Source organism: Tigriopus californicus, chromosome 9 (assembly GCF_007210705.1).
Source record: "Tigriopus californicus strain San Diego chromosome 9, Tcal_SD_v2.1, whole genome shotgun sequence".
Taxonomy (NCBI): domain Eukaryota; kingdom Metazoa; phylum Arthropoda; class Copepoda; order Harpacticoida; family Harpacticidae; genus Tigriopus; species Tigriopus californicus.
Window position 1 is genome coordinate 11,514,432 of NC_081448.1, and position 62,992 is coordinate 11,577,423.

The 62,992-nt window shown below is 42.2% G+C and overlaps 6 protein-coding genes across 7 annotated transcripts in view; 3 read left to right on the forward strand and 3 right to left on the reverse strand.

The window, feature by feature from the left end:
• Positions 1-14,200, reverse strand: part of LOC131886367 (uncharacterized) — a 14,320-nt gene extending 120 nt beyond the window's left edge. Inside the window, exons 1-4 of the mRNA XM_059234669.1 lie at positions 13,655-14,200; positions 9,779-10,028; positions 1,724-1,837; positions 1-124 (exon numbers count right to left, since the gene is read on the reverse strand). The exon at positions 1-124 is cut by the window's left edge and continues 120 nt beyond it. Coding sequence (XP_059090652.1) covers positions 95-124; positions 1,724-1,837; positions 9,779-10,028; positions 13,655-14,031 — 771 coding nt within the window. The 5' untranslated portion in view covers positions 14,032-14,200 and the 3' untranslated portion in view covers positions 1-94. The remainder of the gene's footprint in view (positions 125-1,723; positions 1,838-9,778; positions 10,029-13,654) is intronic.
• LOC131886364 (N(G),N(G)-dimethylarginine dimethylaminohydrolase 1-like) lies at positions 3,128-4,485 on the reverse strand. The gene has a single exon (XM_059234666.1). The coding sequence runs from the start codon at positions 4,129-4,131 to the stop codon at positions 3,241-3,243; it is 891 nt and encodes a 296-aa protein (XP_059090649.1). The 5' UTR covers positions 4,132-4,485; the 3' UTR covers positions 3,128-3,240.
• A 2,126-nt stretch (positions 14,201-16,326) lies between the features above and the next one.
• LOC131886366 (uncharacterized) lies at positions 16,327-17,762 on the forward strand. The gene is made up of 2 exons (XM_059234668.1): positions 16,327-16,751; positions 16,812-17,762. The coding sequence occupies exons 1-2, from the start codon at positions 16,643-16,645 to the stop codon at positions 17,519-17,521; spliced, it is 819 nt and encodes a 272-aa protein (XP_059090651.1). The 5' UTR covers positions 16,327-16,642; the 3' UTR covers positions 17,522-17,762.
• A 6,212-nt stretch (positions 17,763-23,974) lies between these two features.
• Positions 23,975-42,770, forward strand: LOC131886359 (bicaudal D-related protein homolog). Its single transcript, XM_059234657.1, has 8 exons — positions 23,975-24,296; positions 36,005-36,337; positions 37,217-37,363; positions 38,408-38,610; positions 39,151-39,334; positions 39,557-40,108; positions 40,472-40,672; positions 41,780-42,770. The coding sequence occupies exons 1-8, from the start codon at positions 24,018-24,020 to the stop codon at positions 42,080-42,082; spliced, it is 2,202 nt and encodes a 733-aa protein (XP_059090640.1). The 5' UTR covers positions 23,975-24,017; the 3' UTR covers positions 42,083-42,770.
• A 2,248-nt stretch (positions 42,771-45,018) lies between these two features.
• Positions 45,019-57,806, forward strand: LOC131886360 (proton channel OtopLc-like). Of its 2 annotated transcripts, XM_059234658.1 has the most exons (10): positions 45,019-46,144; positions 51,426-52,253; positions 52,345-52,446; positions 52,576-52,657; positions 52,793-53,367; positions 53,430-53,703; positions 54,749-55,480; positions 55,566-55,712; positions 56,874-57,090; positions 57,668-57,806. In XM_059234658.1, the coding sequence occupies exons 3-9, from the start codon at positions 52,349-52,351 to the stop codon at positions 57,081-57,083; spliced, it is 2,118 nt and encodes a 705-aa protein (XP_059090641.1). In that variant the 5' UTR covers positions 45,019-46,144; positions 51,426-52,253; positions 52,345-52,348; the 3' UTR covers positions 57,084-57,090; positions 57,668-57,806. The 2 variants fall into 2 exon arrangements, with proteins under 2 accessions (XP_059090641.1, XP_059090642.1); XM_059234659.1 differs by lacking the exons at positions 45,019-46,144; positions 51,426-52,253 and having other exon boundaries at positions 52,263-52,446.
• Positions 57,096-59,875, reverse strand: LOC131886361 (serine/threonine-protein kinase tricornered-like). Its single transcript, XM_059234660.1, has one exon. The coding sequence runs from the start codon at positions 59,424-59,426 to the stop codon at positions 57,984-57,986; it is 1,443 nt and encodes a 480-aa protein (XP_059090643.1). The 5' UTR covers positions 59,427-59,875; the 3' UTR covers positions 57,096-57,983.
• Positions 59,876-62,992: the final 3,117 nt, after the last annotated feature.

Consider the following 62,992-nt stretch of genomic DNA (forward strand, 5'->3'; position numbering starts at 1 on the left):
AGAGCTGATTTGTACAGTGTTCACAAACACTATATACTACGGATATGAGGTGAGAGGTTGTCTGACGCAGTTGGGAGGAAGATGGTACGTCTCCCTATTTAATGAGAGCCGGTACCGGAGGGATCTGAAATATTAAATCACATATTTAACCCCATTGTAATTAGTAGGGCCGTCGCAAACTTATCTACATTTTTTCTATGTGAAACCGAGCCCCTCACCATCGGGCTGGCAAGGTTAGTGTCCAACAGTGTTGGGAACCTGACCTTTCCGGAGGTGATGTCCGGACACAAGTTATCATTTCCGGTCAAGGACTTGCTAACACCTTATCGTCCTTGGCCCGACATCCCTTCGGAGTATTGGCGGTCACGTACCTTTGTCCGGCTCCCGGCCAAATGCCATCAGCGACGGGAGTTGATAAAGGATCTGTTCAATCTGCCCCATCCACTCTATTGCAATTACCAAGATTTTCATCACTTACCTCTACCTACCTGTCTTTGTACCATCTGTAACTCACCTCTTGCCTTTTTTCATGTGCATTGAACCAATTCTAGTCATACTCATTGTGATATCACTTTTTAGTCAACTAATTTATTGCCTTTACCTTCTTGACATTTTTCTTGTTTTATCAACAAACCTTTGTATAATGTATATACACCAGATTTTATTTTATATTTATTTTTACGCCATGACATGACCAAGAGTCGCAATAAAAGGTTATTATCAGGAGTAAAAATGGCCTTTATTTTTGCATTGAAATTTTCATAAAAAAACACGGGAAAAAAGGAAAGCTCTGCCACAATAACTTTCGGCCCCATAATTTGATCTCACATACTTGGGGAGAAGATTTTTGCATTCTCGGCTCTTTAACTGACCGTCTAGACTAGCATCTTGTATGTTAAAAGTAAATCTGAGTTCAGTAAAAGCATATTGATGGTGTCAGAGTGATGCCATTATACAATAACTGTGTTATAAAGAGTAAGCTTCATTATTCTAATTTTCTTTTTGGGTTTGTTTTTTCACGGGCTTTTCAAACTGCTACGGGGAATGTAATCCCCACTACTATTAAAATGAAAGGTTATAATTTGTCTACTTAAACCTTTCAATCTTTATATGATATTTGATCTACCAACGAATTTGAGTTGGCAGACCGAGCTAGTTCTTGAATGTAGGATTGATCTGGAATGCAACTTGAAAGATGCAACCGGATCAAGAAGGCCTACGTATTGCCTACGAATATTAGAGGGAAGCAAGTTAAACAATGAAGGAGCCCGCGAAAGAAGAGAAGTGAACTTCAATGTTCGAACTAGCCTGGATTCTTGAGGGCTTGAAGGTGCTCTCAAAACGAAAGGTTAGCCTCTACGGTCGCTACAATTGACCCCAAAGCCTGGTTTGGGACAAAGCTCACGGATGCCTTTGAAGACGTACAGTGTCAGATACCTTTCGTACCTTCTCTGAACACTGTTCCGTCCCAACTTTTCTAGGGTTTTAAGGTGGTCAAACTGACAGCCTTTTACTTCATCAGGACAAGGCTGCTTTCGATAAATAGGACAGACTTTTTTGTCCAAAACTATCTTATCCTACTCTACTATAAGTGGAAGAAAAAATGGAAGAAATTTCGGGTTGTGGGAGTTTTTCGCAAATTATGCATGATGCAAGTTTTGACCAGCCCCAGTAATTAGGATTCTCATTTCATATCATGCACTCTACGTAAACAATCCCCTACCTCATCGTCGGACTCGTCCAGAAGGCTCGACACGCTGGTTGGTCGACCATTCGTGGTTGCCGCATCCCTCGACGCCTGAGATTCCATATTTTCACTCAATGCCAAAGTAGCGGGCTATGAGAGAGAAAAAAGAAGAGTAAGAAAGACGAGGACGTGGATTGGTACCTTTGGTACGCATCAGTAACAGGAGAAGATCAGTCAGATCTGGGTTGAACTAGATTTCGACAAAAGCTTTGCTCGGTTATCGGCTGGTTCTCGCGAGTGCGAGGTTCTAAAAACTGGCTGAAACTCGTCGCACAGAGATAAACTTCTTTGAACCGCTTCAACTCATTGGAAGTTTGGGTTCAATAAGGAAAATGCACTTGGCATTGGACGGACGAAGTACATATTCAGTTATGGGCGTTTACAAACGTGCAGCAGATTTGGTACTAGTCATTTTAATTAATACGAAAAGGTGAGCAAGGATGAGTTCAATATATATTCCATCGTCGAGAAAAGCAGCGCAAATGACGCGAAATCAATTAGACAAGGAAGACATAGAGTCTAAATTGTCTTCTAAATAAAGAGAAAATGCTTCGAATTTTGGTGAAGCACATGGTCAGGAGACTTTTTGGGGGAGATTGGTTCATGTGGGCACATCCAACAATTGGTTCTGATTATTGGGTTTGGACTAAACCTTCATATTTTCCACCCCAACAAAAGCTGAAACTTTTTCATATTTTCAACATATGTGTGTCTACAGAACTGTCAACTACAGAAATGTCAAAGTTGATACTGTTTGTCTTCGCAAATCAGTTTTACAGATAAATGTGGAAAAAAATGGGGACTGTAATCATTTCAAGATGCTTTCTTTGTCTTGAGTTATAGAAATGAGATAGTAGAAATAGGTTGCCGTGCATTATTCCAGGACCGGCTAAAAGTTTTGGGACACCCTGTATTTTATTGCTTTTTTTTTCTTGGTGTATCTCGCCAATTTGAAGCTCATTATGCAAGGAAAGATTCTGAAAAGGGAGAAGACCATACCTTAACCTGCCAAGGAATTCATCGAGGCTTTCACATTGTCTACTACATATCTACTAACAACCAGGTCAATGACTTTCAACATGGCCTAACAATTTGGACTTCTAATGAAATATCAGGGTTTACTCTATCTTGCATGGCTAACCATTCACTTAGTCCCATTGTCTCAAATTCCAAGAATAGTATAGGAAATGGGTCGCAATAGTGGCTTTGTAATACCAAGACAACTTATCTAAATGGCTACTTTCCATTGAACTTAGACTTTACAATCATATGGATACTATGCTTCTTTGGTCCATTTCTGTAAAACACGATCTTTAATTTTGTTTTGGTTAAGAGACGACAGAAGTTTTTGCCGATCCATCCACAAACGTGAACGTAGACAATTCCATTTTGATATGTCGAGACTTGCCAGATTTTGAAATAATTTCAATATATATTTATATATTTTACGGGATATGAATGACGTGTATAAACTTTGGCAATCTTGAGCTCTCTTAGAATTTGGCGGGGCCAATCTTGGAGGGTTTACGGAATCTCAACGACATGCACGTCAATGATCCCACGGCTTTCTCAATCTCCGAGAGATCCAGGGGAAGAAGGGCGTGGTTGGATTCCTTGCGGATCACAACATTCGATTTGGGGTGTTCCTTGGCCGACTTGCACAAGAGTTTGCCATTGATCAGGATCACATTGGCCGCGAGATCATCGTGGACTAATACGCATTTATAATGACGCTGGCTATTTTGCTGAATCCGCTTGAACATGGCCATGGAATCCCCGCTTTCATCCGAGACGCAGAGGGTATCCTCATCGATCAAACCAATGAGGGTGGTCAAATGCAGAGGTCCAGAAACGGGCACACCGACCACATTGAAACCTGGGAAGGCCTCTTTTACAGCCTCGAAACCTCGACTGTTCGTGCGTTTAGAGAGACCAACCAGGATCTCTTTCTCGGTGAAGATCACGTCTCCGCCATCAATGGTGGCCTCCTCGTCCAGAACCTCAGCCACAATAAGGCCATGTTGCTTTAGAATAGGCTTGATGCGCTCAGTCTCCCATCGACGACTGGCCACGCCCGGCTTAGTAACGAGAGCCACGCCCTCAACAATGGTGGCTACATCTTCGACGAAAACGCAATCCGGGAACTCCTCCTTGGCGGGCAAAATGGTGACATCAACCCCGGCACTTCGGAGGGCTTGGACGTACTTGTGGTGTTGCTCTCGGGCCAGATCCAGATCAATCTTGCCACTTAGGCCTTCGGGATTGACGGCGAAGCTATCGGGGATCTGGCTAACAATGACATTGGTGAATTGTCGGAATCCGTGAGTTGACTTGGGATCGGAGACTCCGTTGACGGAGCTAGTGGTACTGGCCATGGGACTCATTTTGGCAGTTGTAGTACAACAATGGGGGTACTGTAGCAGTGTTAAGTGAGGAAGGTATTTGCTATCTTGAGTAAAGCCTGTTTTGAACTAAATTGAAGTGAGCGCGTTTCTCCATTATATACGATTCTTTAACATGCAGCAATGCGGTTACCCGGCTACCAATTGGTGACGCCGCTCCTTTATCACTTTTTAGAGTCGAGGGGGATGTGGACGCCAATTCTGGATTGAAGCCGTTTGATTGTTCTACTCTGCGCACGAGGTACGTATCGAACGCAAACGAAAGAGGGCGCTCTTATTTCCAGCACTTCCAGGACCAAGCACGTACGTTCGAGCGTACCTTTATACTACAACATACATGAGAGATTGTTCAGATCTCTCGGTTTTTATGATATGTTATGGAACATGCAGCAACCATGTGTCATTCACTTGTGGCATTAGTTAGCGGCGAACTCAAACAAGTGGGGCTTCTTATCGGATATTTTTGAGGATTTTCATTGGGCTCGTACAAAAATCTGACCAATCGTTAAACTTAAACGAGATCGTCACTGATCTTATCGATGACAAATACCATCCCCTACTAGGGGGTCAATTATGAAACGGGGCCTTATTATTCAACTTAAACTTGGCTATTTGACCACAAGCTTGTTTGATACGGAATACAAAAACAAAAGCAGAATCTTGATATTTTGGGCAAGTTTTGTAAAGGTCGATTGTGGGTACGATGGATACAAATGAGAAAGAGACTAATTGGTCTGGCTTTGCTGTTGGTGTTTCTTCAGATACAAATTTGTTTCAAAATTGCTTTAAGTCTTCAAAAATGTGCTACATAAATGTAATAAATATCTCAAGCAATTTCTGGGTGTGCCTTTCTCCTCAAGCAATAACATGGTTTACTTCTTAACTTCCATTTATCCGGTTGAGGTATGGTTGAAGAACCTGGTCCCTTACCGAATATCCTCAATAACATTGGGATCTCGTTTTAAGGGATTTCGCCTCACCCTCCTGGACAACGTCATCCAACTTTCCACACCGACCACGTTAAAGTCCATTCTGTTATTCTTCTGAAGTGGCCGAATGCTTTCTAACATCCCCCTTAACCCGAAAAGACGCAAAAAAATCCTGCTTGAGATTCTAGATGGCAACCACCATGTGGTGTGTTTCAAAAAGGAGTACCAATGCCAGTCAAACTAAATTCTGCCACTGTATTCATTGTGGAGAATCCAACCATCCCTATCATTCTCTTTACTTTTGTGATTAATCAGATGTACCAGACATCGCCATACACAAATAATATTAATTGCGCTATCCTTATCCCTTAAATTTCGAATCATGTAACTATTTGGTTTATCAAAAAGTTGACTCTGTTGTTAATAGTTTTGGATGGTTCATTAGTAATGGCATCATGATGAAAACAAAGGGTTCATTTTTTATATAAAATACATTAACATTGGATTTACGAAGAGTTAGTAATTTGAACTGAGGGCATGGGTTTAAGTCCCGAATTCTACTCTATTTGCCTTGTACGCCGCCGTTACGATCTCTAAGAATCGTCATCAGTAAGTAACGTGACTGAAATATGGCACTAAAAATGGCAAAATATGCAAAGCAAATAATATTAAAAAAAAATGACAAATAGGTAAGAAATATGTAATCCCGAAGCGCAAGAGTTGCCTGTTTTTTTGTTTAGTTATTCATTGTCAACGGCTGACAACAATAGTTGTACATGGCATGGAGTGCATTATGTAAAGGATATGGCAATCACAGCTTTCTCAAAGCGATCTTCGGAGAAACTCCAAAAAGAATTGCATCAATCATACATTACATGATCTGTAGTTTGAATGCCCATAGCGCACAATGTAAGAACTTTAAGGGGGACAGAGTCCGGACTATTTGGAAATTAGGTCCAAAACTGGTTGGAATTCAGTTACAAGATACATTAATTTCAAAGCCATGAGAGCAAGATTCTTGGGCAAACCTATTCACAACCATTTTTCTTGTGGCAATGGCAGAGGTTGAGATCACGTTCTGAAGTTTGACACCAGGGTGAGCTAAGGAGGAGATGTCGCAACAAAGCGCAGAGCTGCATGGGATAGAATTGCAGATACGGGTAGAACGAAAGCGCTCGCCTACATTGAAGACTTCAAACCGGTGACCGGACGACTCGACCCAGCGGACAACTTGACCCAGTACAATAACTAAATACAACATATTGACCAATAAGGACGTGATTATGGAACAAAGCTAAAGCGTGATGAGTCAACATTTGATTTGCATGCAAAGATGTTAGCATCAGTAAGGCATTAAATAAAAGATTAAATTTGACTAAAACATTATCAGACTTGACTTTTACACCATGATTGAAGTAAATGTAACTTGATTTTCAAGATGAAATGATGCATTGTGTAAAGCCTTTCAATTTTTTACATGTTTTACATCACAGTTTCAATTTTGCTCTATAAATATGAACAATTTGTAGGCCAACATATTGGGCTTGGTTTCTGTACTGGGTTGAGTTGTCCGCTGTGTCAAGCTGTCTTCTGGGTCAAGTTGTCCGCTGGGTCGAGTTGTCCGCTGGGACGAGTTGTCTGTTGGGACGAGTTGTCCGTAGGGTCGAGTTGTCCGCTGGGTCGAGTTGTTCTGGAACCCTTCAAACCAATTGAGATATGAGCCATACTTGCACGGGCACCGAAGCTTGTCTAGCTCTCCTTTTCTCATTTATTGAACTCTATCCATTGCTACTTAAAGTTGGCATTCATGGACAACTTCCCCCAAAAAGTTTAAGTAATTTGATACCTATTTCATCAGGGTGGCCAGATTTAGGAAACACCCTTTGATTTGAGAAGTTTTAGGCACACAATTTAGTTTCAAGTTTTTAACGGCCTGCTAAATGTCCAGGCTTATCAAATTGGCAATCTACCTTCTTTTAGCTCAAACGTTTCCTGAGCCTGAGGGTTTTGCAAGCTGATCATTGGGTCATTCTGGGTCTGTAGATACTCTCCACTCACGCGACCTCTGACGGCAGAATAATTTCCGACGCAGTGCTACCAGGTGGCAAATCTGCATGGCAACAACGTGGTCATGTGGCATATTTGGGAGTTCCCTTGCCATAAAAAGAAACAAATCTGGGACTTTTTTTGTGTTGACATGTTTTCTGACATTTCCTGGGAGTCTACCGGAAAGATTCTAAAACTTGACAAATATGTTGTAAAATGAACAATTGGACATTCTTCCATTCTTGTTGCATTGACTTACTTGATGGAACTGTAAAATTTCCCTTAAATGCCTATCATGCCATCCATCGCTTTTTGTCCGAGGCAACTATTGCATGCTAAAATTATTGTTCTCTAATCTCTGCTAACTCATCGTTATATTCTGAGTTCATCAAGGATATTGAAACAAAAGACTATCAGCGAAAACCGGGTATAGTTATGTTATTGATATTCCTATTAGCATGATGTGAAGATATGGAATTTTTTCTAGGATATCTTGGCTATTCTGTTAGTAAGTGCTACATTTCCTTTCATGTCTACCGGTTTCAGAAGCAGTGTGAACAAAGCAAAAAACATATATCCCCAGATGTTGTGGGTTCAACATCTTTTAAGTTGTTAGTGGAATTTCTTTGCATGAGAAATGTCTTGTGATTCCATTCTTTTCCATGGCCTTTCTCCAAAAGCATACTTTTGTATGCTAACCACACATCATGACTCAAATCCTATCTGTTAGGGAACACTGCCTATGGAAACGTTGGGCTATGTGCTCGCCGGACAAGGCTCACCCACTCTGTGGGCTCACCCCTCCAACCCTAGCACCCACCAATTAGATTTTTTTGAAACATAATTTGCCCAATAATGAGAAGAAGAAAACCAGTGAGCATGTCACTAGAAGTAAATAATCGAACGTTTTAAATTGTTTGCTTGATTGATTTGAATTTGGGATTGTACATTTGTTGATCTCTCTTTGCAATTTGAAGGAATTTTGTTTTAAAAACACTAGTTTCTAAACATTTAGGTTACAAGGTGCAAAATCCAATTTGTTGAAAAAGGAAATAGAGCATATCAATTCAATTTAAGAACATTATAACGCCATATTTTCTGAACAATCTTTAGTCAATCTAGATTTACATATTTTCAGACTACTTGCTGATAGCTACATTCATCCCCTAGAGCATAGGAACTCTTAAGTAGTAAGTAAAAGCATACTCTCGTGAAATAAAAACAGATACTCAAAATACCGGCCCCTGATTTTATGTATATTATTGCCATTATAATTATCTATTGCATCAGTTGACCTATTAATATATTTACAAGTTTACTGTGTAAGCCCATGATGGCTTATGTTGCCTCCTACCCTGGCTTCTCAATTGAAGTTTTGGGTTTAATCTTAACTTGAATCATCGTACCTTTACTCGACCCTGACATGTTTCCTTCTATTCGTCATTGATAAAACTAAATATCAGTATTATAATACAAAAAGTGAAGCTTATCAAAAGAGCCGTCTTATTAAGAAACCCTGAATCCACCTCGCCTCTCAGCTCTTCTTAGCCCTAAACTTGGAAACTACGTACACTGCAAGCTGAAGTGTAACGTCCCTATTAACACCAAGAGTTCTGTAGGTGTTATCGCATATGGTGTCTACGAATCTACGACTACGAAAGCCTCAAAAATTGACTCATGTGCGTACTTCGGGATTTTTCTTCTGCTGACATTTATGTCACGTAACACAAAAAGTTCGAATTGTCATTGTTTACAGAAAATGTTTCTGTGACACGTATAAGTGTGCATGTACCGTACGCATGGCATTTCAATCTGGGACACGTTCTTTTTGACCCGATGTTCAATTAGACCAAGAAAGGTTTCAGGGCGGCTTTACACTAGGATGGAAAAACCAAGATTGAATCCGGCTTGAGGATTGAAGTAGGGCTAGTGTTGGGTTGAGTTTTTCCCATTATGAGTATTTTTGTTCGACCTCAGTACAATGAATACTAGAGTCCTCTGCTGGACTCAAATCTTTTGCCGGATTCGCCCAGCACTAGTCCTACTTCCATCCTCAAACCGGATTTAATGTTGGTTTTCCATCCTAGTGTAAAGCTGCCTTAAGAGATGAATTCGTTAAGGACTGTTCAAAGATTCTAAAAGATTTGAATCCTGTTTTTAGTTCTCGAATGCTCAAATTGTTGGTTGATTCGTTACCTGTCTAATTCGCTTGTTTAACCAGTGTCAGACTAAAGACTAAACAACCACCCAATAATGAGTGACCCAATGTAAGAATATATCCTATCCATATCTTAGCCATCATCAAATCTTGCCCCAACCTCGAGAATTTGAGGGCTAAAGTCCGAATATTTGTCTAGACATAGAAATGACTCGTCAAGGGGATCCAAGTCACATCCTTAAGACCCATTTATATCCCTTCTTTCAATTAATCTTGAGTGCATGCCCAATGGATGCTCATACTTACAGGTTAGTACAAACATTCAGTGAAACAAGTCTGCAACCCCTCGCAGCCTTTTTATAACCTCTCGAGGTCAAAAGTGGTTTTGAAAGCATCAATGAAAATGCTTCTAATCGGTCAATAATAAATATGTGACCGTCTACTGGAATTACACTTGGGGAAACCAATATGATGTTATTAGTCAACCCACCGATACCTCGTTCTCATTGGAGCTGTCTGATTGTCCAAGGCGTAATTTCGGGGCCCCGACTGGTTTGATACCCAGGCTGGTGGCAGATTGGAAGACTTCATCGTCATCGTCGTCCCCGTTTCGGTCATGGACATCATCGCCCTCACTGGAAGAGTCTTCGACCAGCATGTGGAGATTGTCCTCGAGTTCGTTGATATCGTGATCGGGGTCCTGATCGAATTGACTTAAGGCAGAGTACTGATACGGCAGAGGAATCCTGCAAAAAAAAACAACACATATTGAATGCTATAGAAACGAGTGGATTTGGGTCCAAACGACGAGCAAACGGATCCGATTGACCTAAGAACTCGCTTTTCACAAACTCCGACCCATATACATACGTACATTTTGTGTTATGTAAGGCATTCAGAATGTACTACAGAGCGTCTACGGCGATCAGTCATTGACCGAACGACGATTGGCTCTGTGAATAGTTAGTTAAACGACGGAAATAAAGAACCTCCCGAAGAAATCGTTCAGGTCAGATTGTGCTCAGTCAGTTGCTTGCAATCAATGCCATCAAAAATGAGGATAATGACGGTAATATGAAAGAAATGTCCTATTAGGTTTACCTTAGCATACGTTACTATTTTATATTTCTGTAACAAAGCACATGAATTTTCTGCTATTTTATGGCTTATACCTGAAATATGATGTTCCCAGAATGAGAACGTTAAGAAGGTTAGATATCCTAAATAAACACAAAGTGAAGATTTAATTTTTCCAAAAGCGACAAAATGAAGCCGTTAAAAAAAGTCATTCAAAACAATAAGAGGCAAAAGTGCAAAAATGAACGTAACAGGAAGAATTGTCGGGCAAATCATTTTCAACATTTGTATTTTGTCAAAGTAAAGGGGGAAAAATTAACAGAAAAGTCGACTTTTCGAGTCAAAGCAATTAAAAGTGCAAAATTAAAAAAAAATATAATAATGAAGATCGGAAAAGGTGGATAAAAATCAATTCGCATGTTTTGGAAAGCCCTTTCCATAAGGTTGAGATGATTTTAATCTATATTTTGTGCACACTAGATAATCCCCTAAATATATTCTTCAAAGAGGTAGAAAAAGGCAAACTTTAGGGCAGGCCGGTCCTGAAATTTCAAAGAAAGTTACTCAGACCATTTGGGCGAATCAATTGTTTCGGGCCTCCTTTTCATTATTATTTGAGCAATTCAACTTAACGAAATAAACTATTTTCATGGAGGCAATTCTGTGAACAATGAATATCCCAGATGGGGTTTTGTTCCACACATAGGACAATACATTCATCCTGTTTGAGGACAAGCCCAAACATATTATCATGAAATGTTCGGTTTAACATGTGATCATGGCAATGAAACAATGGCTTGTATTCAGGTCAAAATTGAGCAAGGAACCCGTTATCCATCTCTGCCAAAAAAACGAAGAAGATTTTTTTGTCAACTATGAGGTAGACTCATATCTAAGATGGCTCATAGGTGTTAATACAACCTAAAATTAAAGCTGCAGTTTTCCAATATAGCAAGAAACGAAAACCATTACTACAAGACAAAAACCTTTTATATCAAGGTATCTTTCATAATCATTAAAGGCACGAATTGGCAGCCAACTTCGTCATCGTCGGTGCCAAAGCCTTGCATGGCACTCTTTCGTTTTGATGACCTAGAAGCACAACAACCCCATATGTTTTTATTTTTGCATAATGCTGCACGTAGTGTGCCCTAGATTTGTTTTCATGTATTTGTAAATATATGCGATAACACATGACCATTGATAAACATCATGCAATTTTGGAGTTGTATTTGTACGCACTTTCGATTCATTTTTCAGTCTTGAAGCTATCTAACTTGTTGCTTGATAAGGAAGCAAAATGCAAGTTAAACCTGTCTCTAATGATATCGATTATTAGTTGTACAAAACTAACAATCGATACCGTTAGAGACAGGTTGTTATTATCGTACATTTTCACAAAAAAAGAAGTTTTTTGTGAATTAAACCTCAATCCACAGACTTCTAACGATTAAAACTTGCAAAGGAAGATCAAAAGTTAAAAAGATGTGGCCAAACAAATGAACTTGACCAGATTTGAGTCCAAAATTGATCTTGGAGAACTCAGGAGAGTTATATGGTAATGATTGAATAAATCTTGAATGTTTGGCCTCACACTCAAAAATATAACATTGAAATGTACAATTTCACAATGAAATGCTTTGAATATGACTTGACTTGAATTGCAATGATCTAAATTTCTTATTTTTTGAACATAAGATGAAACGGGCTCAGAGTTTTTCAGACCTGAAACAGGCGTGAAACTCTTTCATGGTCCATATTTCCATTATTCCAAGCTTGATCCTTTTGCTTTCGAATGTATTGATAAATAGTGAAGGATAGGTTAAATAAGACTCATCGCCTTTGCGACGAGGGAAGTTCATGACAGGCGTGTATCATTTGATTTTGAACTAAAGGAACTCCATGTGATGAAGCAAAATTCTCCGAAGCCTTTTAATCAAGTAAAATTTAAAGGTCATTGCTTTTTAAGTAGCCTCCTTGGACGTGTTTTGACTTTCTACATTGCTAGGACAATTCTTTGGGAAATGAAGATAGGCCTTGTCTTTTTGTAGACTTACTGCAGGTCCTTCGTTTGAAAACTGTAAATCTGAAATTTATTCTCGTGAGTATGAGAGAACATGAGCCACTAGAATGTGAACGAGCATTTTACGGTTAGAATTGTCATTTTGGAAGTAAGTAATTAGTTTTTGTTTTCCATTAAATGAGGCCGGCCTGAGGAAGGCCAGGAATTGATCCCAAACTTCAGGGAAAATGCCTAAAGAAATCAATAGGTTAGTTAGATTAATTCAGTGGTTTAGTTTCACTGAAAGAATTAGGAATTCAATAAAAGGTCTCTTGAAAGGGTTATTTTTTGCAAAATGGGCAATTCCACAGAAAACTGAGGGATTTTTTCCACGACAAAAATCACTAGTGACTTTTTGGGGTTATCAGCGACCTGCAATAAAATATATGTTTGGTAACATTGCCACAGATGGCAACTGTCAGTGAGTGTCTCAAGTGTTCCGCCCACAATCAGTAGGGGTCCAAATCTTATCTACAGTAACAATTTCCCAAGTAAACTGAAGCATGGAACAATCTTGACCCAATCAGTAGGTGAAATTACCTCCATGATAGCTCTTGAAGTTGAACAGAGCACACATCATTATGGACTTCAAATTTGTTGACCTAGCTTAAGACAACCTTCAAACACGCGTGACACTGGACACAAATTGCTTTCAGCTACCTGAACTCCTTCCAAGTACAACTCAACTTCAGTTGTTTGACTCCTTTTGGATTTGTAAATATCGGGGTTTACTATATTTGCAATTTGAGGTCAACTGCCCAGCCTTACAAAACATCTAAAATCGGTGTTCTTAATAGCCATTAATTAAGCAAATCCCCAATTTCTGCATCTTTTTATTTTGATAAACTGTTTGGCTCATATGAGGGAATTTATGGCAGTGGTGGACGATGAGTAATTCCATCCCAATCAATCAAATACATTTCTTTTCACACGAGTTGGCTCAGTTGTAGACTCAGAAAGCATCGGTCAGTTTTGATCTCACTCGAACGTCTTTGTCTTGAGCAATTAAAACTCAGACCAGAGAGGACATTACCTGAATGAGATAGCACCAAGTTTGTAAGATCTTACCAAGTTCGTCAATTCAATTGTCAAACAACTCATGGTGTGAATGAATATCTTAAAGAAGGTGGATTCGGAATCTTACCATGAGCAGCGCAGGTACTCTGCCATTATGTCACCCTGGTTAGTCTCCATATCATTATCACTTCTACTATTGATTGCTTGGCTTCTTACCTAAAGGAAGAGTCTGAGATGCGTTTCCATGCTGACACTCCCAAAAGGATGGCACACCCAAGCGTGAACACGGTCAGGAAGGTCAGAACCGATTGTGTGACCACTGATAGACCTGGAGAAGAAGGCTGTCTCACATTATCGAGGTTTAAAGAAGACTTATCGGTCTTGTTTTGAGCTCTCGTCACTTGTTGACTTTGAGCTGCCAGCTGTTCCAAACGCTGAGCATTACTTTTTGGAACACCCAGGATTTCTTTATTGATCGATGGCCGGGACGGAATGGAGAGGGAGTGGAGACTCTTGGCGTCGATTTGGCACACATTCCAAGAGCAAAGAACAACTGTCATGGGAATTAGTGCTCCATGTTTCCACCATACCATGTTTGTTATGGTTTAAGATTGAACCACTGGCGTCACGTTTCTGACAGCGAGAAAGGAGCCTGACAACATCGCCTGCTTAAGAACAGCCAGACGTACAGAAAGAGAGGCCGCCCACTCTCTTTTCATAGAATACTCCACAGACCTTCCTTGGCTCCCTCATTTCAGCCTTATGTTGCCAAGGCTGGATCCAGCGCTCCCCTCATCTCATACTGGGGAAGAGAAAGGGGCTAGGAAGACTACTGTTCAGGGAAGGAACGAGACGGAGAATTAGCGACAAACGTTGAGCGCGGAGAAAAGACATGTTGAATACGTTTTTGGACAAACCAGCTACTCTGTCTTGTTAGCTTTGTCAACACATATGACAAAAGGGCTTACAAAACACAAATACAAATAGAAGCCACACACAAGAACCTTGTGAAATGGACCGTCTGCTGCAAGTTTGATCATGATCAGTGCTTACATGACCGTTGAGGTCGAATCCATGCCTTAAGTATTTCTTGCGTGGTTCGCCTTTCCATCATTTAGAAAAAAAGGCGCCAAAGTTCCTTTTACGAGTAAATTGTGGAATTATTCCAAGAAATTGACTCGAATCTCACGAGTCAATTAGAGCCCGGAAGCGGTTCTTGATCGATTCTTTTGTATGAAAACTGATTCTCAGGTCTTTCCAAGCGACCAGGACGGAGACCGTATTTATCAAACATTTACACGTGGAGGTTGCCTCGTGACGATATAAATAACTTTAGTCAAAGCTAAAGATTTTTGTTGCCATGCCTTAAAAGAGAAGCCCCCAAAGTGAAATGACGATAACTTTACAATTGAGGCAACATTTATAAAAAAAAAACTGCGTGTCATATGAAAGGAATTAAGAGGACTCGAGAGTTTGTTGAATCCCTCCAAAAATCCGAAAAATAGGTTAGAGACTTGCCCACTATCTTAATTGCTGCTTTCTATGTACATTCCTGGTTCTCGCACCAAGATGATTTGAGGAAATGCTACAAAAACGATGGGAGTATGCGGGAGGAATATTAATATCATGCAATATTGTAAACTTTTGTTGCCTTTGAATAAAGATAGGGCATCCTTTTTTCCAAAGTACGATAGTTTGAATGCGAAGGACTGCCAATACAAGTTACTCAAAAATTTCAATTGTTCTGGAAGATATTTACAAAATATTCAATCTCTTAAAGTATTTTAATCAGTACTATGCCCTTTCTTAAGGATATATCATGCAATTGTTTGACCATTAAAAGTCAGATGGTGAGTGATGCCCACTCATTGTTAGCCAACAAATAAAATTGTTCGTATTAGCTTTTCTTTGTGGGATAGAAGGCTTCTTTGCAAAAAATCAGAGTCAGATCCATATTTCTGGCTCAAGTCATGACAAACTAAAAACATAAGATTTTTTTTGTTTAATTTGGGTAGAATAAATACACACACTCATTATCATGTGCAGATCCCTATTTACAAAATATTCAATATCTTAAAGTATTTAAATCAATATCATGTCCTTTTTTTAAGAAGATATCATGCAACTGTTTCATCATTATAAGTCAGATACATTCGTATTCCCAGATGGTGAGTGATGTCCACTTATTTTTAGCCAACATATAGATTTTTTTTCCTTGTGTCTTTTCTTTGTGGGATAGAATGCTTCTTTTCGAAAAAATCAATCAGAAACAGATTTCGGGTTCAGGTCATGACAAATCAAAAAGAAGATTTGATGTACTTGTTTCACGATTAAAGGTCAGAAACATTCGTATTCATCAATTATGAGTGATACCCACTCGTTTTTAGCCAATAAATACCTGCTGTAGTGGTTAGCTCAGTTTCCTAGCAGGGGAGAGGTCCCCGTTTCGATTCTTTTCCCCGACCTTTCTTCAAAGGAAACTTTAAGACGCTAACAGACGAGAACCACTCTGAAACTGGATATAATAAGACTGCAAATTGAGCGATGTGAGAGGTGACTTCGCTGGCCAATGTTCACCCCTCCGACCCTTGCACCCCCAAAATACAAAAATAAAGTACAAATACTTATTAAATCAGGCCACACAGTTATCCCTTTGAAACAAGACCATTATGTTTATGTGTAGCCAATCTATAATAATCTTTTCCAAGAATTTAACGATAATCATCAGCTACTTTCTCGAGTATTTTGGGTCGGTTATAATTCGGTTTATACAACTGATTACACGAAAGTAAAATTTCGCTCATTATATAGTACAAATTGGGTCTTTTTGTTATTCGCGAAATGTCGGTGTTTTACTTCAACCAATTTGTTTCAAAAGGTTACGAAGGACAAAGGAAAACGAATCCTCTCCGATGAACTGAACCTTGCCAAACAAAGACAACAATGCGCCCAACGGGTGAGAAAAGGATAATTTTGGCAAATGTCTCCGTTAGCAATGGCCCATTTGAGACACTTTCCTTGTCGCCTGATCTGACTGGCGCAAGGAAATGTCTCTGTGCGGTCCAACTTCGGAGACGGCCAGATGAGATGCTTTCTGGCAAGCCAAACAAAATCGTAGTGCTTTTCCCCCTTAAGCCCTAATGTTTGCGTCACAGAGCGGCAGAAAGTCGACAAAGGCTAAATGGATCGCCACAACACAGTGATATGGATAACTTGCTAGCCACATGCATCCTGATAATATTCAATGAATTAACCTCTCGCATATCTGGATCTCCCAGGGGTCATGGCTCTGGGAGTTTGGCTTCTCGGACAGGTAATTGATTATAACAAAATTCACCTACGACCCCTATCACTGTTGACCGTCCCATTTCAGTCTCTGTGGACCCTTCCTCTTTCCGGACCGAATATCGAAGACCGGACGAAGATTCTTTCCCAGATTGGGCCAAGCTTTTGTTGGGAAGCTTGACCATATTCGGCTTCGTTGCCGCCATTTTCATCTTACGACTCTGTCTGAAGGAATGCCACAAACGGAAGGTAGCGCGATCTCAGAATCAACCGGTCACCTGCTATTTGTGCCAAGACAGGGTGCCCAAAAGGCTCTGGGACAATGGTGAGCATAGGAAAAAGTGCGCCACCCGCCATAAGAGCAAACTAGCCACATTCGAGACCCCAAAGCCTGGCCTTCGATGTCCTAGGTGCCATAAACGCATGAGGCTCTGGACCAAAGGCTTGGGACCCCCCTTCAAGTGCTGCTCATCGGATTGTCCCATATTGGGAACCATTCAGAACAACGGTCAAAACCGCTTCAATTGCTTTCCATGTGATTATGATCTCTGCGATTCCTGTTGGCGTCGCCAATTACCCGAAAGTCGTGCTCAAAGAACAGGGAATTCCCGACCTAGTGGGTCACGGTCACATCGAAACAGTCACTTTTTCCCAGCGGAGAAACAAGTGGATTCCGAATTTAGAGAGGCGTCTGCTCCGCCTTATTTCTATCCCGGTTTTGCGTATGAGCAACGGTCACTGACACTGCCAACCTACGATGAAGCGATTGCTGGAGAATATCAAAACACTGATGTATAATCATTTCGAAACAAATTCATATTGATCTCCATCCCAAGGAACCATGGAAACAAATGGGCCAAGAAAATGTCCGTCCCTGAGCGCAATGATGTAGATTTATTTTCACACAACCTAAGAAAAGTAAGCACCTTTGCTTACTCATTTTTCCTGCCTAATTGCACACGGACGCTTTGTGAGTGCCGTGAAATGTCCAATGATCTTGTTTGTAAATTTCGCAGAGAATAAGTACATGAAAAGAGTGGTTTGGATTACTTTTGGTTAGAATCCAAAATCAAGCAGTAGGTTGTAATAGGAAGAGATATAGTGCCTATTTACCTGCAAATTCACTTGAGGATAATTATCTGAAGTTTGATTTATATCAGTAAAATTTTTGATGGATCAGAGTCGGAAGTGAAGGATCCATCTTTTTTAAGATAGCATGATTAGTGCATACACGCGTGACAAGTGGTTAGTGAATAGAGGGCTCTACAGTAGGACGTTTCCATTTGGTGTGGAGATTCTCTAGTCTTGCCCACTTGACATTTGGCCAAGACCACTCCCACGGCAAGCACAGTTGGTTTGAAATTAACTAGGTTATGAAGAACATATTTTTTAATGTCATTTGAGGACATGCAATTGTGTACTTAAGTGTAGCCGAGCCGTCTAAAAGGCACCGCAAAGAAGATCAGAATTGAATTGGGTTCTAATCCAGGTGTAGAAAGTAAACCTTTTGGGGAGGGAGACCTGGCGGTGTGGTAAGGGCAGTTTCGTACCATTAAAGAGGTCCTTGGTCCAACTCTGCTCCCCGTCTTTCTCCAAAGGACACATTTAGACGCTATTCCCACACACAGACGGAGAATCAACCTCATGCAGACGCAACGCATACTACTTATCGGAGATAATTGGACGAGGCGCTGGCAGGCTTTGCTCACCGGGAGAGGTTCACCCCTTCCGATATTCCAGCATCTACCAACATAAAGAAATGATGACCGCTTCCAAATTTTCAAATAAACCCTACTGTATCTGAAAGCATATGCATAGCTAACATGATTGATATATATTTGATTTTTTTTCTTCAAATATTTAAGAAGAACACTCTTTTTGAGGGATTTTATGACATGACTTTGAAAACCTATAAATAAAGCCAAAAACGTATTTAACCTGATCAAATACAACAAAAAATTGTGCGAACAGAAATAACATTTGTTAGATGATATCGGTAAACCGAGCTCAATTTGTCGCACACTACACAAACATTCGAATTTTCATTAAAATTTCCAGTCAATGATTTTGGTGAACGACAGTGCAACGAGTAATTGAAAAAACTCACTTTTTTCGAGCTTTTTGGATTATTTTTGGATTTTGGATTTTTCAGTTTTTACCATTTTGGCTCACAAAGTGGAATTTTTGAAAATAATCTCTTTTTGAAAAATGCGAACTAAATTGGAAGCTATTTGGTCTCTTTTATTCATTTCATGACTTTGGCTACGGCGAAAAAAGATATTTTTTTTAAATTTATAAACGGCTTGATTTTCTTGCATATGACAAGCCATTCAATCAACCATTCAAGATAAAGTCTCTTCAGCTTTTAAAAATCAATTGCTACTAGTACGTACTTTTTTTGACTGCATGGCCAAAGTATTAGATAAAAGGAAAAATACTTTTTGGCTCAACTTGGTCATTATTCATGCAAACCTATCCTTTGACATGTTGCCATTTTAAAAATTTCACCATTGCACAAGCTGTTTTTGCATTCAGGGTTTCTTTGGCAACCTTGTGCACTTTAACCTTTTTAGCTCTGGCTACCATACATGCTTTATAGGTAAGAAATAAGACTTGCTATAATCATTTAGGAGAGCAGAGAAAATTGGTTCCAATTTGTTCAATTATTTTTTTTTAGCATGCTCTTTTACCATTTTGCTTATGATCTGTTACAAAAATCAAAAGATTAAGATTGGAGCTAAAAATATCTCTCTTTTCTTTGCATTTACCCTTTTTGAGTTTAGGATGCTAAAGAAATTTGGCACTTGTCTTAAAATTTTCATTCATAGTATTATAAACCACGGACTTCTAGAAATATGGACTGCGAACGAGCTGCCCGACAAATCGGCCTGCTCTTGGTCACAGCCACTCTGAGCCACTTTTCGTTTCAAAGTTATGTTGTCAAAAGTTTATGTAGCTGACCAAGAGCAGGCCGAACATTCAAAATTTATGTAGTGTTTACTACATTATTTTGAACATGTCTCCTGAGTTCCCTAAGCATAGGTTTGGGCTCAAACTTGGCTGAGATCATCTATTCAACAAGACCTTGTGGTCGTATCAAGTGCTTATTTGGAATAAGATGAGCGGTTTAGGAGATTGGATTTTTTTGGTTCCTTTTGCAGTCCATATCTCTAGAAGTCCGTGTATAAACTTATGACCGTTGATGTAGGTTTTGAAAAATATCTTTGTTATACCAATTCTAATGGTACGTTTTGTTGATCTTATTCCGCTGGTCGCACTCTGTCCTCCCCCTCAGAATACGGACAAAGTGTTAAGATTTGTGTCATGAACCCCTTTGTGATCGGCTCTACCTGCAATTGTATCGTCATCAAAAGTCACCCTTTAAGCGAAAAAATCCTACTGGTAACTATTAACTCATTACAACAACGACGGCGGCTGACACAATATGATTTATTGCTAAAATAGTTTACTCAAAGTGCAATGTGGTTTCAATACCATTTCTTCCCATGCGACGAATCTGCGGATCAAAGCTTTGCATTAAACAGCAAATCAATACTCTTAATTGGAAATTAAGGCCGAGACCTTTTCCAATAAATGTTTCGTCTCATTTTCTACAATTGGTATCCGTGGTAGTTAAATGAGCTTTAATCTGCGCATGAGACCAGGAAAATGTGATCACAAGGCGTTGCAAATTGAAGGCTTAACGAGACTTCCAGTTGTTATTTTGAATGTAACTAGCAATCTAAAAATGTCTATCCACAGAGCAGACACACGTATAACGTCATAAGTCACACTCAGTGAACAATATGGCCGGAGTACAAAATTAGAAGTCAAGCCCTTACTTTAAACGAAAACAAAAAAGACGCGATACTAAAACACTGAACGAGAACAAATTATTGAATAGCATCCCAATGGTTTCCATTCCATATTGGAGAAACCATTCATGAATAAAAATACCTTTCCAGGGTTGTAGCTCTAAGAGGTCTAACTTTGGAGACCGCTTGAAAGGTCCTCGGTAATTAATGGTATTTTGTGTGTCGATCTGATGTGATGTGAACCAGGAAATGGCCCCATTGAAAGAAAAATCGCACTCCTGACTCCTGACGCTAAGAGCGCATGATAAATGTTGCACTTTGACTTGGTGACGCTTGCCTCTCTGATGAACCAGTTCACAACCTCACATGAATAAGGTCAGAAGAAGGAAAGAAGGACATGCAAGGTCTCGGCGTATGTGCGACATGAGCACAACTAGTACTCGATCCTCGTTTGAAGAGATGTGACTTGACAATTCATCTTACTCGAGTGCCCTTCTAATGCAATTGCCAGCCGTGGCAAAGGTGATGAGAACTCGGGGGAGGGAGCATCCATCTCAAATTCATTTGAGTCGGCTGCATGTAAGTTTAATTGGGTCACCGCTGCATAGAAATGGGAAGTGGGATCAAGCACACTCACAAACGCTGCACTCGAAAGGGACGGCTAGATTGGGTGGACATGGTTAGCTATACATAAAAATCAATCAGGAGGTGTCACACTCACAGACATAATAAACAGTGAAGAGCAAACGGAATATGCTTACTTGATTCAACAAGTGCATAACATTTAGTGGCCCTAGACCTGAACCTGACATTTCTTGATCAAATTAATTCTGCATTTCTAATACATTGAGAATAAAACAGCCAAAACCACCTTAAAGTGTAACTATACTTTTTCTTTTTTGAAAAGATATTCGCATTTTTTTTTGTTTTTCTATTTCTAAATCTTCCGTCGCGTTCAAGTTGTCGCCAGATATTATGCATGAATTGACGTTATGAAGTTGAACATAGTGATACTAATGCCCTCCTCGATTTTACGATGTCCACGACTTGCAAAGGAGACTATACAGAGTTCATTGAGAAATTAACTCCATGACTTGTGAATTTCCGGTCAACAATTCGTTGCCGCTTCTTCTTGTCATGATGTTTTGGTCGACGTTGTTGTTGACGTCGTTGTTGTTACTATGAAATTGGCAATGGACGGTTCTGCTCATTGTTTTCATGGCACGAAACTGCTCCATCTGATCTTTTTGTCACTTAAGAGTTCGAAACTCGAATTAAGTGATTCTTCATGGTGTGGTCTGTCAATCGGATCATGCATCCACAAAAGAAGAGTGGGAGATTGTCACGAATTTGCCGCCAACTTTCAAGGCACAAATTCAAAGCCCACTCGTTATTGTCGAGGCAACCAAAAATTAGGGGACTAATGGTTCGAGGGTCGACTACACAGGAACTAAAAGTCAATGAAGATAACCACCACACGCAGCGCAAGCAAACAGACAGAAATTTCAAGGTTGCATAGAAATCTTGGATTAGTAAATTTGGAAATTTGTCATTGAAGTGAAATCGATGGTCTGTATTTTGAAGCGTGACATTCATGAGGGTTCTTTGTTTCGAAGACATTCCTGATTCCTTTGGCACCTTATCTTTTTTAGATACTATATCATTGATAAGAATCCACTTGCTATCAATCAATCAAAACCCAATGGAGAGATAACACATTAGCCTTGACAGATTAAGGCCATATTTCGGATAGTTTGCGGCGGATTGTTGATCTTGAGAGGTACGTACGTGGTTAACCCAAAAACACGGATTTCAAGAAACCGTCAAAAAACACAAATTAGCCTTGAAACTGTCTAAAATTGAGGCGGAAGATCAAAGTTACTTGAAACTTCTCATTTTTCTGGGATTGTTGTGAATTCCATATCATGTCTCGCTCATTATTGATGGAGAGGGCAATAAAATTGGCGCGGGTTTATGACTCATAAGGTGATCAGTACAAGTGTATTTTTGAGATGAGATTAGACAGACGAATGACAGTTAAAAAATATTGATCTATCTTTTAGAATGGAATGGTAATTTGATTTAATTCTAGCTCATTGTTTCATCCAACTCAAGGGTTGTGTTGGCGATCGTAGGTCCCAGAGAGGTGAATGAATTACTAACTTCCTTAGTTTGTCAGAAATTTGATCCTTCTTCAATCATTATCAGACCGTATAGTAACTCAATAACTCATGAATAGCTCTAAGTAGTTTATAAATCGAAATTGAGTTATTTGACTAACACTTTACGCAGGGGACTCAGGAGCATCAAGTGTGAGGATTTCAATAGAGGATAATTTTCTTTGACGAATTGCCATCTGGAACTGAACCGCATCCAATCGCTCTTAACAAGTCAAATCACTTTTCTTCACTTTTAGTGACCAATCTGTGTAATGCATCTAACCTGATAATCATTACACGTGATTTCGTCCATTCAAATCGAGCTTCAACATAAAACAAATTAACAGACATGTCAGCCGCTCAATTGTCATTGAAGTCCCCGGGACACAAACATGCTTGAACACGTGTCCTTGATTACCAAGTCAACCACAATCATCCTTCGATCCGAACCCATTCAGACCATGACCAACCCTCCTCACTCTCGTTTTCAGACACACAAACAATCAAGCAAACAAATGGGCCACTCAGCCAATTGGGCCTGAAATCCACGTACGTGAGTTTTACTCTTCATTCCTATCCGATCAGTTGGTGGGCATTCAAGTGAAGAAGAGCTTGGAAGCAACCATCACCTTGCGTGCGAGGACTAACGCGTACCATCACAGCTCTTGGATCCACCAAATTTGGCGAGCGAGACATCCAAAGAACCAACCATGAATCTAGTCCGTCCGTCAAGACTCTCGATTGGTTTGACGAGCAATGTGTGTACAGATTGTGTGTTGAGCTTGTGGTGGTGATACGATATGTATTAGTGGGTGGCAGGCCTCTACTATGTGCTACCCTCGCTTCTGGCAAGCATGTGCACTACACATGTTTTTGTCCAATAATTTAGCCAAACTTCAGTCCGTCTTCAGCGGCGACTCTGGCAGGGTTTGGAAGTCATTGACGGAGATCTGAATTTTTTATGTGCACCTCGAAGCAATATCATTCTGGAACCATCGCGTTCATCTGCCAGCCTTTGTGCTACCTGCATTCAGTGTCCTTAAAGCCTTCTGATTCTACCTGGTCTTTATGGCTTTCTCCCGGCTAAGAAGTCTTTCTCCTCCCCTTCGTTTACCAAGAAAGGATATTCGAGAACCACAACGATATTGATCCTGGATTCATAACAGTGTGTGTGTGTTGTTGTTGTTGTTTTGTACCACCTTAGCCGTGAATTAAAGCGGAAAAAGGCAATCTTGCTCATCCGGAACTCCGGAACTGTGAGTGACAGTTGAACACAAGGTGCTCTTCTTCTCTCGATGTCGGCAGTGATCTTTCGTGTACATGAAAATGGCTAAGACCGACGACGACGATCACCATCGGGAAACCGGAACACGATCGCATCAAATGCCACCCGAAAAGAAGGCTCCGGGCGAAACCGACCCGTCATCATCTACCATCCACCAAACTAGCTATGGCGAGCACGACTTGTACACGCTCTTAGGGGAGAAGGAAAATGATTTGACCTTGGCTGCCGAATTGGGAAAGGCCCTTTTGGAACAAAACGAAGAGCTATCCCGCCAAAATGAGATCATCTCCGAGGACTTTGCATCCAAGCTCGAGGTAAGATTCGTTCTCGAGAGCATTGGCTCGTTTCCGTATTAGTAATCGGAAGCGATTCTGTGAGGTTGAGGGTGTGATATGAATGCGTTTGAGGTCTTAGAAGGCGGTCTAAGGGGCTGATGGCCTATATTTGAACGCTCTGACCATGCTTTAGCTTATTATACAGGGTAGGAAAGTGATTTGGCCATCAGATCTACATGTTATTAAATCGATATTTTCCTGGTGTCTGTCCTTGGATGATTGCAGTACGTACTGACTAACACTGTTAGGTGCTATGTTAACTTGAAACGTTGTCCCATATTCATGAAAAAAAACACATTGCTGCCAACCAGTCACAACAGTCTCATCGATTTTTGCTAGTTATTTGCATTGAAGCAGATTCTACACTTGTAAACGTAAAAGTACATGGCTTATGACTTAATGAAAATGATTTGGGAATTGAGGAATCTTGAGCGAAAATAAGGCTAGAGGCGACGCAGAGAAATAGCAACGGGCAAAAACCTCTCACTCCCACACCCAAGCGATTGATAACGATGCTAGAAAGTTTTTGAATGCGTTAAAATCCAGTTTTCCAACATTGGGCAAACCCACATGGAAATTCGTTGTTTATCGAGGCCAAATATCAACCCATTCAACACCATTGACAAGGCTTATGCTCCCACCCAAAGCAAAAATCGAAACAACCGTGAACCATATGATTTAATTACAGAAAATCCAGGTCAAAAGGACAATTTACTGTCGTGCATTGTTCACAAGGTGATGACCAAAAATAATGTGATCTAACGTTCATGTGAATTCCATATAATCCGTCTTTTTGTGGCGAAGCAGCCACAGTTTTGGTTTTGGCTCTCATTTGCTATGCATTCAAAACAATTCCCGCAATCATGACGAAGGACGTCGTCATATTTTATACATGGCAACCTCGCTCGAATTTTTTGACTTCGATTCTTGATTGGAATAGCCTGAAATGCTCATCACACACGAGTTATTAATATCACACGTTGAATCTTCCATATATAATCAATGCTTTTTCAAACCGGATTCATTCTCCGAGGTTAGTGTCTGATAACAAGAATTTAAAGGGGGATGGGAGGGAGATGAAAGTCGATTATATGGATGTTTGCCGAGATGATCCATGACGAGATCAGAGGGAGAGAGAAAACTTGACTTTGGGTATTCAGTTCGTACGTACTACTTTTTTCACTACTCACACATCATCGTGCAGAACAATGCACATTCATCGCGCAATCAGGAATCAGAAGGAAATTCCATTCCAATCATCCAATGGCATCCTGAAGAACAAAAGACGAGAAACGAACCCCACTTCTTTTTCAAATCGATGCAGACAATGTCCAAAAATGAAGGTCTTGACGTTTCTCCATTTGACAATTAGATCGCTGAGTGTCCTTGGACTATTTGAGACACACTAAAAGCGTATGATAAGAGCGGGTTGTCTAATGTTTAGCTAATGTTTCACCGAGTCTCGAGCACTCTGAAAGGCACTCTTTACATTTTTTTTGTAGTTAATCCTTAGTTTTGAGATACAGACCACAAAGATGTTTCTTGGGAAAGAGTGGCATTTTTAAAAGAAATCCGAACACTCGTGCAAACCACAGACTTTTTACCTCTCATACCAAGCTATCAGAGTTTGTTTAGCTTTCACAAGGCGATTGCGCTTAATTTTCGCCTAACCCTAAAAGGGTCCTCGCAACCTTTTAAGCCGCATCCCAGTAAATGTGTACTATTGAGATCACCCTGCAACAAGTAACAAATCCTATGCTTGACCTTTTCGGCGACCTTCAAGTCGCTCGTTACGCCTTTTTGCTTCAGAAATGATGCGAAATGAAAATTGCCTAAGTAGCTCATATGATCTTCCAAGATCTCCTTGGACTTGGCTCAAATTTGCATTTGACTTCATGCTTCAGAGTATTCTCTCTGGCGATGGCGCGCTTGGCCATGAGGAAATGAAGGCACAGACGTTGTTGACATATTTCATGGTTTAAGGTTAATGAATCAGGGTGACGGTTTTCTTGAAAGATTTAAAAGTTTGTCTTGGTCCTTCACCGATCGTGTCGTTGTTGACAAAAAGAAAATCACAGTCGAAAAAAGCACCCAAGAAGGTCATATGGTTGGAAATGCCGAATTGTTGAACAATAACGCACATTCCTTGACATCTTTCTGTCATGGCATAACTTCAACATTCATTATCCGCAAGAAGCTTTTCCTCTTTGCACGACCAAAACCGATATTGCCATTCTTACAAGCATGGCTGAGCTTACAGTTTTACGTAATCTCTTGCAAGGCATCAAATATATCTGGACTGAACTCAATGATACGATATTTCCATTTACAATGATCATCTGTACAGCTTGGTTCAAGAAAAATCTCATTGGACTCGACAGTCAAAGCGAGAGGTCCTATTTGGGGCTCCAGTAAGTGTGGCTTTAGCTTCGCTCCATTTGGCATCACTAACTCAGGAGAAATGGCACACGTGCGACGAGGTCTCCTTCGATATCAGGATGGTTTTTCTATTTACTAGGCCATGAAGACATCAGTTACATGATTATTAGGACGACCTGGACAGTCCGTAAAGACTCCTGTTGGTGTTCGTTCAATTTTATGGTCGGGTTGCATTTCTTTCTCTCCTTTTTTCTGCCAAAAAAGTCATCTCCAATGGTGAAGTTTCATTCGACAACGGATAGAAAACGATGATGGTCTTAATCAGACTTTCCTGCTGTCCGAGATACAAAACAGTTCACCTTCCTGTGATCATTTCTAGTTCAGCCATCGAATCGTTGAAGGTCGTTTGCCTTAAATGGAGAAAAGATTGCGAAAAGATCTCTGTGGAAATATACGCTCTATAAATCATGGTTTACTTGTGAATGAATGAGTTACGACTTGAGATTTTGATCGACTTTCTCAAAATATTGCCTTTCAATTGGGCTCATTACAGGATGATTGTTAAGCAATGCTTCTATCGGGATCAGTATCTCACCTCAAGCATTTCATTTGATAGCTTGACGCTCAACGATTAATTATGAGCAACTGAGGATGTGTCGGAATCGATGGAATAAAAGTGATTTAATTCTCAACTTAATCAAGCCAACCATGCATGGCGCATGAAGTCGATAATAACATCCGAAGTGCTCTCTTTTTAGTCTAACAAAAAAAAATGGAATGAGCATCGCGAAAGATGAGATGCGTTTTACATGACATTTAATAATACTCTTTCCCGGTACACATTAATCAAGTCAAAGATGTCGAGGTGGATAGCTCCCAAAGCACTGTAAAAACCAAGGACCTTGTTTTCATTCATGGCAACCTCAAAAGATGAATGCAAACTTGCCACTGACATGTCTCGTGACAGATGACTCAAAACCCAATGTAGACCGCCAAATTGGATTGCCTCTATCCCTTTTGTGACACCGGGGGATGAATCCCATTTTCCCATGAACTACAGATACAGGGCGTCAAGGCTTTCAGGCAAGCTATAAAGCCGCTCCCAATAGCAAATTCATCACAAGACAAAGAATATTCAATGAATATAACAAACAACGCGATGACGTAATATCTATCTCTTGGTCCCTTCATCGTCATTACCAGCAATTAAAAGGCAGGCCGCCTCGTTTGATTGAGGCTTCGATGCTTGAAAGTCTCTTCCAGCTCCACCAAAGATCGATCTCACTATCAGCTTGTCACGTGGGATGGAGACCATGATGGTAGGTAGAAGGTAGCGTTGTTTGAAATTTGAATGAAGGTAGACAACCAACCAAGTTGAAGTAGTAGAGATGTTGGTAACAGACGAGAAGTAGGCATCTACTTATAAAACGGAGCATTTTTACGCCCGATCTCGGTTCAGGTTAGACCGCAATAGAACTCAATGGGAGGAGGCAAGCGATGATTCTCTTTCATCATACATTAAGATATCATCTCGTCAGTTCAGACAAGACACGAGTAAATAGGATTCATTCAAGACAATTGCTAACCATGACCACCTAGGATAGGTTCGGCAGGGAAAAACTCTGGTGTTAAAGAGAACCACGGATCCATAACGCTGGCTGGTGTATGGTTGGTCCGAGTGAGGCATTATCATTGTAGCATATCGCACACACTAATTTATTGATGTGTCAAACCACACTGAATGAACCAGGTGCTCGTAGGCGGGCGGTAAGAAGTTGCGAAACTGAGAGTGCACCCTGTACTGTGGAATAGACCAAGTAGGCTATTGTTCGAGAAAAGGGCAGAAAGCTTGGAATTCTGCCATGATTGCCACTTTGCCAGTTTGCCAGTTTCAGTGGGGTTTTGTTCTTTTTGAGAGAGTTGAACGCTCGCAAAGATCGAGCGAGTACAAGAACGACAATAACCTTTGGATTGGTCGTCGATGTTGCACGTACGTAGGTTAAATGCTGCATAACAGTATTTACATTCGTCTGTCCAGTCATTCTAAGGTTGGCTTTGTGTGTACTTAACTCATTAGTTCTGCAAGTTTTGGCCAATTATAAGCCATAAAAGATGGTACATCTGCGGTTCAATTCAATGCAAGAGGATTCAATTGGCAGTTGAACTGCTTTATCAGCACACATCACTTCCTCATATGGCCATGTACGAATTAACTAAGACGAACCTTTTTGTCATCATTTGTTTTGAACAGTTTTACATTAGGACGTCGGAATGAGACTTAAACTGTGGCGCCTGAGAAGGCGACGATTTTTCAATGAGACATGTAAATGACGAGGAATGATCACCTTGCTCACATGGGAACCAAGCAACCTGAAAATATGCAATTCAGTTCTGTCTTTTTTATTTGAAATTAGCTGAACGAGTGGATCGTTCAGTAAATCACCAACATCTGGTTGGACCATCATAATCGAATGGAATCATTAAAGCCAGTCGGCCAGTCTTCTCTCTAAGGGCCACCAAGTTGAGAATTAGGCCACAAGAACGATTCACCCCTAATAGCAGTATTATCCAAAAATCAGCAATTAAATAAAGGCTTGCCTCAGTCTCATTTATTAAAATGTAAATTCATTGATCTGAAAGAATGAGGTCAAGTGCAAGCGGTCATTAAAGCTTGGCCCGCTTGAAATTTGATCAACTTAAAGCGTGGCTTCGATATGTCACATTATGCAAGAATTGAGAAACATGTCACATTTTCACGGTCGAAAATCTGGCTAATAGACAAAAGTCATGCTCCCCTTGTTCATACCTGTGATAGCATTAATGTACTGTACTCCTCAGTACTAGAATAAGCAATAGATGGTGTTCTATGCAAAAGGGGCCTCAGTCCGCATTGCTGGTGGGAAAATCACGTCAAATATTTCCAAATAAGCCCATCCCAGATTGTGCATATGTAGGTGAGTGACGAACCAGCACAATTACGCCCCCTAATATACAGTGTCTAATTGTGTCCTCCAAGAGCAGGATCATTTTTTCTGGTTGCATATGAATGCACCAAAAGAACAAAGAAACGTTAGAAAAACTTGACCTATTTTGATGTTCAGGCCTTGGTCTATATCTTCAATTACTTTCACAACGGCACATACAAAGGCCGTCAATTGCATTCCAGACGCCAGCAACCCTGATTTTTGATCGTAGATAAATGCCCCTAGCATGCTGCATTTGAACTGGCCCAGTTCTTTTTTTTGGCTTAGGAATCGATTTCCTTCCAATTTGGGTGTTGGAAATGATGACAAACGCATCCTGTTGCTAAAAATTTCACTTCCACCCCTCGTTCGTCTCTTGGCGCCCCTCGGGAAAAGTTTTCTCACTTTGGAATGGATCCGAGAGGCATTGATTTGAACAGCGTTGTTTATATGAATCTTGCCTTACGTAAGGAGGATGATGATTACTTGAAAAGCTCTCTGAATGTCATTGGATTTCCTGCGCTCGAGGACTGACCTTCAATTTCGAGATGACTCTCATGAAATCTATACAGCTCATTTAAGCTTGGAAGAGGGCCAGTGCGACCAATTGAACACCGCCACGACCATCTTTCATGAAAATGTCACTAAGACAACGCAATTAGTGACGAAAATAGCGTCACCCTTCTCGAAGGATCCATGACGTCAACGGGTGTGAGACTGGTATCAATGAAGAATCAAAGATAAAATGCCAAAACAGTCGTGACTTTGCTATCAAAACCCACCTCTTGAGGAAAAGAAATATTCTGCCATTTTGGCCACTGGTTTCAAAGTTATGCATGAACATGGAAGGAGTCTTTGTATGCAAATGTCACTGAGCAACAATCCAAGTGCACAAAACTTATAATACAATTCGCGATGGTCAAGAAGCTTCTAAGGTGAAGGAGAATTCTTTTACATCCTTGGTCTAGTGTTCATAATGTTATCGTAAGATCTGAACCATAACGCTGTTACGCAATGGTTGACAAATTAATCATTTTACTATCCAAAACCTCTGATGAAAACTAAAATCGATAGCAGGTTCCATCAACGCACACCACCTCCACTGAAAAAAATATTGAAAGAAAAAGTTCCGGCTCCATAGGAAGGCAATTCCGCTCAGTTTTCTTTCGCCATATTCTTCCATATTGTACGTGCTCGTACACATGCAAAGTCTGGCCTCACAAAAGCCAATCACTCGTGCCAACTTCCTGAATGATCGAACCGCTGTAAATGAATTATCAGAGCAGTCTCTCGTGAATGAGCGCGAAATCTTACACATTTTCAAACATTCAATGCCAAATCCAAAGCCACAAAGGAAATGAGACGTGATCGCAAATCACAGAGCCCCGTCAAATGTAACGCGGTTCTTTGGCATGCATGTATAGATTAATCGCTAAATAGCTTCTGAGGATCGAGAATCGCTAGTCAACTTACCACGTCAATAGCCTCAGCACGAGTTTTGTCATCCATTTCATTTCCATCCACGATACGAGCCTCATCCAGTCAAGCTTGCTTCCGCCTGAAAATCTGAAAATAGTGCTCCCCCCCCTGATTCGAGTACTTTCAAAGATGAAAAACCTTAACCACATTACATAACAATATTTCCTGGATTATGGAGCTCTTCGTATTTGTACTACGTTATGTGTGCTGAAAGCAGACTGGCCGGCCACATACAGGTACAGAAAGTATTAGTACGGTTCTTTGATATCCAAACGAGTGAGGTTCAATGAAGCTCAAGAATCAACCATCGTCAATGGTCCAATTACTGGCTAACCATACGTATATGTGTGTGTTTCATACTCGACTTTGACTTGGTTGTCGACTTGAGTTGGTCTTCTGTTTTGTGGCTTGGTTAGCTATGATTGATCCATGACTGAAATCTGGTACAGATTTAGGAGAATCCAGTCAGTCAGGAAATGGGAAGTAGTTCATACTTGGATTGTTGATGCCCGGTGAAACCAATCGACCAACCAAGAACTTCCCCCGTCAAGAAAATTCAGTCATCCGTTCAAATATGGCATGCAAAGCTCAATTTGGACGAGAAAATCCTCAATCACCCCTCAATTCAAAAAACCATCATCCATAGCAGTACAGTTTTCTCAACTTTCAACTACGTACGTACGAACAATTGAACAAAGGGCTTTCTGTGGAACCGGCACTTCTGGACTTGACCACATTGAGCACAAAGAAGTTTCGTTACATGATTATTCGGACTCCACAATTCAAGCCAGACGATCATTCACCACGTGCTTTTTTGTATCCCATCGTCTTTGTTGATATAATTACCAGAAGCAATCGGTTTTTCCTGTCTAAAAAAAGTTACTCCTCTTATCAAACGATACTTTACTTCCACTCGAAATTAAAACAAGGAAAACATTGATTAAGTATACCTTATAAAGTAGCAATAAAAATATTCGCCTGACCTGAGCCATGAAGTGCACACCATCATCATCATCCAATTTGCATACGTTTTTGTGGAATAAAAGGCGAGGCTTGAAAAGTTTAACCTGACACAATAATTGATGTAATTTTAGGACGACACTTGTATTCCTACTTGGCGTGCCAAGCGCAGGAGTAGCACACGTGCATGAATGAGCTTTTGCTGCGCTGTTTTGGTGTGCTTTCGTCAAAAGGCTCCAAGTCCGAAATGCCAAAGACCAACATGCAATCTTGTTTTGTCCTTGTTTTTTTCATAACAAAAGTTTGCCTCCCCTAATGCATCCACGGGGTTTGGGTTGGAATTTTCAGAACACGCCAAGCACGCGAGACCCGCCGATTATTGTATTGAATCCTTTGGTCGACCAATGAATTTTGCCTTTCTTGAAGCTTTTGCAGCCATTACGGACACCAGAACAGTGAACTGACTATTTTTGGGTTGTAAAAGAACAGCAAAGTAATGCTAGGAAAAACAGCGATGGAGATTGGAGAACGACGGAACAAGCGGCGGATGTGCCAGATTTAATTAAAGGTGATCAGTTTCTTGAGAAAGCCCGATGAGAAGTGGTTCTTCCATGTGAGCTTCCGTTTTCCCCCGCACAACGGGAGGAGGCGTTGCTTAACAATTGGTTTCCAGGAGGAAGAGCCAACAAATTAATTAGATCGATCCAACACTCGAATCATGGATGATCATGGTGCGAACTTGCATCTCAGGTTGTTGTCTTGCTTGTCTTTTGCACTTTTCCTCCTTCTTTACTCTGTCTCTCTCTCCGTGTGTCTCCCTCCTTCTTCCTTCGCTCACTCCAATTCCAGATTAGAACAACGGCCAAAATCCGGGTGGAACAAGAAAAAGTTCCGTTTCTCCTTTCGCGATCTTTCTTGCTTTAATGTGTTTCTCGGCGAATGCCAAGTTCAGTCTTGATTAAGAGCATTGGAACGCAGACCCGAGTTTCCACATTGATATTGTCATTTTTTTAAGTCAACATCAGTTGTAATGGCACTTGGATTCTCTAGAGACATATTGGATGACCAGGATTTAGTAAGTAGCTTGCGACAAAGGGTGTCGAAGGCTCTGTAGTTGACTTAGAAAAAGATTGATGGCCTGTTATGTTGGACCTGTTCCATATCTGTATCTCCCCCTCGTTGAGCCAAAAAAAGAAACGCGGAAAGTGTCGTTACTTTCTGGTTGATCACCACAGCACATCTGAAACCGGAATTGCTTCATGACTCACTCTAAGGTTAACAATTAGAGAGTGTTTGCTGGATTAGAAAAAGCCCTTAACTCTCAAATTAGTGGTTTTGGAACTTCTTTCGTTGTGGAAAGTCCATGTGGGCTGCCGACTCGCCCACCAGAGGTGGCTAAAAGAAAGTTCCGAGTTCCAAAGTCATTGCAAAAAATTGGACGAGTTAAGGAGCCTCTTCAACTGGGGCTCAAGTCCTACTCCAAGTTCTCTTGCCCTCATAATCTTACGACTCGGGAACTTTTCCTCCAAGTGTAGGAAATCTGGGGAGGACACATTCTTGAACATTTGAAACGCTTTGATGGTTTACGATCTCTGTCACACTAGTAACGACTTGTTCTTTGGTAACTGGTTCCAAATAATGGATCCATGACCTTGCTGCTGCCTCCTGCTCCTCCTCTCGCTTCAATTCTCAGGTCAAGGGTTGTTATGGATACCTTGGACAACTGTGTTTGACATCCTTGGCACCATTGATCCTTCCAAATAAATGGGCCCATTCTTTCAAATGACCTCTGTGCTCTGGATTTTAAGGACATTGGCTGACTTGTCCCTGTTTGGCCTTAGAGCATGTTTTTGCTTCGAACTCCCCAAGAGACATAAATCGGTCTCGCTGACGAGAAATCATCAACCCGGGGGTTGTAATGTGGTGCCAAGAGCAATTAGTTCCTGGCGAGAATTATTACCTGACAAATTCTAGACGTCTGTAAGTCCGTAGATGTGTAAATGCATTATAAGCCAGTGCAGTGCTGGGATAATCAGGGGCAAACCGATTCAAATTTCCAATTACCTTATCGAGGTTGCATCAAAGGGTGCTCAATTATTCCTTTTCACTTGACCTCACTTCCACATTTGCATTCACTTCCTCATCAACGAGGCCAAATGCAACGCTCCTTCCGTTACGCTAATTATATTGGCTTCTCAACAGTGTTGCCGTTATTTCCGCTCTTGCGGATCAGTAACTACTTATGGCGAGTTCTTTGTCGTTTGGTTCATTCTCGTTCTGTTTGACCTTTTCTCTTTATCCTTTATAGTCAGACCATTGTCAAGCGTATAATGGCTTTAGAGGACAATCTCATTCATGCTCATTGTCCATTGAGGTCGGGGGACTCCGAAATGAGGTCGTCTTCATGAACGAAATGAAAATCAGCCCAACCCTTCGTTCTAGGCCTGAGGATGAGAAAGAGTGCCATCCTTTAGGCACAAGATGATGTAAACGCAGTCTTGAAACCACATATCTTCGTGAACCGTCAAGAGATTGGCAGATATGTCATCAATTCTTTGCAGAACTCTCAACGATTGTTGTCAACAGTGACCTGCAAAGTAGAGATTTAGCCAAATATCATTGGTTTGTTTCTCCTCAGTCCGTCAATTTTGTTAGTTGCACTGACTCGAGCCAAAGTTGCACTGACTCGAGCCAAAAAAACAGATAACATAACTGCCCCATAGATTAGGATTAGTCCAGTTAATGTGACCATGACTGATCATTAGGAACCAAATCATTTAGTATTATCTGTCATTCACATTTGATAGTTCAAACCTTGTACTCTCCTCTCAGAAGGCATATCAAAGTCTAATACATTGCCCGACCACCATTCTTGTCGGAAAGAAAGGCCGACGATGTCGTCCTTTCCTCATTCGAAGCTTGTTCCATTAGTCATCTAATTTTCCATATATCATGATCCCATTAGGAAATAAGCATGCAATATATTCACCTTTAGGATCCGGTCCTTTTCCGGGATAAGCAATCTTCTAACCAGTGCAGTCTTCACGAGAGTCAATCTTGGCCTCATTTTACAGGGAGGGAAGAAATTTTTGAATGGTGAAATACACTTAATGGGGAATTCAGGAAGTTCCATGTTTGTTGGTCGTAGAGCTATCGTGTGTACCCTTGTACGTTCAAATACTTGGGTTTCTCTTTTTACACATTTGTTATTGGGTACTTCTATAACACACTGTAACAAAATCATATTTCCTTGGACCCTTTGGAGTTTCTCATTAAAACTCACATCAAGCCTCGAGGGCAATGGGTTGGAATTGTTGAACATAATTCTGCAATGTGAAGGATCCCGTGAACGAAAGTTTTCCTCTGTGTACTTATTAGAGACCCTGTGTGATGCCGTTATGAATACGAGTACTCGTATTTTAATAAATACTTCCCTAACCTTGCACATCCCAAAGAGGCTGAACTACCTCGGGAATATCTATGCGACAAATATTAGCTAACACCAAATCGCATTCATGTCAATCGATCGTACGAACAAAGTGCTGTACGTCCGTTTGTACGGGGTACACACGCTCCAGCAAGTTATCTAATCAAACATCTATATGCAATTCGTTCCTTCGTAAACCAATTACAAAGTTACGCAAACCATAATGCAATGGATACTCAGAGGTGTATTGGTAAAAAGTTAGTACTTTCTATTTGATGGTGCCAATTGCATAGCACGAGCTGTGAGTTGTGGGAGGATACAAGCATGAAATTGATTAGTCCAATTCCGCGTTTCCATGATGTTCATAACGTACCTTTCGGTTTCCCTTGGTCCTGGATACCACCTGATCCTTTTGAATGTGTTGCAAGAAGAAGTCCGAACTTTCATTGGAAATCTCTCCCTCTCCTTCTTTGTTTCAGCAATTGGAGCAAGATAGATACCGTCTTAAGCTTCAGATCGAAGTTATGGAGGAGGAATATGAACAAAGGATCTCGGATCTCCAGACAGACCTCAACAAGATCCGAGCCGCTCTCCAGGAAGCTGAACACCACCATCGCACTACCGAACGCGAGCGCTCCGGATTGATTGGTCAACTCACGGAGCAAAATCAAAGACTGACCTCTGAGCTCAAGGAGGCGGGAAAACGGGAGGAAGAGCTTCAAAAAAGGCTCCAAGAGCTTCGATCTCAAGTCAATGACAAACGGGTTACCATGCAGGACCATGTCAATCACCTCGAGACCCTAAAAGACGAGGTAAGCCAACTTGGGATAAGTTTTTTGTCGAACAATTGTTTGGAAGGAGAATCAATTTCTGTCCGTGCCGGTTTCCGATATTCTTACCTGCACCAGGCAGTCGGAGCTTAAAGCTAACCAAGTCTTGGGCGAGAAAAAGGTAATCTCGTTCCAAGAAGGCGTAAAATCCATTTGTTATTGGTTCTGTCATCGATATTATTGCATGATATCTCCCCTCGATCTTGTTCCATTTCTTTGGGTCTTTGACCGCGAGGAACGACCACGAGGAAAGTGACTGCTCAGTCCCCGTGCTCACCGTTTGTAGCCGCTGAACGCACCCAAGTCCCGACGTGCCCTTTGACTCTTTCCCCTCTTGGCCTTTTGTAGGCCAGATGATGATATTTGGGATCTCTCAAAGCTCATATCCATTCATGAGGTCCTATTTTTACGTCTCTATCATTTCCAACCTTTTGAAGGTCTCGCAGAGGTCTCAGGAACTCATAATAGGAGACCTGGCACGAGAAAGGGTATAAAAATGGAAAGCAATTGGAGGGAAGTCATTGTGATTACCACGCACCTCCCTACCCAATGGCTTCGTCTGCCCTTGGGACTCGACCGGGGCAATTGGAAACTTGGCTTGTGGCTCTTCTAAAAATGTACAGGACCTCAAGCAAGCCTTTGTGGCCGCAATCTCGTTTGCATTTGACCTTCATGTAACTCACTTCAAGGGTAAACCCTAAGACTATATGGTAAACCTCACAAAAAAACGAACAACCACCCTTTTTGGCAGATTTGACCCATTCGCATCTAAATTGGCAACACTTGGTCTTATACTAGCTGCCATAATCTAGTTAACTTCTTCCGTTCATCGACTGATTGGCGCCTTCTTCTCATGTTCAGATCAACTTGGTGACTCAAAGGAAGCAAAATCTGGAGGAGCGGATATCGGAATTAGTGGGTGAACGTTCCATTCTTTCCGGCGATTTGGACGAGACCTCCGAGAGGGTTCTGTCTCTGGAACGACAGAACAGAGAGCAAGACAATCAGGTGAGCAGCACGACCCCTTTTTTCCCTTTGAAGTAAGTAAGCAAGCAAGCAAGTTATCACTCGATGCTTGGTAAAAGCACTTACAGAGGCGAGAATTGATGATTGGGCCGACGAGGGCGTCCGGTCGACCATCGTTCCTATTCCTCTTCGATCCTGTCAAAAGTCCATAGTTTGAATGCCACTTGTCCCCTTGGACTCACAAGTCGTTCTTTCTTTCTTCCTTCCTTTCTCTCTTTCTTTCTTTCTTTTCTTTCTCTCCTTCCTTCTCTCTTTCTCCTCCCTTTTGCCCCCGCCCCCCGACTACCTACTCTACCTTCAATCTCTTTCACGGAGCGGGTGTCCAAGTGGTTGGTGGTTCTTGCTAAGTGTCGTCCCCCCTCCACGTCCATAAGTCAAGGATGGCCCCCAAACCTGAGCTTTTAGGGGCGGTAAAAGCCTTTTTTTATTAGAGACGTCATTCTCTTTGGCTCTCAAGTGGCCTTGTGATCTTGGTTCCATGGTTCCATCGCTCGATGAAAATTCGTCATTTATAGTTATTTCGAAGAGGAACCCGTTGTTGACTAGCTGGGTATAGGACCCTATTCCTCCCTTTGGCTTGGCCATCGCACAGATAGTAGTGGCAGACAACAAGCCAATTGGCAAGAATGACGACAACCTCGAAGGCTTGCCAAACTTCTTACCATTGAGGCCATTAACATGAACCTCTTAAAGACCTGGGTCTCCTTCCGTTCACGCACCGTCCAATAGTGTAATAGAGCGATATCTCTCCCAACCAAAAGGTTTTAAATTCAGACATCCGGAGCTGTCCAACCCTTATTTATCACTACGCAATATCCTGGATCAAACCAAGAAGCATTCCCCTCATCTGGGAGACAATTTATTATTGGACCTAATTTCCTCTCCGTCCCCCTTTTCAACCAAGATATGGCTTCCAGTTTTAACCATCGCCGCCTTTTCAGCCTTATTCATGAACCTACCAACGAGATTCAGAAAACACAATCCCTTTTTTTATTGCTTTCACTAAGCCGACATTGTGTTTTACAGCTCCGGAATAATCATCGTGTCATGACTGAGTTGGAATCGAAAAATCAAAATCTCTCCGAACGATTGGAATCTCTATCGCGAAGCTACTCTTCGACCACTTCATCTCATATGTCCTCGGGCTCGGGTGGACAGACGTCCCTTTTGAATGAACTAGAAAATTCCGAGAATTTTCTTCCTTATGGAACAGGATCAGGAGGGAGACGGTAAGAAAGAGGTCATAAACAACCGAAGAAAGAGGGGTAGGGGCCTGGTGGGTTGCCAGATGAAGCGGTATTCGCCTCAATTTCCTGGAAAACGCGGGGTTCGAAACCATATGAATCATTTGACTGAGCAATTCCCTGCTGTTGAATTCGACTGAAGTCAACCATAGATCACTTCCGCTCGGGCTTTGAACGAGAAAATAGGCAACTACATACATACATCAGCAGCAGCTTGCCCAACAACTAACTAGTCACTGAACGTGACGAACTGCGACGGAAGAAGCACTTGAGATGGATTAACTATCATCATTCTGAAGTCTGCACTTTAGTGAGGACTGCTTTCAAGCTTGACTTTTCACGCTGTCGTGACGTCGTCAAAAGACGGGTAGGCCGGCCTCTTTGAAAAGTCTCTCCACTCATGAGTTTTACGTAATATAGCGATTCAACCATGTGAGTCAGTTGGCAGTTCATCGTCACCATGATGAAGACGACATTGTTCCTCGACCAATACTTTGAAAACCAACCCTTATTTTTCCCTTACAGACGGTGCTCTCAGATTGACGAGGAAGAATTTGAGGAGGATTTCGATGACAGTGAAATGACGTGTATAGATGAGCGGGGTCATCATCTTGTTGACGACATTCATCATGGACATGCGGGCGTTGGAGGTGGAGGTAGAGGGGTCGACGATGAAGACGGAGACAGCGATGATTCCCGAATGAAAGAGGTAGGTTTTCTGACAATTTCTTGGCTCATTGAATGATATATATGCCGATGAATGGCAGTGGGAAGAGGAGGGAGGGTGTCTTTTCTTCAAGAGTGCTAAAGGAATGGGAGAAAACTACGCCAAATGCTAATATCCAAGTCCAAAATCAGTTTTGCGATAAATTTTGCAAATATTTTTCTTTCCACGAACATTTTTGATGAAATGCAGTTCTGTCATCCGCAGCTCAGGGACGAAGTTTTGACGGTCTATCACCAAATCAGGCATCTTTGTTCTGATATTCGCGAGTCGCGTCTCTGTCAACACCATCGGGGAACGACCACGTCCGAACCACCGAGTTCCAGATCTCTTCAAAATTCATCCCAGAGGAAATCCCAGCCGTTGCATGGTCAGAAACGACGAAGGGACTCATCCGATTCCATGCTGACCACGTCAGAGGGAAGTGGTGGAAGTAGTGCGAGTAGCACGTGTTCAGACGACTTGGGTGGCACCAAGGTCCAAGTTTTCACCGTTAAGAACGGATTGCTGACCGAAGCCTTGGCCGACCTTCAGGACCTGATACATGGCTGTCTTTCCTCGGATGCCCCCAACAAACATGCCTTATCGAGGCACGGTGCTCATGATTCTGGTCGTGAATCTGCTATCGACGACGACACCCACTTGGAAATGGAAATCCATAGTACAAATGAGGCCTATGATAAGATGCTCGTTCAAATGAAGACCACCACTGGAAATCTGAAGCGAAAAGATGAGGAGATCAACGAACTTCAGTCCAAGGTATGACACAGATGTGTTTGAGTAAATCGATCGAAGGATGGGAGTAAGGTTATCTTCAGTGCCAAATTCTTGGATACTGGGCCCCTGCTACCATCAAGTTCTTAAGTTTCCCTCATTAGTTTGCTCACGGGAAGGCCCCCTAGCTGGAGGGAGATCCTTTAAACCACCACCTCCCACCAGGGAGAAATCCTCAAAATCCCTTCGCTCACTCACTCAGTCTTTCTCTCCACGATTCCCTCCCTCTCTCCCTCCGTTCCTCCCTCATTGCTTTGATCCTTTCTTTCTGTCTTTCTTTCCCTCCTCCCTTTGGAATAGTTCCAGGGCCAAATGCTAATCTTGATAATCTTCTCCCTTAATTCTCAGCTGTCCATGACCGAGGTCCAATTGAAGAACGCCTGCGAAGAACGCGACAACTTTAAACGCGACCTCGAACACGTCGCCTCAGATGGTGGTCTGAGTAAAGATCAGTTAATACGCAAGGCCTGGGAGGTCCGTGATGCGGCTGTGAAGCGAAAGAATGCGGCTGAAGTGGAATTAGCCAAGGAGAGGATCGGTGTGATGCAGGTTCGTAGACTTGGTTATTCATTTGTTTGCTCCACTGTGCACATTGATCCAAGGATCTCGGGGTCAATCAAGGGGATGGGTCCCACACGCCATGAAGTAGTTAATTTGATAGGTTCACGGATAAATGAATGTTCGCCCGGGGAGTTGGCGAAAACATGCGCTAGAGATCCTAGGAGCCATCCATCAATGGTGGTAATCATCAATCTTGGAAGTTTGCCCCATGAAGAATGCTCAGCGAACTTTTGAAAGTGAATTGGATGGCAATTTGCTCGACCTTGGCCAATCCAAACATTACTGAAGGCTCTGTGGCCGGTACACTATAGTAGTAGCATGTGACGCCTTTGAAGAAGCATTCAAGGAAGTTTGGCCACAAAAAAATCTTGGTTTAGGCAAATGCGTTATTAGCGTGACTCAAAGGCCAGAAACGAAACAACATCCGTCGTTGAGGCTTTTCACTCTCTTTTCACATCAAAGCCACGACTGTTCACAAGATGAACGGAATTTTCTTTCCCTCGCCTTTTTTTCACATTCCATGTTTCAAGAGCAGGACTTCCATTTTTTCCTTCAAACCCAGTTGCGGTGGTTCTTCATACGGCGTTCACTGGGCCGGAGAAGAAGAGGAACTAGAAATGGAACCGAGTCGAGTACCAAGAGCCAAGTCTGCGACCTTGTTTCTAGGCTAATAACTTTTCGTCGAACCTCTTGATAGACTCTTCAATCTCAATTGCCTCAATTGCCTCAAATGCCTTTCCGAGGTGGCTGCATTGTGAAGGTGCTTTGTGGTACTACTCCCTTTGGAGGAGAGACGTGTTTGTTAATAAGTTCCTTTTTCCACCTCGCGTAGAACCAGCTAGAGAAGACTTGCGGGCCTTGTCACTCCCATTGTTCCTCGTATGGGTAGATGTAATTAAGTTCCTCTCCCCCTCGCAGATTTTCAGTTCGATATGGGCCCAACTCCACTTTGAGAGTTGCAACCATGTAGGCGGAGGAGAAGGAAGAAAGAATTGCGAGTAATTTCGCTATCCCCCCCCCCTCTTATGTCCTCATGGCCAAGGAAATCTGGCCAGGGGTTTAATTAATTTCCCTCTCTTGGTTTGTGTCTTCAAGGTCAATTCCCAGCTCTTGGAAGCCATTCAGCAGAAGGTGGAATTATCTCAGCAACTGGATGACTGGAAAACAGACATGGAACTTCTTTTGGAGGGACAGATCAGAGACCGACTGATTGATTCGGAGAGGCGAAGTAAAAACGTTTTCACCACATCGAACTCGAGTGCCCCTAGTCTTTGGAATGGGTCGTCCTCTTCATCATCAACAACCACGGCCAACAACGGGAATTTGGCGGGATCGGCTTCCGGCTCCACAAACGCATCTGTCAGTAGCAGGTTCTTCGGTCTTTTCCAAAGACATTGATAGGCCTCCTCCTTCCTACTTTACTTTGGGTCTCGGCTTCGACCCATCGTTATGATGGATGCCAACGAAATTTCTTCGTCAAGGGTGGGGAAAAAAGTTCGAGGTTCTTTCCAACTTGAAAGTTGTCTCTTTCACTGTGACAACTGGCCTTATTTTTGACTCCAAAACCGTGTGTGGATGAGAGGTGGAATGAACCCAGGCCCCAGGTCCTTTGGAACCCCACCCAACCGGCTGTGATGATCCAGATAACTTTGCCATCTCTCTCTTTAAGTTTGAAAGCGTTTCATTGCCAGTTTCTCTGGATCTTTTTCTACGTCTACACTTAACTTTCGGTGACGGCCACAAAAATCTGGCCTCATCGATGAGTGAGCGGGTTTGATCTTGAATTGACGCCCTCTTTTGTTTTGTTACGTATGTTGTGCCGTTTTTAATACGTCACAACACAAAAAAGTCTTGTTCATTTAGGAACTTCTCTGATCTAGTTGATTCCCTACTAAGATGTCCTCTTGATTTTGACTAACCTCACCTAAAACATACGTTGTTGATGTTTGTCTAAAATATCTGTGATAAATCACCGATCTGTGTCAGTTTGCACTCATGACTTTGTTTACTTCAAACACAAATGACTTCTAACACCATGAAATACTCTCCAATTGAGCATCCAATAAATCTATAATAATGCCATGTACTTGTAAATGCTATTAATCAAATGACCTAGTTTTGGAATAGAGACGGTGCAAAAATTTCCCAATTACCATTTAAGACCCAAAGCCACGGATCTAACCCTAGAATGACGGTAGGGGACAGGTCTATGGACTGTGGTCTGCTCGTTGGCATTTTAGCATGATATTATATCATGCCATTCAGAAACTTTCAGTTGTAGCCTTGCACGCCATTTCGGCGTTGCCTTCACTAATGCCGCTAATTCTCAATGGAACAGGACGGAAAGGCCTTGTGGGCCAAGTTGAGGCAGAAGGAGGGGAGAGTTTGGCTTCCTAAATTATAGGTGCGCTAAAATTGCCCTCCCAAAGGGTTTGGCCAATTGTACTGAGGAAATTCGGCATTTTGATTCAATTCAAAACTTTGCAACAGCTGTCGCAAAGTGTATCCGGTTACCACTTGGCCGAGTCATTCCATGAATTTGAGCTAAAGCCCTCGTTTTGTTTTGTTTGGAACCCTGTACTGGAACTAACGTTCTCCACATCCCCGCCCTCTTGGAATAGTCCGGGTCGACGTTGTTTGTTTTTTATTTTGTCCATGTGGCATAGGGTTCCAAGACGTCTTGCGTTTCATTGCAATGGCACCGTCTCCAAACAAAAGATCTCTCGACCGAATTTTGGCACCAGTTCCGGTGATCTCGCATCACGATATTTGTGATCATGGTGGTGGACGAGGACCCAACGAGCGTAGTGAACAAGGTGATGGGTTATGTCTGGTCCTGGGACTCTTGTCCTATGTACTGCTTTAAGAACCCTTCTATTGTGGAAGACACAAGAGGGAAGGTTTCTCCGAGAAGAAGCCTATTGGTATTTCCATGGCATAACCCATCGCTGCGTACTTCCACTACATTCTTCGTACGATGTGGTCGAGGAAAAAGATCGAGCGGACTTGTCGCGGGTACAAGAGAAGAAAAGGAACCGAGGGTTGCTTGATCTCGTGGGGTCTATTCGAATGCGCTATTCGATCATCTTGAATTGTTGTCACATTTGGGCGATTTTCCCTTTGGGGGAAGTGGGACACCCAGAGACAAGTGGGCTTGGTTCAATCCCCTCACATTAGGGCCAGAGTGGAATCAGGAACTCGGATTTGGGCCCAACCCACGAGGGCACTTAGGTCCAAATCCAATGATGAATGAACTTGGCCTCTCCTTTAACCTGATGACTTCCGGGTGCATACATTCTTGTCCTGCATATCGCTTAGAGACTGCAATGGGGGGGGGGGGAGGGAATTCCATCAATCCAATTCACCTTTTGCCCTGAGCCCTGAAGTACTTTATCGATCTTATTTGCCATTGGCAAGAATTTCCGTGTCGAAGTGAATGAGAGCGTGGTCGCCAAGGCTCGAGGATGATGAACGAGGATGTCTTGGATTCCCTCTCAAGTTCCAAGGCTCATCAAAGATGAAAGAAAACGCTTCCTGTTCGTCCCCGATCCTCCGATCATCGTTTTGCTGTGGTGGATTCGGAACTTGGGTTCCTCCTTGTGCGAATATATTGGTTTCTCTCTTACACGTTTTTGATATTCTCTCCTTCCCAATACTCAATATCCTGCTTGCTTTCGTCGGAAGGTTGTGAGTGAGTGAGTGAGTGAGTGGGATGGTCGTTTTGAAGGCAGGAAGGTGGGTCCGTAGACAGGCCAGAGAAACCAATGCTGGCGGCACCACACCCATCAACAAATGTCGTCCTCGTCGTTCATTCAAGAGATCATCATCGTCAATTCTCCACCACCAACCACATCATTACACATCGAGAGCACACTAGTGGTCCATCACATTTTTGTTGTTCCCTCTAGCTCGTTGCTATTGGGGGCTATAATCGTTCCATTTTTCCTCAGGTCTGCTATGCCCGTGGATAAAATATGGCCAAAATAAGGTCTTTTAGTGAACTGTACGTACAGTAGAAGTGCTCAGTGGCATGTTACGGGGAAGAGCTTTATCTGCGTACCACAGCGATTAGCCTGTCTCGTTTTTGCATAGAGAGAGACCATTTCCTCAACGGTCCATTGGGTTCATCGAGAGGATCGCCCCAAAACCGGCTGGAGATTGTCAATAAACTTGGATGCAGTGAAGACATTAGTCCAGGGGTGTGGAACGGGTGTTTCCACACATACACTCACAAAATGTGGATGTGCCCGATTGATGTTCGAAAAGGGGAGGATGTCGCCAAGTTCCATCATAATCATCCTCATTATCATGGCCCTTTCAGCGATGACCCTCTCCTCACATGGACTCGTCAGTAGGGAAAAGGGTTCTTGGCTCTTCGTTCGCTCTCGTGCCAAAAAAGAATCGTGTTCCGCTAACGATAGAGTGGTAACCTCTCGCAGAATCTCCCATCATATGTACGTACTGAACGAAGGAACGAAGGAACGAGGAACGAACGAGCGAACGAACGAACATGGCTGGGGCAATAGTGGAACTCGAAGAAGCGTCTTGGATCACGGTTCATGTTTCCTTTTGACGTGGCTCTCTTTTGTACGCTTAGCGCTCTTGGGTGTTCCAAGTTCATTCCCTCATTTTGTCAGCTTAAGACGGCTTAGAACACTCACTTCATGCCACATAAGTGGACGATCGAGGCATAGAGGAGGAGGAGAGGATCGAGGATCGAGGACGAACGAGAGGAGAACGAAGAGGACGAATAAGGGGTTAATGTTGTTGGGACCAGCAAAGGATTGAAGAGGATCGTTGGCGTGGTTGTTGTTGTTGACGGCGTCGTAGTTGCTGTCGGCTTCGCCAACGAAGGAGGTGGTGTTGTTGGTACCCGTGGTGTTGATGGGGAAGGTGGTGTGGATCGTGATTCACGGAGGACTGATTGGAACCAAAAGTCGTGAAACGTGTTGAAAGCCAGATGGAGTTAGATCGCCGACGGGATAACAGCCCAGCCGACAACATTCCAACAAATTGGAACGTGTCGCGAGATCCATAAAAACTGTGACAGTGAAAGAGAGTAATTGTTCTGGCTGAACAGCCAGTCCGGCAAAAAACGGCACAGACAAAATGGACTTGAACACGGATCAAGACTTCCTGGTCAAATGTGACTCAATCACACAACACCATCGAAGACATACACAATCCGACAACCACTCTTCAAGTAGAAGCGGTCCCCTGTTGAAGGACCCTTCAAATAAAACTCCAACCAGCTCAAGAATACCATCGCAATACCACGTTCCATGGAGTATCCTCCTGTTCCAATTAACAATTCTAGTCTCAATGGGAAGCAAAACGGTGGCCGGTCTCATTCCGGAGTTCCTATCCTACAAAACGTGTGCCGATGCTCCCCCAAGTTTTTCGGGTTGCATGTCCAATGTCACTGCCGATCTGGGCGAGAGAGTGGTACTGAACTGCCAGGTAAGTTCAAACCATTTGAAAAGCTCGGAAGTGTCGAAGAATTTTGAATCGAACTCTCAGTACCGACTAGTGCTGGGACGAGTCCTCTGACTTTTTTACTTTTTGCCGGACTCGATCGAGGCTTTTGCTAGAGTCAAGTCAAGCAAAAAGACTCGTCTTGAAAAATTTGAAAACAAAAATCAATGAAAAAAATTGACAAGTCTGGCCAATTCCTCCAAAATCGAGTAAAAGACTCGAGTGAACTCGGGCTCGAGTCCAGGCGCGCCCCAGCACTAGTACGGACGGTCAAATAGATATGGATAGCTATGAGACTACTGGAAAAGATTTGGTTTCCTAAGCAAGAGAATGAATTCGTTTACCCTTTGCACGTCTCAAATTATGTCTTTACTCTCAAGACATTTGGACGCAGAAACTCGAGAGAGAACCCTTAGCAATGCAAAGGAGAATACACATTACAATTCAAGAAGACATGAATTTGGTGATTTATTCATATTTCTCACATTTATAGGAGAATAGAGATCTGAGGAAAAAGACCTTTGCAAAGTCACACGCGTCAATTTGTTCTGCAAAAATGTGTCTGTTTTCGATTAACCTATGTAAGCAAAATCCCTGTACTTGCAAAATAGCACATTTTCCGCCCTCAAGATTTACATGGGAAAACTCAATTTGCTTTGTGCCAATGACAAGAAAATTGGCAACTGGATCCAATCATAATTTCCGGAAGGGAAGAAAACTTTCTAAAGACCTCGATTCTTTACTCTGTGTAATTAGCGTTGCATGATTCAGAGCGACATATTTTTGGTGTTCCTTCATATGATCGCCCAGCCAGTCATTCGAAGTACTTCTTGCATGTTCCAACCAAGAATGTTTGTGCTCTTGTTCCAAAAGAAATCACCCTATGGTGTGTGAGTGTGAGTTGAAGAAGGATTCTCCTTCACTCCCTGGGCATGTCATATGAAACACTTGAAGGGGATACTAATTTTTTCCGGGGAAATGATCACAAAACAAAGTCAGGACTCTCACAATTAGTGAAGAGCTGGCACCAAAATTGTACTTCTTGAACCTTGATTAATCGTTCCTCTTGAGCTGGCAGCCAAACTGATCCTAATCATTCCTCCGGAAAGAATAGCGGAGTGAAAATCTTCCCTTTTTTTTCTTTGATGAAACACTTTTCAAAATGTCCGCTCTTTAAAGAAAATGTTTTTAACAGTGCTCATTTCTCATCACGTTGACATTGCTTCTGCTCTCCACTGAGAACAAGCCGGCTGCTCGTCCTAATGTAGTCCTCAAGTTGGGGGCCAATGGATTTTTTTTGCTCCATATTTTGTGCCCAACCAACTACTACTGCTTACTCTATCCTGGTTTCTTTCTTACTTTCCTTCTTTCTTTCTTTTCTTCCGTCGTGCTTCTCTTGGTTCCTCTTCATTTCAAAGAGACTATCAATGTTCGAAAAGTAGACCCCCTCCAGGCAATAATGACAGTGATATACTCCACCTTCAACTACCAACAGTGGTCCATAGGTCTACTAGTGGTAGTTGCAAGGGACGAGACGTTCTTTGTGAAGGAAATCCTGGGAAGAACTAACATTCGAATGGACCTAAGACACCTAGAAGGAACACATTTTTCGCAAACTTCAAATTCTAGTCTTTTGAAATGCAAGCTAGAGACCAAAACCGCAAATAAAACCCCTAGGAGGTACTCATTCTGTGACCTGGATTGTGGCGGGTGAAGGCTCTTCAGATAGGTCCTATATCTTTCTATTTTCTATTCAGATGTGATTTGCCCACTCATGTTTGTGTGATTGATCTGATTTGCAACTTGATCTATTCAACGAGGCATGGCATTTTATTGGATCTAGACCAAGATTGATTGCATATTGAAGTAATTTGAGCTGGTAACGGGTGAACGACATGAAGAAAAGCAGCACACGGAAAACGTCGAGAGGGTGAGAACCAGGACAAGGAAGACGAGGAGGTTATTGAGCACCGCTTTGATTAGTATCCATAATGGCTCCCACGAACTTGGTACACCCCATGCCACTGATGATATGGCGGCTGCTGTTGTCGTTATTATTATTATTGCTTCAGTTCGAAAGGAGGAGACCGAGAAGCCGCTGCCACTTAGCCACTTGCTGGTATTTCCATTCAGTAAGGCAGTGATGAATAGGTAATTTCCGTTGGTTGGCGGAACCCACACGTTGCGCCCATGGGACTGGTGCTAAGTTTGTTACTAGTTTGTTCCCAATGGCTCATTCTCGGTGAACAACCCCTTTCCTTTCTATCCTCCCCCCTTTATATTGCCTTCAGCTCGAAACAACGAGACTCGTTTCAATTCAGGCCGAAACGAGCTCATGCTTTCTTGTTCCTTCTTCGTTCACAAAAAAGGAGCACTGAAGTGATTAGTGATTGCAAAATTAGTTTCAAAAAACCTAGATCCTTGGATTTTTTTTGCCTACTATTAACTTTGCTCAGATTGGACATTTGGATTGTGCCCTTCGTTCGGGGGAATCCATCAACTTATTTTGTCATGCTCAATCGGGACTTGTGCTTTATTTATTTAGCTCAACATAGAGGGAAGAGTTTTGATTTTTGCAGTTCAGTTGTCCTCGTGCTAAACTTGGTCCCAAAGCGGCGAATCTGCCGGACCAGGAAGTCGTTGAAAAAGGGGTCCTTCGTGAACTTTTATGGAGCAAATATTGTCAGGAGATCCATAATCTGGCTGTTTCAACAGCCGGGGGCCTCTCACTGTCATGGAATCGTGTTTATTGTTTTTAAAGGGAAGAAGCCTTTTGACTATCTTTAAGGACCATCGAAACATTTTGCTCGTGGTGCCTCCTCCCTCCAGTTGCTTTTCTTCCTTGTCAAGAAGAGCTGACAGATGAACCCTAATTTCGCCTTTAATCAATCAGATCCAGTCACTTTTGAAGGGTCGAGGCTGAGGTTCAGCGCCTTGAAAAATTTGATACACCCCCACTTTCACTTCCTGAGCTTTCCCTATCATTTCGTTCGTTCGCTCCTAGATCGTCCGAGTTTTAATAATGCGCCGGCAAGATTGTGAAACTTTGCCAATTTTAAGACCATAATTGCGCAAAACCTCCAAGCTTTTGGCCCTTTATGACCATTTATAGCTTTCCAGTATCAAGGGTTATCATATCGATCATTTCATTGTACGCTTGCTCGGCCAAGTTCAGAGCTATTTCTAGTTCATTTATGGGTCTCGCCAAACGGGGTCCGGAGAAAACGAAGGAAGTCGTGAATTATGACGGATTGTCCCGAAATGTAGAGTACTCGTTCGTTGCCGACTATATATGTATGTCGCCCTCCGACCAAAACCAGGCTTGCTCTACCATTGCATTGTATGTAGGAGACATTCAAATACACTCAAACTATAATCGACTACAAAAAAAACAACAGTTTGCTTACATAATTTTGCAAAAATCCGAGCTCCAGGAGAGAGATGTACGTTTAACCTTGCTTGTGAATGAAAAGGATTTCTCAAAGAGTTAATTATGTTTAGTTGGAAACGTCGTGATGTGACTCGCAATCGCAGGGTTTCTTCGTTGATACCCCCTACCCCCCGCCCCCTGATCGCCAAGGCAGCCCAATTCAAGGTTCAAAATGTTACTTTAGTGCTATAACCTTATTGCGAAAAAAGTGGAGCAATTCCGAGAGAAAATGCAAAACTTTATAGAGCAAAGGATTTCGTAACGAAGCGAGCTTTTAAAGGCAGAAACGAGGTTGGCATAGAAATCTGAAGAGATTGTTGGTCTAGATGAAAGCAAATGGCCTTTTATCCCGCTCATTGGGAACACGCAAAGGGTGTAAATTTGAGCCAAGTCCAAGAGCGAGAAGACGAGGCTTTGGCCCTATAAATACCAGAATAAGCCGCCTTTAAAGCCACAAATGACCAGGTGAATGGACTCTCGTAAACGGACGAACTGTATCCTAACTTTCAATAAGGTGAGCAAATAGGCCGTGGTCCTTCTATTGGCCCATCAAATCTGGTCCAAGGGGATCCTTGAGAGTGGAACAAACCCTTAAACATGTCTTTGTACTAGTCTGCAGCGTTATTTGCTTCCGTCTTCGTTTCTTCCATTCGAAATGCATGAAGTTTTTCTGCCATCAATCTGGCGAGGATTTCCGGAGAAAAACTGAATATTGGACGATGAAGGATGTTTGAAAAGGGATACTCGATGATTTATTTAAATCGAAAATTCTCTTTTGCCCAACTGCAACGGGACAGTTGAAGGGGCCGAGGCACAGATATCGAGGTGATATATGAAACGAATGATTATTCTCTTTCAAACGTAAACAAAGACTCGATTCGGATTCCAGACTTGATCATTCTCGTTGCTTAGTTCAGTCTTGGCCAAACACTCTCAATCGTCCGAGTTCCCTCATGCCTCAATAGCAACCAAGATAAAACAATGTCATGTTCCAGATTCTCCAAAAAAGAAATGGCTGTGCTAAATCTTATCTCTTTTTGTTGACATTGACACTTCCCAAGTTTCAATTCTAGCTGGTGCATGGCTCTCGAACGCAGGCCTTGAGACTGGTGGAGCCTTTTGATTTGGGGCGATCAAATGTGTTGAAAGAACTTTCTTGTCCCATTTCACAGTCACTCGTTCACGAACAAAAAAGGAGAAAGTATCGAACATCTGGATCGCACGACCTCCAATTTCGCACACTAGCTACCTGTTCTGCATTGAATATGAACTCCTCCTTCCTTCTTTGGGACAGACTATCAGCAAATCGATTACGACCTTGGAAATCAATTTGCATACACGTGCAGAAACGCCAACTCAGGTATCTCTCAACGCAATGGTACAACTGAAAGTCTGTCCAAACGCAGGAATCGTCCTTGAACAATTCGTTTTTTCCATTATTTCTCAATCTACACATTCAGTGCTGTGGATCGATATTTGCCTGGATAAGCAAATCACTGCACTGAGCATTTAGCGAAAACTTTTTTGACACGTTGTTCCATGGGTTGGTAGGTAAACAAACGTTTGCACGGAACTGCAGAACGATTTGAAGTCATCTTGTCAAAGATTTTGGCGCATAGAAAACAAAGGCAGTGTGACCGTCACAGGCTGGTACCTCCCCCGGTCCTTTTGACAGCAGTTCGCGAAGGTGGTCAAAAGAGATAAATGGACGCGGGATTTGGCAAAGGGAGGGTTATAAAGTTGTTATAAGGGCTGAAACTGTCATTTCAACATTCTCAAGGATTGCACCAACCTGCACTCATTTCACTTCCCCCTTTCTTTGTCTGTTCTCTTCAGGTCGATCCGCGATGTGTGATTCAATATCTCCATTGGTACCACGAGCCCATGGTGGGCGACAAACGTCTTCTCAAGACTGGAAAGAGTTCCAATGACCCCTATGTTCAAACTATCAACCGTGTCGAAGAGCACAACTTTGGGCGCTACATCTGTGTCATTGCTAACGTGGCGGGTGAAACCGAATGTTCAGCGTATCTTGCCATTCGGAGTTCAAGCAGGATAGTCACCCTGAGTCTCTCGTTATTCATGGGGTGTGCCATTCTGTCCATATCAACGATGATTCCGAATCAATTATTCCTGACGGAAGCGCGAAGGCGGCGCTGAGAATCCATCCAATTCACTGATGACAATAACAATGTATCCCACTTATAAGTGCATGTCAATTATTCCTTTCGGTGAGATGAAGTCCCCCATATTATGACATAAATATTATAGACATGCAAATTCAATCTTATGCGAAAGAATGCTTGGTTAGCTGTCTCCGAGCTCTTCTATGGCCTTACATATTGATTTGAAACCACCTCAAGGGGGTTCTTATATTCGCAATGCCCTTATCAATTCCCACCGCGCAAATACTCCTGTGAATTTGAAAAGAGCCGAATTTCCAATAAAGGTGCTGGTTTCTTGACGATTGCGAATCATAAAGCCTTTTCATCATCACTTTCCCATTTGACTCTAGCCGTTCACCTCAGGGCCTTTGAACGCGAACGCATGCAAAGGAGTCACATAAACTTGAAATTAGATATTGATATGTGGGTTTAAGAGTTAAGAGCGGATGAAATCAACCTTGACGATTGCCACCAAAGGTGAAACAAGTACGTAGTGAAGGTGAGATTGTTTAACCCTGGAAGTTTTCCTCCCAAATCTCGCATAAAGTTATCTTGATTTGATTGAAATGGAACATTCAATTTTTGAATAGAACCATGAAGACGATCGCCGGATTTCCAAGAGAGTGGAAAACTTCTTACAAGCACCAAGATTCCACCAAATATAGAAATGGTTCGTTGCCCCACATAAATGAGTGAGTAAGAAAGCCTAAAGGTGATATAAGGGGAAGTACGAAGAGATCCTTTAGCCTTGCAACAGAGAAATGTACAACGTGTAGGGTTCGTTCTTGAGCCTGACACTTAGATTGATTTCTTCTTACCAGGCTGGAGATCAATATTGAAGAGATTGATTCAGCACAAATTTCGAGAGCTGTACACGCAATACAATCCCAAGCAACAATCAATGTAAGTGACTAAAATAATTTTCCTATTACCCAAGCCTAATCCAGATAAACAACGATGTGACACTTTCATCACCGGTGCAACAACTCAATACTCGTTCCACAGTTATGTTTTAAGGACAATTCTTTTCGTGATTAGGATGAGGAACCACCTGGTTATCCAGGGTTCCTAAAAGTAAATGAGGCGAAACCGGTTCTCTCATTGGCCAAATCGGACATTGGAGGGTCAGTTTTCGAATTGGGAGATGACGCCAGAAAACGTCTCCAAAACCGTGGGAATAGTGTGTCGATGAAGAAGAAAAGTTTCGGGAATAAAGGTTGCCTAAGATTGACTGAGGCTGGTAAAGGTCTATCTTCGGCAATGTCGGTGGTTTATGCCATGTTCTTGGTCACCTTGTGCATGGTTTTCACAACAACTGAACTGGTTTCCGACCAGATTCCGATGAACTATTTTGAAAGTTGTGGATTCTACACCTATTTATATGCTGTCAGCAACTCGTTCATCCTCTATCTATTCACTTACGTCCTGAGAGCCAGATTTTCAGGATCCCCAGGAAAAGCTCTGGACTTTGATGCGGAACAATTCATCCAAAGGTTCACTGCAATAACTGGCCTGAATGTCCAAGAGATTCCTTGTGAGGCAAACCCAGAGGAATGTTTGGAACAACCAAGAAGATTTTCCATCCGACCCCCCTCAGCATCCCAATCACAAAGGTTTTATAGCAAAATGAAGGGAAAAACCTGCAAAGAATTGAGCCCTGTTTCCCTAATTTCAGTCTTGATCAAGCAACAGAGTTTAGAGTAAAACTGATGACATCCCAGAATCAAACCAGTCATGGGAGCCTCTTTCTCCGATTGGGGGCCATTGTTTTCGGGTTGGGAACCTTGATTTACACTGGCTTGGAATTTCTTGTGTTCTTCGAGGTCCCAAGTTCTTGTCCGTCTTGGTCCGTCCTTTTGGGCATCAACCCAATTCTCTACATGGTATTTGTCTTTATACAGATGTATTTCGTGTTCATGCACGCAAGGCTCAATATCAACCGGAACAAGGTACGTCTACATGATTGTGAACAAGCAGGACAATTGAACCCAAAAGTATTGGCCACATAAGACCTTCTAGGAATTTGCAACCCAAAGTCAATAATATATTTTGCGATATTTTTATTCATGCTTACGATAACATAAGTCATCCAAACTATGGAAATGGTGAAGGAATTTACCACCAACATCTCAGGTACATTTCTCACCTGGTAAAATAGGTATTCCTTTCCATTTAGAAATTAGACATAAGTCTAGAACTGCACTGTTTGATCTGAGATACAGACCCTAAAGTACAGTATTTCGTAACCCTCTTACGTTACACGTAATATGGTTTACAATCTACACTTCAGAGGGCGCTTCGTGGGTCAGCCTCTATCATATAAAGGGTCTATATCTCTTTGTTGAATTATAATGCATTTGTGTTGTTTTTGGCTAATTTCACCAGAATCTTATATATAATCAGTGACCTGGTTCACATAATGTCCGGATAAGAAATCGCTTTTGTGGCATGTCACAAGAAGTTTACTTAGCAATCTACCATGCCGCTTCCGTTTTGTTTGGGCTGTCTGACGTTACAAATAAGGGCCTTCATTACTTTAGACTGATTTACTCATTCTATTTAGATGTATTTGTGAATGACAATTTTTCCTATCATATATACGATGGGCTTAATTTTTGTTATGCCGAAATGTATTTTGTATCTCATACAATCCTCTAATGTGATTAGTATTTGGCAAATATGGAAGACTCCTCAAATTTGAACTTGGAAACGATTGGTGGACAGTGTGAATAAAGAAGCAACGCGATTTTGTTCATGGAAATTACCATGAAAATAATAAAATTGTGAAATGAACTTCATGGACCATCCAAATCATCCAAATTAAAGTCTCTCTGAACTTTTTTTTGCTAACTGCCTAACCTCTACTAGGAATGCAGTCTTCACTTTGATGTGGAAAATCAGCTTTGAAATCGCAATGTGGCCAGTATTTTCAGCTCATTTGTACTATGTGTATTGTATGGTAAAAAAGTAAATATCGACACTTTGCATAAATAGATCGTGGCCAAGTTTGGCATGATGCATCTAGTAGCTACCAATACCTGCATGGTCATTCGCACTTTGGTAAAGGAGTCAGTCAAGGAGCTACAGTACAGAGTCGAATCCGAGCACGAGAAATTGGATTGGAGCAAGATGTTTCGGAATCAAGATTGCCTCAAGGAGCAGATCATTGGGGATACCATGGAGAACAGCTCGGTCTATTTATTTCCGTTTATGATCGAATATTCCTTTATTGGGTGCTCCGTGGTGTACAGCATGTGGTCCCATATTGGTGAGAACCCAGATTATGTGGTATTAGATGACAATTCCGGGGCTCAACCGATTTCTGGACAACGTCACGTGCGAGAACCATTAGATTGGAGTGCTTCGAGTGTCGGCCTTTTTTTGGGTCTTCTGGCCTTGGTGACCTTAATCATCTCCATGATACTTCATTTTGCCCTTATTGATCAACATGATTACACCACCTTAGCCATCACGATTGACAGCTCGATCGATAGTGTCATCAACGTGTGCATGATTGTTGGAAGCCTCGTTGGATTCCTTCAAATCCAAAATCTGGTTTTAATCAACTCGCATCATGTTCAAGCAGACAAAATTATGATCATCACTGGCTTTGGGATCTCTTTGTATAATACATTTACAAGCCTTGCTGGGCTTTTGAATACAAGTCAGCAAGTCCTCGAAGACCCAGCCTTCGTGATCACGAACGGATTTCTTGAACTCATTCAGGTGAAATTTCTTTCGGCTCTCCAAGTCAAACCCAAAAGCTGGGGAGAGTTATGCGTTGTCAGATGATTTTAGTTGGTTGTTTTAGGTGTGCGTACAGATTCTATTTATCACCGACTTACGGCACAGAAGGATCGATGTCACCCAAACGAGCAGACCTGGACGACAGGTTGTGACTTTTCTTACAATTTGTAATCTCGGGATGTGGATTACCAGCAACTTTGAGATCCAGAAGGTAATATGAGACCCGATTAATGCAAAGGATCGAAAGCTGAGATCCCCCCAAAATGCCTCATTTGTCTGTGGCGAGTAATTTAGAGTTGAGCAGAATAACTCCATCGACTCATTTATTGGAAACAAAGAGCAAGTTCGTGAAAGGCAATAGAAGAATGCCGCCAAGTTGTGTCTTGAAGCAAGTCGAAAAGCTCCTAATGTAAAAACTTTTTCTTGACAAGCCCTACTGACCAGAAAGGAGGGCCAATACAAACGAGGAGCACCAAGGAAAGAGAAAGAAGCATTCAAAGCTGTCTTAGATAAGTGCAAAATATTTCTTAATAACGAAGCTTCTCCGACGACTCAAAGTTTTGGCCCTCCAACCAAGTTGAACCCTCTCCTTTGGGGCAAACTTTTTCCCGCTCAGACTGCATTTATCTTGAGATGCCCGCCGGAGTGGTGTTGTGCCCAAGTTTCAAGCAAAGTGTGGTCAAATGAGTATGATCTCGATTCAAGGCACCTTGAACGAGTGTCTCATTTGATCCAATTGAGTTCAACACGTTTTGACCTGTTTAAAACCGCCTTCAAGTACCACTCTCCCTGTCTTGCCAACTAAACAAGACAAAGAGAGGAAGGAGATGGGTTGGAATCTTTTTGTATTGTATACATAACCACGGACATCTAAAGATAGGGACTACAACGGAAGAGAAAACTTCGTATCCGCTAATTCACTCATCTTATCTAATATTAGCATTCAATAAGATCAATTGATCTAGCCAAGTTTGGGCCTGCGACAAGTTGGCCGAAGGAACTCAGGAGAGGTAGTTAAAGTTGTATTAAATTACTGCATTAAATTTGAATCTTCAGACCTCTCTTGGTCAGCTAAATAGGCTTTTGACATTTTAACTGTGGAACAAACCATTTACCATTTACATGCCGTAAAAATGACTTGCCTTTAATTGAAATAATCTAAGTTTCTGATCTCATGAATTTATCATGAAAAGGGACTCAACGAGTTGCTCTGATTCAAAGCAGGCTTACTTGGAGGGAACCTCGTTCCTAGTCCACATTTCTACAAGTCCTAGACACAACGAATGACTGAGCGATGGTTCACCTCGCAATCCCCCTCCGTTCCACTCGCCATTTATCTTTTTGGCATCTTCCTCTCCGGATGGAAACATAGGTAAATTCCAAGCCGGATCAAGTGGAGTTTTATGGCTTCTTTCCGTGGATTGTGATCCAGCGAATTACACTCCCATTATGTGTTTTCTTCCGTTTCCATTCTTGCGTGGTGCTCGCGGAGCTTTGGAAGAATTGCTACAGGATCAAGAGGGAAGAGCGGATCTCGACCAACTCGACGGCCTCCGTCATCTCGGGAGGATCTACCCAATAGATCGATGGTGAGATCGTGGAGAACATAATTTATTTTGAAGATCGTTCTGCATTTTGACAGTGTAATTGGCAGAGGAAAACCATCGCCTGCTTCCCAGTAAAACGAACGGGAGAAGAGACGAGAATCGGAAAAATCATAAGATTTGAATGTCTGTTGTAGGAAAATACTAGTTCTTATGGGGTGTAACGCTAATTTGAAGGAGGCAAACAACCCTGATTTTGGGCGGGACAGTGTTGGAAGGCTACAATTTTTTTTTGACCTATAATGATAATCATGATGACAATAATGCTAGCTGCACTGTATAACTAGAAACGAGGGGTTGGGGTGGTTTCTATCGAATTTCCGGTCTATAAAAATGGCTCACTTTGACGCAGTGTTTTAATTGGGTATTTCTATACAATTCAATCTGAACTCGTCATTTTGGGACAAACTTGGGGGGGGGGAAGGGAGAGAGGGGTGGCCAACTTTTGGCAGAGGGCAAACAAGTTGGATCCGGGGGACTTCGGGCCTTTTGAGATATTTCTATATTTATATCACAATATTCTTATTGTTATCTGGTTCCGAGCTGAATGGTTTACTTTCAGGTCAGTTTGAGGGAAACGTGGTTGAAGTACATACACAGAGCCGGGGTATTATGGGACATATGTGCTCGAGAACGCTCCATACAAAACACTACACGATGATGATGATGATGATGATGATGATGATGATGATGATGATGATGATGATGGTGATGATGGGGATGATGGGGCGGAGAGCTCCTGGTCACCCATGACCTGGTTGATCTGTTTGTTGATTTGATGATTGGTAGTAATGCAAAGCAATGACGGTGATGTTGATAATCAATAAATAGCACGCAGACAAAGAGTTGTTGTGGTTGTGGTAGATTAGTACTTAGTATCACTTGAGAATCGGACCTCGCTGAGTCAAGCCTTCAAACCTCTTGAACGTGTAGTTGATGAACACCCAATCCTTGTTCGAGGCCTGCAAGCTGCCGGCCGTCGAAATCTTCAGATCAACATCGGGGAAGTCATCGAAGTTCGACGTATCGTCGATGCTCTTCACCTCGACGGAGATGGCAGCCGGTCGTTCCCGGATGTGATTCCAATCGACCCCATGTTGAAAGAATGGTAGGGCCTTGATGTCATGGATGTTCTTGACGCGGGTGTCCGCGTCCGAACAAAACCGCAGGATTGTGTCCTTGGCCGCTTCGGAGATGGGCACCTCGGGCGGGAATATGAGGGTGTCCTTCCACGACATGATCTTTTTGTAAGTCTCTTGGGGGTTTTCGCTACAGAAGGGCGGATAGCCGATGAGCATCTCGAACATGATGACACCGAGGGACCACCAATCACAGGAGGAGTTGTAGCCGGTTTGGAGGAACACCTCCGGGGCAATGTAGTCGGGCGTGCCCACCGTGGAATAGGCCAATTGTCTTCGATTGCGCTTCCAACTCTCCGCTTTGCGCTTCGAGTCCATGGGATTGGAAAAGTCCGAGGGCTTCACCTGAGACAGATCGCGGTAGAACTCGGTTCGATGGGACTTCTTCAGACCAGTACAGAGTCCAAAATCCGAAAGCTTGATATGTCCACTCGCATCCAGAAGCAAGTTGTCGGGTTTGATGTCCCGGTGGATAAAACCTAATTTGTGAATATAGTCAATGGCGAGGGCCGTTTCGGCCACATAGAATTGGGTCACCTCCTCCGGGAGCGTGTCCTTCTTCATGAGCAGGGTCATCATGTCCCCTCCGGGTAGGAACTCCATGATCAAGTACAGATTGACGGCATCTTGGAATGAATAGAACATCTTGACCACCCAGGGATGGTCGGCCTCCACCAACACATCTCGCTCGGCCCGCACATGCGCCACCTGCTCCTTCTCCACCATGGCTGATTTGCGCAAAATCTTCATGGCATACACGTGACCCGTGTCGATCTTCTGCACCAGCCGGACCTCGCCAAACGCGCCCCGTCCAATCACTTTCAGCGGCTCAAAGTCATCCACCCCGAGCCGTGATCGCTTCAAGCGCAGGAACTCGGTCTCCCGAACGGCGTGTTGATGGCGTTTCTCGGACTTTTGCTCCTCCGTGATCCGCTCTTCCCGCAAGGACTCCTCCAAACGTTGCCGTCTTTGGCGTCGCTCTTGGTGCTGAGCGATCAGGTTCGAGTAATAGTTCTCGAGCGTGACCTTGGCCTTGGTGGCCTTGTCCAGGGTATGACAACTGAATGTCATGGGTCCCACGCCTCCATCCGAGGCGGGACTACCCCCGACAGCGGCCCCCAACTGACCCTGGGACCCGATGGAAACGGCGCCCGAAGAGGCCGATGTCGAGGTCATGGTCATGCTGACCGCCACACTACCGAGCCAAGGGGCACTCAAGGGGCGGATCTGCCAGCATGAAGGGCACGATCAGACCCGACGGACGGGGCGGGGTTGAAGGCGAGACCTCTCAATCAGAAAGGGATGGAGAGAACGTGGACTGGCAATAACACTTTTGTAGCCAGCTTATCAGTCAATCAGTCCTTGGACAATCAATCGATCATCGGCGGAAGAACAACAACAATATTCTGAGGGAGGAACTAAGGATCACAGGTCTGAAGTTTGAACAATTGGGTTAGGAGCGAGAAGGAACAACTAATTAATAACCCAACCACCAGCTGGCTGGCTGGCTGGCTGATCCTCACCAGTCACTACTTGAACAAACTTCCTTGAGAGAGAGAGAGAGAGAACGAAAGAACGAAAGAACGAAAGAAAGAGCACCTTCAAGCCATCGAGCTTAGACTTAGGGAGGCAGCAGTGGCCACCAGCAGTTCCTTCCTTCGCCCTCTCCTCGTCCTCCTCGTCCTCCTCCTTCTGGTCGGGCTCTACTTACGTACTCAGTTCCTTCTCCCTCGTTCTTTCTCTCTCTCGGTTGTGTCTTTCTTTTCCTCTTGTCCAATGGACGCTGCTTATCCGACAAGCTAAATGTGCCCTTACTGGGCTGTTTCATATACGCCAAAGCATTTCTTTCCCGTTTATTTAAAAGTCTTTTGGCATTACTTCGTGCTGTCACATGTTTCCCATGTTCTGTGATGTAATGACAATTGTGTAAAAAACCGGGAAACAGGTGTCCTCATGGAACCATTTCATTATTTTTGCTACTTATTATTTCATACAATTTTTATTCTCAACCGCTTGTGAATCTTGCTTTGGGCAAACCAGTCATACAAAAATAGATGTCGGTTAATAGAGGCTTGTAAGGTTTTTACCTATGTTGGCTAGCCTGGCTGTGCCACAATTGCTGGGCAAACCAGCATGATGCAAACTCACATAGTATCTCCATATAGTTACTTCCAAAAATGTTCACCATTATCAGACTGAAGTAAATAACAATACCGAAGCATTAAAATTTGACATTCTTTGTCCATGCTCCAATAACCTGGCAAGTCAAAGTAAGAAAATACTATGTGCTTACATGGGGTCATAAATAGAATGCAAAAAGACACCTCTTTAAGAGGGCATTAGAGGGTAGTATGGATTTCTGAAGCTGTGCATCTGTCTGTACTTTCCAGCACATGGCCAAAGTGTTAAGTCAAACAGTATCTAATTTTTGGCTCCAAATGATTGATGTATGACTTTAGCACCAATACTTTGCAATGTTTTGTAGCAAAACCATTTCAGATTTCACCAGGGCACAAGTGGTTTTCATTTAGAACTAATTCCGCTTTTTAGTAACTGAGCACATATTAACTTACCCAGTCTTGACTGTTTGACGTATTTTAGGTATAGAAGACCTGCAAAATTTATTCAGTAAGGTATTGTGCTAGAAGAGTACATTGGTTTGCTTTTTCACTGCATCTTTTTGCAAATCAGGATTTGCAGTTTTCAGGATTTTACTTGTGATGTTTTGCCCAATTATTTTGCATTGTCAATGCATTTTTTGCCAAATATTTGGATAGTTCTGCTTATGGGGTTGGTTGCTTTGGATGGATCAAGGTGATTGCATACTCAAGCATCAAAGCTTGGCCTTAACAAAAGCAGCTATTTCAAATGACTAAAGCAATTCATACATTTAGACACAAGCCTATGATTGGCCACTCTTGCCTATTATAAACACAATTACCAGAGTAAATAAAACTGCCTGATTTGATGTCTGCCTGTTTTTTTTGCTCAAATCCCTTGTCAGACAAATATGCTAGCTAAAAAACGAGGAGTATTTGATATTTACTCTCAAATTCTTGCTAGCATATAGTGCTTTTTTTCCTTGTTCATTTTTTGCAGACTTCCTTAGCGCTACTTGGATTAGAATTCCCAGCAGTTCAGATTTGAGAATGAAATCCATACCATTCTCTTACATTTTCAACTTTACAGAATACATTTGGCCTAAATCGTTAAAAAATGGTTAACAATACTGTTCATGTAAAGCTTAGGACTCAATGTGAGCTAATGTCTTTGCTTGAGCTGAGCCATGATTTAAATTTCAAGTATGTGAAAAAAATGTAATCAATATTGGCGTAGATGGTACTTCACTCTTGAATTTTCTTGCCAAAGGCATAAATTTTAATTGACAAACAAGCTTTCACTGACAATTTATCTCGCTTCTCTAAAACTTTTGCCGATCTGTTACATTTCTCTTGTTTGATACAGTTCGTAAATTGTTTCCCGAACAACCAACGGCTTGAACCCCAAGGAGAGAGAGGCAGCGAGTTCAGAACGGAGCTGAGTGGAACTTGCACGCAGATTCAGGAAGAATAAGTACGTTCGTGCTTGTCCGCTACTTCCTTAGGGTAAACGTTATTCTCCACCGATTAGTTGGCGTTGCTACTTTTTTAAACTTAACCTAACCTTATCAAACCTAACCTAACCCAACCTAACCTAACCTAACACGATATTAATAGCCTTTAAGGTCTCTCTCCAAACCTTTCTAACAGTTTGTCACAAATTTAAAAAATGAGCACCGCCAACTAATCGGTGGAGAATAACGTTTATCCTTCCATACTGTCAGCCCCCCTCCTTCTTAGAGGGGAAAACAAGCTGAACGTTATTCTTCCTCACGAGCTTGGCCTTTGGCAATGTGACGGATGATGACGGCAATCCTCATTCATGAATTACAATCAATAGCAAATCCCAATCACACCAACAAAAGGAAGTTTTTTGATGAGATATATGGTAGACGAGTTGAGTGAGGCCTGACAGCTCAGCCAGCCATCACATCAATCAGTTTTTTGATAGGCAGTGTTGTACTTAGTTATTAAATTGGCCATCACGTGGGTGAGGAAGTCTATTTTTAAAAGTTTTTTTTGAAAAAGTGAAATACAGTAAATATCGGATATAAGAGCGGCTTTGGGGCTTTTGGGAATTTCTGTTCTTATATCCGATGTAGCCATAAAAATCGAGAAAAATGAAACAAAATGCAAGGTCGGCAGTATGTTGGTTGTATGTTTATGCACCAAATACGTAGTTGATTTGTCACAGAATTACATACTGGCTATGAAGTTTGGAAAAAAACAAAAGTTTTCCAATATCCGATTTGCTTTTACATCTGATTTTTACTTTACTTGCTATGAATTCTTGGATGAGTATTTCAAGGGATATCAAAATATCACAAAGTGTGTTTGAAAAATGGTTGCAAATTGCATATTTTTATATAATATGTTTTAGTTCATATAAACAACTCGTTCATGAAATGTAAAATGGCTGAGGTTGATGTATTGGCTATATACAATGTACTGAAATTAATGAGCTGACAATGGTTTACCAACATATCACTTGAAGTTATGAAATATTTGCGATTGAAAGTGAAATGGAATACTTTATGGATCAAAATGAAGATGAACTTCGTTGGTGCTCAACCCAATGAATACGAAGATTTCATAACAAATTAGTCACTCGCCAACTATTTACTGTAGAATTAGTGTCCCTCTCACGCC

Bases quoted from the DNA above. Each gene is read 5' to 3' on its own strand.
- LOC131886364 (XM_059234666.1), bottom strand. From the start codon at position 4,131: ATGAGTCCCATGGCCAGTACCACTAGCTCCGTCAACGGAGTCTCCGAT.
- LOC131886366 (XM_059234668.1), top strand. From the start codon at position 16,643: ATGGATAACTTGCTAGCCACATGCATCCTGATAATATTCAATGAATTA. The intron at 16,752-16,811 runs GTAATTGATTAT...GTCCCATTTCAG, and splicing joins GAGTTTGGCTTCTCGGACAG to TCTCTGTGGACCCTTCCTCT.
- LOC131886359 (XM_059234657.1), top strand. From the start codon at position 24,018: ATGAAAATGGCTAAGACCGACGACGACGATCACCATCGGGAAACCGGA. The intron at 36,338-37,216 runs GTAAGCCAACTT...TCTCATGTTCAG, and splicing joins TCGAGACCCTAAAAGACGAG to ATCAACTTGGTGACTCAAAG. The intron at 40,673-41,779 runs GTTCGTAGACTT...TGTGTCTTCAAG, and splicing joins AGAGGATCGGTGTGATGCAG to GTCAATTCCCAGCTCTTGGA.
- LOC131886360 (XM_059234658.1), top strand. From the start codon at position 52,349: ATGAAGACGATCGCCGGATTTCCAAGAGAGTGGAAAACTTCTTACAAG. The intron at 52,658-52,792 runs GTAAGTGACTAA...TTTCGTGATTAG, and splicing joins AATCCCAAGCAACAATCAAT to GATGAGGAACCACCTGGTTA. The intron at 55,713-56,873 runs GTAATATGAGAC...ATGGAAACATAG, and splicing joins GCAACTTTGAGATCCAGAAG to GTAAATTCCAAGCCGGATCA.
- LOC131886361 (XM_059234660.1), bottom strand. From the start codon at position 59,426: ATGACCATGACCTCGACATCGGCCTCTTCGGGCGCCGTTTCCATCGGG.